A 72,089-nucleotide genomic window follows, 5' to 3' on the forward strand; every position below is an offset into this window, starting at 1 on the left:
TGGAGGGTTGGGCTCCCACTAACATGTTTAACCTAGGCACATTCTATAATGCCTCTCCCAAGTCAGGATCCTGTAATTGAGTGGTTGTCATTTATTGTTTTGTAGTTTGTTGTGCTGTTGTACCACTTCCCCAGTTTGGGGAGGGTTGGGCTCCCACTAACATGTTTAACCTAGCCACATTCTGTATGTGCCTGTACCAAGTCAGGATCCTGTAATTGAGTGGTTGTCATTTATTGTTTTGTAGTTTGTTGTGCTGTTGTACCACTTCCCCAGTTTGTGGAGGTTTGGGCTCCCGCTAACATGTTTAACCTAACCACATTCTATATGTGCCTGTACCAAGTCAGGATCCTGTAATTGAGTGGTTGTCATTTATTGTTTTGTAGTTTGTTGTGCTGTTGTACCACTTCCCCAGTTTGTGGAGGGTTGGGCTCCCACTAACATGTTTAACCTAGCCACATTCTATATGTGCCTGTACCAAGTCAGGATCCTGTAATTGAGTGGTTGTCATTTATTGTTTTGTTCTTTGTTGTGCTGTTGTACCACTTCCCCAGTTTGGGGAGGGTTGGGCTCCCACTAACATGTTTAACCTAGCCACATTCTATAATGCCTCTCCCAAGTCAGGATCCTGTAACTGAGTGGTGTCATTTATTGTTTTGTAGTTTGTTGTGCTGTTGTACCACTTCCCCAGTTTGTGGAGGGTTGGGCTCCCACTAACATGTTTAACCTAGCCACATTCTATATGTGCCTGTACCAAGTCAGGAGCCTGTAATCTAGTGGTTGTTTGTTGCTGTATATCATATTTGTTTTTCGTTTATTGCTTTGTTCATAAATCAGGCTGTTAGTTTGAATTGTCTTGTATATGTCATTTGGGGCCATTTATAGCTTGTTATGCAGTATGGGTTTTGCTCATTGTTGAAGGCTGTAAGTTGACCTCTTGCTAACTTCTTCGTCATTGGTCTGTGGAGGAGAGTTGTCTCATTTGCAATCATACCACATATTCTTATCTTTATACAAGAATTCACTACTAATTTCAAAATTAAAGACTAGTGAACAGCTTGGGTTATTTGATCCTGTATGCTGTAATGTCATGCTGTGGTCTTTAAAGATGTAGATTAGAAGGCATTGTTTTTATCAATACATTAACACCAATACAATATTATATATTTATTGCACATTATATAAAATGTAAATGCTTGGAATCTAAATAAACATAATTATACAACCTATTGCAGCACCAAGGGGCTTGAATCACTTGTTTAGGTATCATTTAGTTTAATGTGTACCATCAATGATGCACTACTCATGGTTTACTCAAATTATCCCTGTGCTTTTTAAGAAAAGTATTTTTTTCTTCTTCAGGTTTTTAGGTTGGGTCTTTGAATGCTATCAGTTAATGTATACACATGTTATCAGATGCATGAAAACATCTTTAACACAGAATTTAAAGGTTGATTCAAAAAGGTTCAGTACATACAAGTTTACATGGTTTATGTACAAGGATGATTCTAATTAGTGGGTTTTGTTGTACATTTTTGAAAAAAATAACCTACAGTGACATGCACTAAGTAAAGGCAATTATAAACATTAACTTCACAAAATCTAAAGAATTAATTACAATAAATGTGGATAGTGTCCACATGTAGACACAGATGATGCCCCCGCTTGCATATCATATAGTTATAAAGGGACATAACTGAAGAACGGTAAAAGTTACGCTACCCAAATTTGAACTTGATCTGAGTTTTGTGGTAATAAGCAGTGTGTGTAAGTCTCATAACATTTGGTTGATGCAAACTAAAGTTAGAAAAGGGAAACAAAAAATTTGTACTTGATCTTAGTTTTGTGGTAATGAATATTGTGTATAGGTTTCATAATGTTTAGTTGATGCAAACTTAAGTTACAGAATGGAAACTAAAAATTTTGCAATCTTTCGATTTATAAAGGGGCATAACTCAATAATGATTAAAGTGACACTACCTAAATTCAACTTGATCTGTGTTTTATCAGTGGAAGTCAAAATTAAACATTGCATTGTATAAAGCATCGATTGTAGTTGATTCAACTATAATCATGGACAAAGGAAGATAACTCCAATTTTATTACAATTACTTGTTATTTAGAAGAAAATAAAAATTCTGCATTTTTTTCATTTCTAAAGGGGCATAACTCTAGAATGGTTGAAATGACGCCACCAAAATTCAAACTTGATCTGTGTTTTGTGGTAATAAGCATTGTGTATAAGTTACATAACATTTGGTTGAGGCAAACTTAATTTAGAGATTGGAAACGAAAAATTCAGCATTTTTTTCCATTTGTAAAGAGGCATAACTCTAGAACAATAAAAGTGACGCCACCAAAATTCAAACTTGATCTGTGTCTTGTGGTTATTAGCATTGTGTATAAGTTTCATAACATTTGGTTGAGGCAATCTAAAGTTAGAGAACAGAAACGATAAATTCAGCAATTTTCCATTTGTAAAGGGGCATAACTCTAGAACAGTAAAAGTGATGCCACCAAAATTCAACTTGATCTGTGTTTCGTGGTAATAAGCATTGTGTATAAGTTTCATAACATTTGGTTGAGGCAAACTAAAGTTAGAGAACGGAAACCAATTTTGGGACGTACGTACGTACAGACGGACAATGGTAAAACTTAATGCCCCCTCCGCTACGGCTGGGGCATAAAAACAAATTATGTACATCAAAATAATGTGATTGGTTTATAACAACAAATTGAATATTCAACCCATGGTGAAACATTTACTTTTTCGTGTACCCCAGTGCATACATATTTTTAAATGGTGAGATAAAGGCATATAAATAACACATAGCAGTGTTCATGTTAAAACTACAAAAATACAATTATCTGAAACATATTGCGACCTCACAAAAAGCAATATAAAAACATAAGCAAAACGTAAAAAAAGGAAAACAACCTATAGACTTTAATGACTTATTTTTAATGCTTACATGGAACCCCCACAGATATAAGACAATGACAAACATTAGATGGAATTAACATATAATTATGCAATCAAGTGGAGTTCGTTATTATAAATAAAACCAATGTAAACGTATATGAATAAAAGAAGATGTAGCACATACATTAATGAGACAACAGCCCAACGCACACAAACCTTAAAAGACCTGTACAACACAATACAATAATGATTTATTATAAACCCTCTATCATATACACATATACAAAGTACAGTCACATTTATACCCAGAGATCATATAAAGAAATCAACAACTTTAATTGGAGTATATCAATAATTACTACATATACTTAAACATGTTAAAACTAACTTTGAAAAGAACAAAGATACATTTTTGTACAAAATTGTAAAGGTCAACATACAGTGTTCAATAGATAAGTGTCTATATTGCACATCAACAATAGCAACTTAGTCAGCTGATATAAACATGTAAATCTATCATAAAAACATAGAATTTACTGAAGTAATAAGAACAAGTGAAACTGTGAGCTACTGCTCACTGATGATACCCCGCCCAAATATTTCGGTGATTAATCTGAAAACGCATCACACAGTAAAGCTGACTCATATAAACCCTGAAACCATATTTCAGAAATCCTGGTAATGTAGTTCCTGAAAAAAATATTCATGGGACGGACGGACTGACTGATGGATGGACGGATGGACAGACAGAGGTAAAAACAGTATACCCCCACTTTTTTAAAGCGGGGGTATAATAATAAAGATAATGAGATGTTGTATGACTGCCAATGAAACAACTCTACACCTTAATAAAACACTATTTAAAAAATGCAACTTGACTTCTTTTTAAATGGTTCATTTACACTGCTCAATTGTAAAACTAATTTGTCAAGTGGGACTTTAACATTCATCTGAAAACCCCCCAAAAATAATAAGGTTTCAAAAAACATATAATTAGAAAAGAGAATATTAAGAAACAAATAAAACTTGTCCAGATAAGACTGGGTCCCTGTTCCACACAACACTAGTAACCATTTCTGTCAGTTGTTCAGTTTGAGTTTCATCCTGCAAAAAAACAAATGTTTTTAAAGAACAAATTTATATGAAAACAAATAGAAAATACATGTACATGTAACTACTGATACATGAACTTCTTTATATTATAAAAAACATTAAATGTGTATCAACTAATTAAATGTCAATGTATTTTATACAAATGATATAAAAGAAAAATGAATAATTTTTGCAATATGTAAGAGAAAGCTTTACCATTAAGGTCAGGGTTTTATAGTTTGTTGGTTTACATATTTTTTATGTGAAAGATTTGGATCGGTCGGTCAGAAAAAAAATAAATAAAAAACAATGTATAGAATTACTGTGTACTTCAGCTTTATTACAATATTTGTGATCTTTTTAGTTCCAAATAATTTTTCTCAGCTGTTTTAAACATACAATGCATGTCATCGTCATAAATTTGTAAAAAGGGCGGATATGTGCATAAATGATCATTTCACAATGAATTAAAAAAAAAATAGCTAAACTTTCCTTTCTTTTAATATTGCCGAAACACAGTGAATAATAAGCTTTAAGCAGGAAAGCATGTGAACAAAAATTGCAAACATGTCATTGTGTGTTGCATGAAAATGACCGTATACAAAACCGTGAAGAAGTAACTCTTCCAATGAGAAAGACAGGGATATTGGTTTTATCCTTTTGTACAGGTAAAAATGGACAAAACATTTTCCAACAACCTGTGAAACCCAAATTGATTGTGGTTATCTTCTGTTACTTTTACTTAATGTCTTTCCTGTCTGGATGTGTCTATTTCATATACTAGTATGAGGACGAAATGACAAAATAGCTTATTAAAATCAAATCTCACGGGATTATGACAAGAAAGAAAAGGAACTTATTGTAAAGAGCTATTAACATACTGCTTTCCTTCCGTAAAATTATTAGGGTAAACAACATGTTCAAATTTGTTCAATCTATTTTAAGAACTTTATTTTAAGAACACAAACTCAACGGATTATTTTTAGATTTTTATTTAACACAACAGACTATGTGCGACCATTACTGTTTATATTCAAATATGAAACCATAATGCACATAATTTGAATGTAATGGTTCTTCACACATTCTTTCATTTATATTTCAGGGATAATGAATTTGGCAGAGCAGGCTGAAATTAAAAAAAAAAAGCATGAAATTTCAATTATAATTTTTTACTCTAAAAATCTGAAAAATTTTGGATGGCGGCTCCAAAAACCAAAAAATTAAAAACCCTGGCCTAAAACACATATAAAACATATCAAGTGGCAATGCAAGCAACAAAATGACAAAATATTTATTCTATTTTTATTTTTAAAATTGATGACAAACATATCTTTCACTTCTTGATTTTGGCAGACATTTTCAAGATATTTGAAAAGCATTTTGTTTTTTGATGTAAAAATTAAACAAATTATTTATGCTTTTCTTTGATGGTGTTAGAAAGTTGCAACTTGATAATTACCTGATAAACAACACAGTAAACAAGTGTTTCTTTGTCTTGATGTTTTTTCTTGAGATTTTTCATCAATCTTATAATGGTGAGATGATAACTTTCACATGGGATTTCTCTCACAACTAGCATCAATACTCTGTCCAGTAAATAACAGGCAGAATTATCACAATGACTGATAAACTTATCAGAACATGCCACCATATGTTGTGTTAAATGTTCATTACAATCCACCACATGAATAAAAACTGAGGGTTCTATATTGTTTTCTTTGTTTTGGTCTTCTTGTAATTGATGTATCTAATGTAAAAAATGTACATATTAAAAATACACATTAAATAACTTAATAAGATATTTTTCAATGAGGTACACAGTATTCATTTTAAGGTGTTGGTTTCTGTCTTATGTCCTATTTTATGGTGTTCACATCTACATATTGTATTTTAATAAACCAATTTTTCCACCTATCAGTGAGCCATTGTTCTACTAATTGAATGTGCATTTCAAAATTATTAATCTGGGAGCTGCTTCTATATTTGTTTAGGCCATGCAAAAAAGATTGTTGGTTTCCCTTAACCCTGCCGGGTCTGTTTTTACCCTCTGGGTTAATTTTTTTTTAACACGAGATGAAAAAAAGAGCAAGACTCTCTTTTCAAACAATTATCAATGAGGTTTTGATTGTCAGATAAATTCTTTTTGAAAATTTTCAATTGAGTTACCTCCCCTAAATTAAATGTGTTGCTGTTTTTGGAAAAAAAAGTTTCTAACATTTAGATTAAAAAAATATATATATCTTCATAAAAATAAATCAAATTTCTATTTCAAAAATTGCTTATTTCAGTTAAATTCTTTGTAATTCATTTGCATCCTAGATGACAATGACAGCCAGCCATAATACCGGTACACAGAAACAATGAGGGTACTTTAAAGAAAAACAAATCAGACAAATAAACTAATGAAGACCATTTGATCTCTAGAAACCTTATGTTGGCTAACTTGTATTGTAGGGCTGCTGCTCATTGATAGATTTCTGTTTAAAGTTATTCATAAATAAAAGAACAGAGTTCCAATGACCCAGCGTTGCACATATTTTATCTATCCAAGGTACAAGGGCAATAACTAAAAAAAACACCTTTTTTTTGTTCTATAAGACTTTTTATGAATATCATGAGAGCGCTTACAATTCAATTTTCCATATAATTAATGTTTCCAAGGAGCATAACTCTTTTAAAAATAATTGATCGGCACTGATTTTCGAACTGGTCCAAGACATTGCTGATATAAACCTATGATATAAGTTTCATAAAAATCTGGCAAGAATTGAACAAATGAGAGCGCTAACGATGCAATTTTCCATATAATTAATGTTTCCAAGGGCCATAACTCTTTTAAATATAATTGGTCAGCACTGATTTTTGAACTCGTCCAAGATTTTGCTGATATAAACCTATGATATAAGTTTCATAAAAATCTGGCAAGAATTGTACATGTGAGAGCGCTAACAAGACCAGACGGATGGACGGACGCCCAGTATTTCTATGTCCCCCGCAACGTGAGGAGATGTGGTATGATTGCCAGTGAGACATCTATCTTAAACTTGCAGTGAGGTGAGAGTTTTTTTTGCTCCATGTTGAAGGCCTCACTGTGACTTTGAGATATAGAACGGCAATAAAAGAGCTGTTCCTTTGCTTTTTGTGTTTTTTTGCTGTGCATGTACTGATTTTGTGTCATGGATGGATACCCCATAACCTTTGTTTTTCTATTATCTACCAGAGTTAAAATGAGAACCAAAAACTGTAAAATATAAGGGCAAACACAACAAGCATGGGGACACAATCTACAGCATCCACATAGCACCAGCAATGTTTATAATACTTTATTATCTCACCTTGAATTTTTTTCGCTGAAATTGTTTAGTCAGTGACTCTCTTAAACGAACATCTTCACAATTCAAACATACAGAAATGTCAGATTCTGAAAAAAAACATTTTTCATGAATAAATACTAAAACAGTATCTATTTCATTTCATTTCGAATGAATTATGAAAAACAGATTTGTGATTTACTTCTTGACAATAGTCAGAAACAGTAATGAGCATTTTAAAATAACCTAAATATTAAGATAGGGTTTACGTTTACATGAATATGATTGCAAATGAGACAACTATACACCACTAGAGACCAAAGGACAAGGATGCAAACAAAACCCATAACATATCTTTAGCTATAAATGTACACACTTTTAAAGGAGAGGTATGCTAACAGCCCCTGACTTGTCAATGATGTAAAAGAATTTTACATTTTTAACATGATCATCATTACCTTTCAAAATTCCTTCTGCTGCAAATATATCCTTCTTGTGTGTAACCTGTAAAGAAAATATAGTAAACTGTTTTAAATCATGCACAATGGAAGAATAGTTCAGTCATGCACAATGGAAGAATAGTTCAGACTGTTTTTTCTTGTGTGTAATCTTGAATAAAAGATTGTTTTTTCTTGTGTGTAATCTTGAATAAAAAAAAATAGTCAGTTGCAAATGAATAGAATTGAAATTACAGAATTTTAAAAGTAAATTTCACAGTTTCAAAATTGAAATGAAACATGTAGCAAGTGAAAGGAAGGCAAAATACAAATAACATCAGATTCACAACTTTCCAGCCAGACTTGGAAGCTAAATATATATTAAAATAAGTTTTACAAAATCAAATAAATAAGCTAAATGCAGTAATTACCACTGCAGAAACTAACTTTCCATAAATTACTTGATCCTTCAACCAGTCTAGCCTTAACTCCAGAATATTTGGATGCTAAGAGCAAGCATTCAGTACCATAATCAAAATCATAATCTGTTGCCTGCAAAGAATCATTATTCAGTATCGATCATTATCATTTGACAAATCTTTTTGTAATCTTTTTTATTTCATTGATAACATTTGATCATATACTTCTAAAGGATTATATTTGTGGTTTGTTATGTTGTTTGGTTTCTGTCACCTTTATATATATCCCACATTTCTTTTTATTAATACAGCTGTTCTTATAAATATCATTTTCAACATTTACTTTGTCAGTTGTGGAACTTTATTCCATCTACATGGGTTAGCTAATGGAGAGTGAAATAAATTGCTTCTCCGAGCGCAGCTGGATACGACCGCAGAGGTCCAACCCTGAACAGTTGGGGCAAAATGGATGCAATATTCGCGCTTGATACAGGTCTGAATTTGGATTGTAATTAAATATTTGACACATAAAAGGTTTCTGACACAGAATAAGTGTAGTCAAAGAACTTAGAATTTGTTATGTGATTTTAATTTCTATTCAATTTTTTGCTTTTGTGCAATACACTCTGCTGTTGCGAATTGACCCCCCCTCCCCCCACAAAAAAAAATAAAAAATTTACCCCCCCCCTTTTATTTTGCTTTTGTGCAATACACTATGCTGTTGTGTATTAACCCCCCCCCCCCCATTTTTCTTTTTAATTTCTGAAATCTGAAATGAGAAAAAATTGACCCCCCACAATTTCTTTTTACCCCCCCCCCCCCCCCCCCCCCCTTTTCCCCAAAAGAAATTCTTTCCCTCAAGATATGGTCATAATCTCAATTCAAATTTCCAATGGAGTTTGCTAACTTAATCTATTTTATAAAAGAATTTAAAATATGGTGTCAAATCTTTCATATGGATTTTTTTGTAAAAAAAAAAATGCAACATTTGCAGATATTTTTACTGGTTTTCCTTTATAAATATGCATTTCTTTAAACATAATTTAAAAAGCAGTGTATGGGAGGTATTTGAATTACCTCCCTTACACTGCTTTAAATTATGTTTTGTATTAAAGTATTTGTCCATTAACCAGGACACCCTTGTTTTTCCCCCTTTTTTGCCACTAATTCCTAAACGGTTTGAGCCCCCCAAAGCAAATCCTAACCATCCCTTTGTGATATGGAAACTTGTGGTATAATTTCAGAGAGATCCATACACCGTTCCACAAGTTATTTTCTGGAAACTGGAAAAATGCTTATTTTTGGCCCCTTTTTTGGCCCCTAATTCCTTAATTGTTTGTACCATAACCCCCAAAATCAATCCCAACCTTCCTTTTGTGGTATTGAACCTTATGGTAAAATTTCATAGAGATCCATTCACTTAAACATAAGTTATTGTGCGAAAACCAATGTGTCTTGGGACGACGACGATGACGACGCCAACATCATACCAATATATGACTGCAAAAATTTTTTGCGGTCGTATAAAAAAAGGCCAAGTGGTTTTAATTTTTGTGATTTTGTTAATAATCAAACATTATAAATGTAGAACTTTTTTGTTCTGATGACAACATTCATTTGTCAAAATTTTGTAAAATTGTTCTGGCTGTTATGAATTAGGTTAGCCTTCCACTGTTAATTCCATAAAACATGTACTTTATACCATTGCATACGTAACCATTTCATTCTATTTCATTCCATTCATTGCATTGTTTTGTATACCGGTATATGTTATTGTTATTTGTGATTTTGTTAATGTTAATCAAACAAAAGCTTAGAGCATTCTAAGTTCTCTGAATGCCAGGACTTTATGCTCATCATTTAAGACCACACTTAGTTAAATTGGTTTGTTCAAACAGTTGTTGAAATAGTTTTACTGTAAAATATTTTTTACCACAGCATATCACATGATCACTAAAACAACTGGGATTTTGTACAGATTTTAAGACTTCAATAATCTGTTGTAGACATTGAAAAAAATGAAACTAAGGTTAAATATGCAAAGCTCGAAATATTTCTGATCAACATTCAAAGATTCTTTCAAGTCCCAAATAACTTTTTAATCCAAATGAAATGAATACCAACCTTCTGGTAAGCTGTGGATATAACACTATAATGAAATCCTTGTGGCATTTCACTGGCTCTGTATCTGTTTCTGTCTAATGACTCCTCCAAAAATCCATCGGAATCAGGGGCAATAACTGTTGATATTAAAGGTCTGTAAACACCTGATGCCTGAATAATTAACATGATTTTAATAGATAAAACAGAAGATAAATATATAACAAACAAAATAGCTCAATATGACTTCCCAGTGTGGGTATGTATGTTTTTTAATGCCATGGAAGCTTAATTGACAGTGAGACATCACCGCTTTTGCAACTAAAATAGAACAAGGTTGTTTTTAGGGTGTCGAATATAAAATTGGTGATGAATTTCACTATCTGTTTAAATGTACTTTTTTCTCAAATGAAAGAAAAAGGCTTTTGCCTTATAATGTGTATAAAAATCCTAATACTATAAAGTGTAGTGAACTTTTTTGTTCTGATGTCCACAGTTTATTCGTCAAACTTGAAAAACTTTGTAAAACTGTTCTGTCTGTTATAAATTAGATGCACCTTCCACTGTTAATTCCATAACACATGTACATTATACCATTGCATACATAACCATTTCACTCCATTCATTGCATTGTTTTTGTATATATGTTATTGTTTTTATTACTGTTAATATTCACCCTTGATGGGGTATTGATAAATAAAAGTTTCAAGTTTCAAGAAACACAGGATTTAATTTACATGTATTATGAACAGCTGTGACAATGTGAAATATTATTGCAACATAGAGTGGTCTTAGAACAGCATTACAATTGTTTTGTTGTATTATATAAATACTCTGGTGGTAACCTGATGTTCACTAAAACAGGTAGATAATTACATAATTTTATCTATCTTATGTCATTGCATTTTCTATGTCCTATATTCAATTTGTGTTCAAAGGTTAACACACGGCGTTTCCTGGCTTCTTCTCCGCTTCAGAATGTAATAAAATTTGATAAAAAGAAGATTTCTAGGTGCAAAATGTGAGTTTTTTGGCTTATTATTGGAGAAATTACATGTCAATACATTCCGGAATTCAAAATGTCTGCTTTCTTAGTTACAGACAGGGAGATAGAGAATTTTACGCTTATTGTCATCCAATCAGAACCATTGACACAAAATAATTGCATTAGAATAGTATCTGGATGGTGTGGAATGGTTCAATAAAATGACACTATCTACATGTGCATGTACCTACACTTTTTGTTTAACAAACATGTCATTTTCATTCACCTCTGAACAAAATTTCTGGGACCTCCCCTCCTTTGATGTATATGAAAAGTAAACAAAGCTTGTGAAACTATATTTTTTTAAGCAATGTCAAAACAAAGATTTTATATATTAAATATATATTTCATATTTTACATTCTGCATCATGATTATATATTATAGAAAAACATGTTAATCTAAAACCTTGTGTTCCTTTGCTGTCATGGCGATCTGTGTAATGGTCTGTTCATCTGTAAACATTCTGACAGCATCATGAATGAGAACCACATCATCAGGTTTACAAACTGAAAGATACACAACTAGAGATGAATGACTATAAATAAAGAAGTGATACCAGGGTCAATGAGACATCAAACAGATGTATATAAATCTTAATGGTATCAGTTAATTAAAAATATTCCAACACTGGATAATTTGCTATAATAGTAACTGGTATAAAGATGAGATACATTTTTTTCTCACTGTTATGGAAGACCCTTGAGTGACTTTGAGTTTTAAACAGAAATTGATTGATAAACACTTATTCCTATTTTTCATTTTTTTTTTATTTCCTGTAACTGTGTTTTGTGTATTTATCTCAAACTGTATGATATTATGTTTGTTGTGTAAATAAGCACTTGTTTCTAAATGTTTGTTGTACACAAAATCTTAACATATATATGGAGGAAACAATGATTCATTCATTCATTCATTAAACAAAATCAACATATATCTTAGTACATAGTGTTATAAAAAATTTATCATTACAAAAACTGCAACTTGATAATCACCTGTTTCCAGTGCTTTGACACCATTGTAAATTGACCTGTGTCTTGTTGGAGATCCAGTAACTATCTTTACTTTAGTAAATTTGTATTTTGTTAGTAAATTCTGCATGATCTCCAGATAACTTACATCAACCACAACAACAATCATTTTTATCCAGCTTAGTCTGAAAATTGGAAAAAAAGACTGAAATTGATACATCACATAATTTCAATACATCATAAAAACATGATATATTTCTGATAAAAAAGAGGGATGTACTGTCTACGTTCACCCTTCTCAATCAGCCACTGACAATACTTCAGTAGAAAAATTTAAATATATCACTTTAATATAATCTTTATGCATCAGAATTGCTTTTCTGGATTATCTGTAAACTGTTAAATATTAAATACCTTAGTAAATTTGGCAGGCGAAGCGAGCCAAAAATATTTTGAACATTTTGGGGCAAGAATATTTATTTTCATGTGTGATAAGGCAAGATTATTTATTTCCAACTAAATAGGGGCCAGAATATTTATTTTCAAAAGCTGCATGTCCCCCTCAGAATCAAATGGTTGTCCCATTTAGTAAGAACACTGGTGTAACACTCCTCAATGGCACATTGGTCTTGTAGAAATGCTTCATAGCTTGTAGGGTAAGATTTGAAGATCTTCCATGCTAATCCTGGCCTTGCCAAAATTCATAACTAAAAAAGTTCATGTACTGATATATTCCTGGGTTTGTCTAAATTCACAACTGAAATAAAAGAAGAATGTGTCTGAGGACATGAATGCCCTTGCTCAACAGGCCGTAAATTACATAGAGGCATATAGGCAGTTGCCTCCTATCATTTGCCTATTGTGGGCTGACAAAAAAAAAGAAAAAACGAAGAAAAAAACACTGAAAAGAAAAAAAATGGTTAAAATCATGCATTATTATAATAGCACTGGTTGTTACTTTTACCTCTGTTAAGGAGATCGGGTCAAAATGTCAAACAGAGCAGGCAATCAAACATGGACAGTTCAACCAAAATATAAAACAAACACTATTGCTTATGTTAGCCTTGCCAGTTGGGTCTTGCAGTTGTGAGAGATCGTTTTCTGCTCTACGGCGCTTTAAACATGGAACAGGTCAACAATGACGAAAAGCAGATTGTGTGGTCTGGCTATGCTACACATACATAGAAGTGACAGTGTTGGCAATCCGGGCACAGAAAAATCGCCTTAGCATTTGACAAAGCCTAACTAAATAAAACTTTCAGTGTAAGCAAACAGTGTTACGTTATAATAATTTTAATTTGATAATTAGAGTTATGAGTTATTAAGAAATGCATTTTCATTTTAAGGTTTGAAAATTTTGTCTCTGAAATGAATTCAATATAGCTCAATTAGGACAGCCAAAAAAGCCTGATAAGCCACAAAAAAATGCTCAACTTCAGGGGGCCTTTCATTATAAGATCGCAAATTGTTTCCCTAAAACTAAGTAAAAATAGTTTGTGAATAGTCATAAAGCAGCATAAAGCGTAAAAAATATCTTTCTTTACCGGCACACGTAATCTAACTGGTTTATAACTATTTTCAATGTATTCCAGGCGCTTATTTATTGAGATACAACAAAAATTTAACAAGTGGTGAATTCTGGGGAGGTAAAATGCATACAAGGAAAAGGCCTGAAAAAAATGTCATTTTCTGCATAAAATGGGTTCAAAATTTTTTTTCGCCTCGCTCCGCCTGCCGGTCCTCAAGCTGTCTCCCTTTACAATGCAGGCATTTTACGGCCCTGCTCAAGCTTTGCAATTTTAAAAAATTAAAAAGGGGCATAACTCTAGAACGGTAAGAGACTTACTGCCCAAATTTGAACTCTGTCTGCTAGTTTTGGTTCTTAGCATTGTGTATGAGTTTTATAAAAATGGATGACAAAAACTTAAGTTAGAGTGCAGAAAGGAAAATGGGATGGACAGACAGACGGATGGAAAGACAGACTGACAGTCAAGGGTAACACATAATGCCCCCATTGCCTATGGCGGGGGCATACAAATATTTGAGTATAAGAGGTCTGTCACAATGTTTGGTGTGATCATTTCCATTCTTACAATGTACATACCTATGAAAATTGTGTATTGTGTAGACTATAAGAGGTCTGTTTAGAACTTTACTCATCTATCCCGTCGAATTTGAGATAAAGGATACAACATATACAGTTAAGTCTGCCTCATATCCTTACTAACATTTAGACATTGACAATGAAGATCAATTAAAAACAAAACTTTACAACAAAAGAGACCCAATTGTGAACTTTCCATTTCTATGTAGCAACATTCCAGCAGGGACTACAAACGGAGTATATATCTCCCAGTTGATATGGTATTCCAGGGCTTGTATTTCCTATCATGATTTCCTTGTTACAGGGTTGCTGCTCACAAGGAAGCTATTAAACAAAGAGTTCTGAGTGTTGAAATTAAAATCATCCCTTCATAAATTTTACAGACGCCATCACGAGTTGGATACATCCTAACTACAATCCAGTCCCCTTTCATCGAATGTGACCTACTGAATTAGACTTATCACCAGGTTTGTACTTACATGAGCAACAAAACAGGTGCCACATATGGAGCAGGATCTGCTTACCTGTCCGGAGCACCTGAGATCACCTCTAGTTTTTGGTGGGGTTTGTGTTGCTGAGTTTTTAGTTTTCTATGTTGGGTTTTGTGTACTGTTGTTTGTCTTTTTCTTTTTTAGTCATGGCGTTGTCAGTTTATTTTTGACTTATGAGTTTGAATGTCCCTTTGGTATCTTTCCCCTCTCTTTTACAGTATTATTTTGGTGTGTCCATCTACATTCTAACATACCTATGAAAACTATGTATTGTGTAGAGTCATGAGAGTATAAGAGGTCTATTTAGGACTTTACAGTATTGTTTTGGTGTATTTACATGTACATACCTGTGAAAACTATGTATTGTGTAGAGTATAAGAGGTCTGTTGAGGACTTTACAGTATTGTTTTGGTGTGTCCATTTCCATTCTAACACCACATCCACCAGCAGGTAAAACTACACAAACATTTTCTAAATCCATTTCTTAAACTGAAAAATAATATAACTGTTAGCATGGTTAGTGAAATATTTTACAAATGTGCATGTTTTCAATTTTTTTAAGTTCCTGTAAACTTTAAATAATGAATATATTTTTGACAAAAACAAGGTGGCACTTGTGCTCCGTCGTGTCTATTCAACTTAGTTAACAAACAAAAAAGATTCAGAATAAACATTGATAAAGCTTGTTTTTTGCTAAAAAATGGTTTCAAACAAATAAAAAGTGATCATCATGATCGTATATAAATTTTAAAAAAAAAGGAAAAGAAAGACATATTATAGGGAAAATGTAAGCATATTGTCAAGTGATAAAGTATGTAAGTTTACTTCAGTATTGAATGCAGATTGAAAAGATGAATGCAGATTGAAAAGAGGTTTGTGTGGCAATTTTTGTTGTTTTCAAATATAAATTATATAATTTAAAAAAAAGAATAAATAAAGGTATTTTGAATTGCTAAGTAATATTACTTACTATTGTACCAACGTAAATTTCTGAGGTAGACATGGTACATGTACATGATGAGGATAAATCTTGCCATCAATTTGAATGATAACAGGATAATAAGGCTAAAAATTTCCATTTTCTATTAAGACACACATACATTTTAATTTGTCTAAACCAGGTGTAAGCCCATTGTGTAGAGGTGCAGAAAATTTAAAATAATGGTTCTTTTTCAAATAATAATGTATTGGTTTAAAGCATGAAAATGCGTGGTCTATAAGCTTGCATAAATTTCTCAACAATGCATTATTTCAATATAGTAAATCTGCTCAGTGTATTATAAAATTATTGTGAAAAAGTAAGAACTGGCAAATCGAAACTTTCATATCTTATTATTTCATTAATAGAATTGGTTATATGATTTGAATTTATATTCAATTTTTTTATTTTGAGCAATACACTATGCTGTTGCAAATTAACCCCCCCCCCCAAAAAAAAAAAAATTTTCACCCACCTTTTTTTTTGGCAAAAAAAATGTTTTTCACCCCACCCTTTTTAAAAAAAAAAAAAAAAAAAAAATTATATTTGAAGAAATTTTCTTTTTAATTTCTGAAATCTGTAATGAGAAAAAAAAAATTGCCCCCCCCCCCCTCCCCTTTTTCCAAAAAAAAAATCGTTCCCTCAAGATATGGTCATTATCTTAATTCAAATTTCCAATGGAGTTTGCAACCATAATTACCCATTTAAATACATCATAAAAGTCTTAAAATAATTTTTCTTTAATCAGCATTTTTATTAGTAACTTCTAAAAATAAATTGACAGCTAATCACCTCAAGACAATACAAAATTTCTTTATACATAATTTTAAAGCAGTGTAAGGGAGGTAATCCAAATTTAACATTGTAGTTAAAAGTGATTGTCCATTAACAAGGAAACCCTTGTTTTTCCCCCCTTTTTTTCCCCTAATTCCTAAACTGTTTGAGCCATTACCCCCCAAAGCCAATTCTAACCATCCCTTTGTGGTATGGAAACTTGTTGTACAATTTCAGAGAGATCCATACACCGTTCCACAAGTTGTTTTCTGAAAACTAGAAAAATGCTTATTTGGGCCCCTTTTTTGGTCCCTAATTCCTAAACTGTTAGGACCATAACCCCCAAAATCAATCCCAACCTTCCTTTTGTGGTTATAAACCTTGTGTTTAAATTTCATAGATTTCTATTAACTAATACTAAAGTTATTGTCCGGAAACCAAGTGTCTTCGGACGACGACGACATGATACCAATATACGACCACAAAAAATTTTTGCAGTCATATAAAAACATGGACTCCTCCAATGTCCAGTCTGAAGGTAAAAAAATTACTGTACATGCTTGTGTAAAATGAATGGAAATGAACACACCAAAACAATCATAACCTGTTGTCATACATCAAGCTTTTGAAATATATAAATATTTTAGTTCAGCAACTTTAAAAAAAAAGTTAGTTTAAGATATATTAAATAATTATTATAGAAGATTTTTTTATCATATCTTTATAAACATGAGCTATATATCATGTATATAGTAAATAAATTTGTATATTTAAAAGACTTTACATATCCTTCAGCAATGTTGAGTAAATCAACAAGTAATTTTTTAAACTTGTATAGAAGAAACACAGAACAAGCCAATTGCTATTTGACCAAAAAAGGTAATTTCTTTCTTTCTAATTTTTTTTAACTTCAGAGTTAATTATTAATAAGGATCTTAAAACATGTACATAGTAATATTTGCAAGACAAGTCCTTATCTAAAACAAACTCTTTACATTGATTGAATCAGGAAAGATAGGAATTATTTCTTCCCTACATCTACATGTCATGCATGCATAGTGTAGACAGAGACATTTAACTTTTTTGTTATTGCTACGAATAGAATAGAATATTTTTATTCACTAAATTAGGGCCCCAGGAGGACATATACAGGTAGCATATATATAAACAATATCATTATAAACAATAACATATGCAATGCAACCTAGACAATACATTTGTAGATATGGAATAAAAAAAAGAAAAAAAGAAACACACACCAAAATAACAATCAATAACAACAACACATTATAATTCAATTTATATTATGTTAACATTGACTTAAGTGCACCTGAGGTACATGTAAGTGTATTTTGACTATTGAATAAACTGAAGGCTTAAGTAGTTTAAGCCTTATGGAGAAATCTCTATACAAAAAAACACAGAAAACACCCACACAATTGACTAAAAGATATACTAAAAATAACATTGAAACGGATATTATGACTAATCTGCAGTAAGCACCAAGAGTCGATACTTAAAGCCAAGTTAAAGGGAAATCCCAACTTGTACTTTAAATGATTGATTGACAAAAATGCGTACTTAATGTGCAGTACATTATGTAGATGAGTCAAACTCCTAAATAATTAATAAAAATTAAAAAAATTTTTTTTTAAGGTAATCGATTCTGTGTCTATAGCTAGGGAGCAATGATCATCAAGGAACTGTGCTACAGAATATTGAATTCTTCTTATGCTCAGTGCAGGCTTAACATCTAACCAAACTCATATCAAAGTATCAAATGGAAATTAGTTATTACAGATTATGTTTTCCTTTAATCATTAGTATTTTTTATAATTTATAACATGCATATAATACATTGGGATATCATTGTTCATTGTCCAAACTATTTTGTTGTTACACATGTTACATGTACTTTGTTAGTATCTAAATATTGGAAGTTTGGACATAATTTTAATATACTTGCATCAATACCTCTCTTTTAAATAAATGGGTGTCACATTTAAATAAGAAATGAAGTTCATCTTCAACCTGACCTGAGGTACACCTGAGACAAATTCGGTTTTGTCAAAGAGTACCCTGGTATCTGCAAGATTCAATTTGCAATTTGTGAGCAGATACAGTGTATTCTTAATCTAGTAATACATTTCTTTTGCTCAAAAAGTCGTATTATTGACAAATAATTTTTCAAACCAAAACTACACATGAATGTTACACAAGTTTGTAGTTTACCATCTTTATAGTAAATCTAGCTGTTCCACAATGCATCCCTTAATGGGGTCTCATTGGGGGGTTCTGATTCCCATATCCCGCTTACACTATGTACGTAAGCAATTCTCATTTTTTTGTAATTTCCCATGTCCCGCTAAACTTCATTTCCCGTTTTCACAGCACAATAATTTGACTTTCACTTGTCACGCTTACAAAAAATTGGCAATCCCGGGTCACGCTTAGACCCCAATGAGACTCACTTAATTAACAATCTGACCACAGTGCAACATATTTCTGGTATATGGTTTTCTTTACCTGAATTTTTTCCTTTAAAACATAAATTGATCCATACAAAGAAGACCTTTTATTAAATTTGTTTCAAATAGCTTTTTTTATTTTATATTCCTTCTCTCTTTATTACTTTAATAAAAAAATATTACTTTGCAAAACATGTTAAAATTTTAAAACATTCTTTGATAAGGATTGGATCTTGGACCTACAATTTCATTTGTCCCAAGTACAAAAAGTACGTTGTTGCTTTGATTGTTCAATATTCAATATTTAAAATTTACCTATTTTACCACGTGTATTTGTTTTTGTTTATGTGGAAAATAGATGAAATATTTGTTACGCGTAATATTATTGGACACTGAAGTTTTCTTTCATTTTTTGGCCAATCAGAGAGTTCGTTCTTTCTGTGCATCGGAAAGCAGTCCAAAATGTCGGACGATGGATCTTCACAAAAATCCTGCGTATTTTTTAAGAAAAGCAGGAAAAATCAGACCACTAGAAAGCGAAAAACATCAGACTCTGATGGTATAACATAATTTGTTTAATACTTTATCATAATATTGGGAAAATATTTTAAAATTCTGAGATCAGACAGGCAAAACACCAACGTAATTTTTAATTTTGACGTATTTCCGACGTCCATGTACATAATTTAAAGCCCTATAGATGTTAATATTGTATTGTGAAATAATAAAATTACAAATTTTAGACGTCTTTGTAGCATGTATCTAAGTAAAGCATGTTCTTTAATGTTCTTTGTGATTGTTAGAGATTTTCTTTTGAGTTTTGACAGTAACAGTTAAAAGTTGAATAAACTTTTGTTATTTTGGATTGATGGTTTATATTCACCTATCTTTCAGTGGATCTAGATTGATTTGGTTTAGAATTAATGTCATACTACTTGGTCTGTATCTCTAAGATGTTATGAATCTTGATTCTCTTTTCTGAATGCTATAGAGTTAGTACTGTAAATAAATTTTATAAGGGTCAGCTGTGCTTGCATAATCATGTATTTTATGACATGTACATGTATGGTGCAGTTGGGTGTATCCGTGTACCTAAGACTTTTGGCTCCACTTTGGTAATCTCATAAAGCCAATAATCGGATAATATTGTGTGAACAAATTCATGACATACTTTAATATCATGAGATCTTCTTTATGCATGGTTTCACCGTTAAGATTTTATGTAATGTGTGTCCACAATTAGGGAAACCATGCATGCCTTCTAAAAATAGCTAATTTTGTTTACAGGAAAGATTTTATACACGAAATATAGTTCAGTTTGAACCAAACAGACTGCCAAGGATGTGGAGCAAAATTTATTTCATTTTGATAAGAAATTGACTTAAATTGAAACCAAATTCATCTAATGATGTATTTTTTTTTTTAATGGAAAATGGCTAAATATGATTAATCATGGGATTGCAATTATAAATTTATGCTTGAACTTATCAATTTTAATCTTTTTTGTCCTTTCGGAAGACTAAAACAATTACAAGAACGATTGTATTTGTGTAACATTGCGGATATGACGAAATCAGGTAATGTGAGATATCAAGGGCACAGGGGATTCCACTGTATATTGTTTTCCCCAATGTAAATCACTATTAATGCTCACTCGAAGTGATTATTTACCATCAAAGTTTACAAAAAGAAATTAAAAAACAATGTACATGTACCAAGCATGCCAAGTACATACATGTACATTGTACTTAATGAAATAAAAAAAAAAACAGTTTACATGCGTAAGTGCATCAGAGAAACTGAAAATGTTTTAAAACTTCCCAGCAAATACTCCAATGTATTTGAAAGTAATTGAAAAAGTAATTCATAGTTACAATTAACATGGCAAAAAATTGTAATTCATTACTTTCAATTACAGGTTACATGTATTAAACATATGCTCAATTACACAATCATGACATTCATTTTTTGACATTATAGCACTTTAAATTATTTTCAAATTTATAATTAATTACATGCAATAACAATTACATTTTTAATTGCCCAAGGTTTGCTCACTGCCAGGTTTTTTCTTATTGATATTAAGAATACCAGTTCTATGCATTTCAAGGTGTACATAAATTATGTGTTGTTTTTAGTCCCCTACTGACGAAGTCTAAGGGGACTTTAGGTTTGCACTCCGTCTGTCTGTCCGTCTGTCCATCTGTGAGTCCGGCAAATCAGCTTTCCACACTTTTTTTCTTCGTTCTTGAAGATATTGATTTGATATTTGGTATATAGTTTTATCATGACTAGTTATAGATCAAGTTCGAATTTTGTTTCGGTCTGATGATTTAGTCCAGAGTTATGGACCATATCTAATGTTAGAGTACTATGTTAAACCATATTTCTGTACAAAGGGAGATAACTCATTTTTAAAGGACATTCTTTGTTAAATTATTTGAAGAATTTTTTGGCAGGTTTGTTTGCTATTTAGTATAAACTAATTTTCTGAATGCTATAGATATAAAAAAAATTATGATGAGAAATCCTTTAATTAGATAATAATCTATTTTTAGTAATGTATATATTTCAATACATTACATTGTGTAGATAAAAGTTGTTGACATTTTATTATAGATAAGTTACAAATCTATATTAGTTTGTGACGAATGAAAGAAAAAATATTTGGAACTAATAATTATATTTGATTATAATTTGAAAATAGATATACACTGTATTACATCATATCTAATTTTAGAGAACTATTAATCATATCTAATGTTTTTTTTCACTCGTATAAACAGTTTTCCACAGTCATGCTTGAGATATTGACATGATATTTACTTTTTGTTTACACCATGACAAGTTATAGCACAAGTTAGCTTTTTGTTCCAGTAAAATGAATTTTTACCCGGTAGGGGACTATGTATTGCCATGCAATACTCTCAGAATGCTTGTTTTATTTGCGACTTATGGTCATCATGTTGCATTTGAAAGGTTTGAAATGTATTCCTCAAGTTTAAGCCTTAGGCAATGTTAGGTGTCTATGTCTTTCTGGAGCTCCAAGCAGGCTTGGCTGTTGTTTATTTTTCAAAAGAACACAGTCGTCTGCAAATAGTATGATCTCCGATGTTACATGATCAGCTGTGTCGTTATTATGGACCAGGAACAGGATTGGACAGAGAATTATTACCCGAGTGACTCCTGAAAGAACTGTTGAATCATCAGGTTTACTCCCATTTACAACTACAAGTTGTGACTTGTTTCAGTTGTTTTATGCTTTTCAGTAGCTCATGTGACACTGTTGCTTTAATTTGTACAATTAATCAAATTTTAACCCAAAGATTTGCAATTTTTAGTTAACATTTTTTCGTTGGCTACTACAGTCAGGGATATAACTCTATAGGGTTATTACAGAAAAATAACATACATTTGTTATTGTCGACTAAAAAATCAAAGAACTGTGATAACATATGTATGTTACATGTTTCAAAGGGACAATATACATCATTAGTTTAGTTAAAATGTATAAAAGTTCTATTGATATTACTTTTGTCTATATGTATACTTAACTATTGAAAGATATAACAGTTCATAGTTTGCCAATTTTGCATAGTACACCTATATGTTATTACAGAAAAAATATGCCTGTAATAACTAAAGGGTGTTATCACAGCTTCTCTATATCACTTCAAAGCATTTGCTCAGACATACATCATGCTTAATTACAATGTATTTTAATTTATTGTAAGAAATAATGACCAGAGCATGTAATGAGGTTCTGCGCAAGTTTCTCAGTAATTCCCAAGTGTCTTATATAATAAGTTACATTCCTTTAATAACTAAGCCTTGTTATTACAGCTAAGTTTATCCCTTAATAGCCTCGTCTCATTGATTTACCATGGTTAATCAAAAATGAATTAATTTAATTAAAAAATTAGTTTCTGCGCAAAGTCTCAAGAGTTCCCTAGAGCCCACTATAAATGAAATAATTTTACAAATAACAAACATATGTTATTACAGATTTAGAAAATTTAAGGAATAAAGAGTAGACAACTCATGAAAGTATCTGTAATAACACACGCAAGTTATTTTCTGTAATAACCCTATAGAGTTATATCTCTGACTGTACTACAAAATGCATTTACCTTCAAATCAACAGTTGACATGTCATGATCTGTCATAACTAAGGAGTGAGCCGCCATATTGATTTGCTGAAATCCATAAATGTTGGATCAATTCAATAGAATCGAAAGGGAGACAATAAAATTGAGAATGGAAATGGTTAATGTGTCAAAGAGACAACAACCCGACCATAGAACAGACAACAGCAGAAGGTCACCAACAGGTCTTCAATGCAGCGAGAAATTCCCGCACCCTGAGGCGTCCTTCAGCTGGCCCCTAAACAAATATATATACTAGTTCAGTGATAATGAACGCCATACTAAACTCCAAATTGTACACAAGAAACTAAAATTAAAAATAATACAAGACTAACAAAGGCTAGAGGCTCCTGACTTGGGACAGGCACAAAAATGCGGCGGGGTTAAACATGTTTATGAGATCTCAGCCCTCCCCCTATACCTCTAGCCAATGTAGAAAAGTAAACGCATAACAATACGCACATTATAATTCAGTTCAAGAGAAGTCCGAGTCTGATGTCAGAAGATGTAACCAAAGAAAATAAACAAAATGACAATAATACATAAATAACAACAGACTACTAGCAGTTAACTGACATGCCAGCTCCAGACTTCAATTAAACTGATTGAAAGATTATGTCTTCATCATATGAATATCAGGCACAATCCTTCCCGTTAGGGGTTTAGTATCATACCATCATAACATATATGAGAAGAATAATAACCCGTGTCATGCCAACAACTGGTTTTTAAATAAATGTGTTTAGTGCCGATGCAAAGACCCTATAAGTGAATCAATATTACTGCCAAAATATGCAATCTTTAATGACCTGACAACAGTATCGTAACTATATCCCTTCTTAATAAGTCTATTTAAAGGTTTTGTTAGCTTCAGAGGTGAATACTGACATTTTTGTGCTTTATAAAGAATATTTCCATGAAAAATTGGATGTGAAATACCTGAACGTATAAGAAGTCTGCATGTTGAGCTATATTTACGAATGATGTCCTTATACCGATGATAAAATTTAGTAAATGTTTTGACTAGTTTGTGATATCGAAAACTCTGGTGTAATAATTTTTCAGTAATACATAAATTTCTCTCGTTAAAATCTAAAACATTGTTACATACACGAGCGAATCGTACAAGTTGAGATATATAAACACCGTAAGATGGTGACAAGGGAACGTCACCATCTAAAAATGGATAATTAACGATAGGAAATGAAAAATCATCTCTTTTATCATATATTTTAGTATTAAGCTTTCCATTAATGATATAGATATCAAGATCGAGGAAAGGGCAGTGGTCATTGTTAGTATTAGCTTTATTTAAAGTAAGTTCAACAGGATAAATTTCTTTAGTATACATACTGAAGTCGTCATTATTGAGAGCCAAAATATCATCCAAATATCTAAAAGTATTATTAAATTTGTGTATCAGATGTTGTTTCGATGGGTCTTTGCTGATTTTTAGGCAGTTAAGCTGCCTTATGCGAGCACCCTAGATTTGTGTTCTACCCAATAAATGCTGAAATACGTGCCAATGTTATTATCTAGCTGGATATAATGTTATTTATAACTAATTGAATAGTTTTTTCATACTTTTAATTCTGGATTACAAAAATATGACCAGAAAAAACCTTAAATGATCGTCGAACCACCCAAAAGTTTTGAAGTTGCACATAGGAAGTAGAGCACATTAGGAATCCTTATGTAGTTTATTATCCCCTGTGCTTTTGGCTAAGATGTCAAAAAACAATTGTATGAAATATTTAATCGCCGAAAATCTTTAAAGACAAGTAGTTTAGATTTCCCAAATGGCAAAAGTCGTAGGAATATTGTTTGTCGTCAATACGTGGTACAACTACGTCAGTAGTCTATTAATAAGTTCAACTGTTCATGCTGTTGGCGGCAATTTCAAATTAGAAGACGAAATTTTCGTATCATTTCAATTTGGAGGCAGGGGTTCAAATTAGCGGTGGTCCGAGGTCCGCGACCTTCCACTTTTGCAATCGGACTCTCGACTTGGTTACTAGCTACGCCCGACGGACCTTTCACTTGAAAGAAATTAAAAATAACTTTGCAAACCTTTTTACCAAAGTCTCTAAATAAACGATCTCAAAACGTATTTTCATCTTTATTATTCATAACAGCGATGTTCATTTTGTTCAACCGCTAGCTTTATACAGATAATCGCCGACAAGTAATGTGTAAATTCGAGTAAAATCGTATCTGACTGACAAAAACAACATCGAAAAACAATGGATGCCGTGTAGACAATTACAATATCGGGTCCGATTCCGGAAGCGGATAAGGGTAATTCCTGGTTTTGGAGATCAACTACAAAAAAAAAATTTCAGGCAGGTGACAAAATACATCTATGCATGGTAAATAAATATAAACACTAGAAATGGAAACCAAAAGATATATGTAAAAGAAAGAAAAAGCAAAAAATATTTGATACAGAAACTCAAAATTACTTTCTGACAAATTTTAATGTCCAAATCCCTGAATACAATGTGACAGCTGGGAACAGTATATCTAACAATATATATGTTCCTGGTGACAGTATAAATCTTCTTTATCAGTGATAAATGTTGATAATGCATGTAAGATGCTTTTAAAGTGTAAACATATTACTGCAATTTTTTTCTCAATTTTGAAGGGTCAGTTAAAATAGCTGGAAGTTTCTTACTTTGTTTTCACAAATAGTGCAACTAGATTATATGATACCTGAATGTAAGCAAATCATATGATATATAGGTGGAATCTTTTGGGTCACTCTACCCCCTCCTGTTTGATAACTTTGAAACGGATGAGATCCCCACTCCTAAACCATATATATTCATGTATGGGACTATATAACTAATCAAATGAAATATAGGGGGAAGTCCCTAGGGTTACCCCACCCCTCCTGTTTGAGAACTTGGAAACAGTCGAGATCCCCACCCCTAAACCATATATATTCATGTATGGGACAATATAACTAATCAAATGAAATACAGGGGAGTCCCTGGGGTCACCCCAACCCTCCTGTTTGGGAACTTTGAAATGGTCGAGATCCCCACCCCTAAACCAAATATATTCATGTATGGGACAATATAATAAATCAAATGAAATATAGAGGGAGTCCCTGCGGTCACCCCACCCCTCCTGTTTGAGAATTTGGAAACGGTCAAGATCCCAAGACAAGACAAGACAATTTATTTAAACTTAAGCACACGTATGGTCCTACAAGAGGATAACAATTATACATTAACAATTACATATATACTTATACATTTACAAGCAAGACACACAATAAATAAATAAGTGATATCATACAATAAAATTGAAATAAACCATATTTGGTTGATTTGTTTGCAAAATTCTTAATTGCAACGTGGATATGAAGTTATTGTAACATGCTTTGTATTATGAAAATATTTTTTCAATATGTCTTAGAAACATGCACACTTTTGTTAGCAGTGGCACGTTACAGTGTGATAATAGACCAGTAAGTTTCAATTGGGAAGGATTTTGTGTGTAATATGTAGGTATATACCTTTCTCTTAAAGACATAATTTGTTCATTGGAGCATACAAAAAAATAATGATCCCATAAACCATACATATTCATGTATGTGACAATATAACAAATGAAATGAAATATAGGGGGAGAACTTGGAAACGGTCGAGATCCCCACCCCTTAACCATATATATTCATGTATGGGACAATATAACAAATCATATGAAATATAGGTTGAGTGCTTGGGGCCACTCTACCCCTTCCTGTTTGAGAATTTGAAAACGGTCGAGATCCCCACCCTAAACCATATATATTCATGTATGGGACAATATAACAAATCAAATGAAATATAGGGCAGCTCCTATGGTCACTGTAAACCATCCTGTTTGAGAACTTGGAAACAGTCGAGATCCTCACCCCGAAACCATATATATTCATGTATGGGACTATATAACAAATCAAATGAAATATAGGGGAGTCCCTGCAGTCACCCCACCCCTCCTGTTTGAGAACTTGGAAGCAGTCGAGATCCCGACCTCTAAATTAAACCATATATATTCATGTATGGGACAGCAGAACTTATCAAATGAAATATTGTCCTGTTTGATAACTTGGAAACAGATGAGATCCCCACCCCTAAACCATATATACTCATGTATTTGGCAATATAACAAATCAAATGAAATATAGGGGAAGTCACTGGGGTCACCCCACCCCCTCCTGTTTGAAAACTTGATAACGGCCGAGATCCCCACCCCTAAACCATATATATATTCATGTATGGGACAACATAAAAAATCAAATGAAATATAGGGGTAGTCCCTAAGGTCACCCCATCCCCTCTTGTGTGTGTTTTAAGAACTTGTAAAAGTTTGAGATACCAACTCCTAAACCATATTCATTCCTGTTCGTGATTTCAAACAGATTTGAATGACATACAAGGTCAATCTCATAGGCATCACATATGCATATCACTTTACTAGACCTAATCAATGTGTACTAGACTTTGCCCAATGTCAGGCGACCATGGGAATGAATAATTATGGGAGCTTTGTTTGGGAGACTTCGTAACAGCATTCTGTTACAATTATTTCTTGTTTATTATAAAATTTTATTGATGCAAAAAATGAGTAGGTTTAAAGACTTTACCTTAATTATATTTTGAATAATTTCTGGTTCTATAAAAAATTTCATTTTAATATGGCTCATTTTAAAGAAAACATATCTTTCAAGCCCAAGAATGTTTGACCAACTTTATTATAATCACCTGTCATTTTATTCCAAACTTAGACATCATGGACTTGGGGTGAAGGCGGGGGTTATTTACATTTACTATGGGCAGGTCAGTCAGACCTCACCTTTGATCCCCGTAGTAGTAAACATTTGTCTGATTTGTGTCTCATAACTTTTGCACTGTAGAACACAAACTCAGTTTTCTTTCCAGGGAAGCAAGTCCATGCATACTATTACAAGCTCGTACTAAGTCAACTTGAACTACTAACAGTCAACTAATACCAACGTTAACTATCAACTAGAACAACTGCAATCATTTCGAACTTGTACCACTGCAGACACATGACCATTAAAAATATACTTGATATATGCGTTGCTTTGGAAAACCTTGATAAAATATGAATTATTTGCCTTAATAATTAATTCATTAAATGAACGTAAATGCACAATATATGAATGTTTAATGTTTGTTCTTTTAAATCTTAAAAAAAATGAAGCAACATAGCCACAGTTTTCATAATTATGTTTGCCTTGGTTTTTGGTTAACTGCCTACAGCGCTTACAGTGCTTTGATTGTCATAAATTGTAACTCATAGCAATACAAAAAAAGGTCCGCAATAAGTGGTGCACAGTAATACCTACCTCAAAAACTCCATTTTGATGAAATATTTCCAAATTTGAAGCCTACAACTAATGGAATATTTAACCTTCAATTTGAGAGTTTTCATTTATATCATTATGTGGTCATATCTTGCCATATAGTGCACTAAGATCATTCGTGAAATTTCACAGAAGTTTATTTCATTTAAATTTAATACAATATTTTAAGCTCTATTAATGCATAATTTCTTTTTGTTATATAGAATAAAATTTCTGTGATATTTGTTTTCAATTTCAGTTTTCTTGGAACCCCATGCCCAGGATTCTATATACGCATGTGTATAGCACATGAATAGATTATAGGGAAATCCACAGTGTTTAGTACATTTGTTGCGAAAGTAGTTTCGGTAACATGGTCTATGGAAGTGTAAACCAAGGGGGAAAATTCTAACACACCAATCACATTCAAGTATTTGTAGATATGCAAATCCTAAAGACTTATTGTTCAAAATCCTTCATGTAAAACAGGATATAAATATTTTCCATTTCAGATGACAATACTGGATACAGATTATAAAACATTGTTATTATGCTTTACATGTAATATTTTTTTATTTCAGAAGATAAGAAGGACAGTAGTAGTGATGATGGTAATGTTGTTGTGAAGAAAGGAAAGAAAGAAAGACACATAAATCCATTAAAACAATCTGTACGTATTACATTGACAACACATAAATCCATTAAATAAATCTGTATGTATTACATTGACAACACACAATCCATTAAAACAATCTGTACGTATTACATTGACAACAAATAAATCCATTAAAACAATCTGTACGTATTACATTGACGACACATAAATCCATTAAAAAAATCTGTACATATTACATTGACAACACATAAATCCATTACAACAATCTACATAAATTACATTCACAACACACAAACCCATTACAACAATCTGTAAGTATTACATTGACAACACATAAATCCATTACAACAATCTGTACGTATTACATTGACAACACATAAATCCATTAAAAAAATCTGTACGTATTACATTGACAACACATAAATCCATTAAAACAAACTGTACGTATTACATTGACACCACATAAATCCATTAAAAAAATCTGTACGTATTACATTGACAACACATAAATCCATTAAAACAAACTGTACGTATTACATTGACACCACATAAATCCATTAAAAAAATCTGTACGTATTACATTGACAACACATAAATCCATTAAAACAAACTGCACGTATTACATTGACAACACATAAATTCTATCCATTAAAACAATCTGTTCCTATTACATTGACAACACATAAATCCATTAAAACAATCTGTATGTATAACATTGACAACACATAAATCCATTAAAACAATCTGTATGTATTACATTGACAACACATAAATCCATTAAAAACAATCTGTAGGTATTACATTGACAACACATAAATCCATTAAAACAAACTGCACGTATTACATTGACAACACATAAATCCATTAAAACAATCTGTACGTATTACATTGACAACACATAAATCCATTAAAACAAACTGCACGTATTACATTGACAACACATAAATCCATTAAAACAATCTGTAGGTATTACATTGACAACACATAAATCCATTAAAACAAACTGCACGTATTACATTGACAACACACAAATCCATTAAAACAATCTGTACGTATTACATTGACAACACATAAATCCATTAAAACAATCTGTACGTATTACATTGACACCACATAAATCCATTAAAAAAATCTGTACGTATTACATTGCAACACATAAATCCATTAAAACAAACTGCACGTATTACATTGACAACACATAAATTCTATCCATTAAAACAATCTGTTCCTATTACATTGACAACACATAAATCCATTAAAACAATCTGTATGTATAACATTGACAACACATAAATCCATTAAAACAATCTGTATGTATTACATTGACAACACATAAATCCATTAAAAACAATCTGTAGGTATTACATTGACAACACATAAATCCATTAAAACAAACTGCACGTATTACATTGACAACACATAAATCAATTAAAACAATCTGTACGTATTACATTGACAACACATAAATCCATTAAAACAATCTGTACATATTACATTGACAACACATAAATCCATTAAAACAATCTGTATGTATTACATTGACAACACATAAATCCATTAAAAACAATCTGTACGTATTACATTGACAACACATAAATCCATTAAAACAAACTGCATGTATTACATTGACAACACATAAATCCATTAAAACAATCTGTACGTATTACATTGACAACACATAAATCCATTAAAACAATCTGTATGTATTACATTGACAACACATAAATCCATTAAAACAATCTGTATGTATTACATTGACAACAAATAAATCCATTAAAACAATCTGTATGTATTACATTGACAACACATAAATCCATTAAAAACAATCTGTACGTATTACATTGACAACACATAAATCCATTAAAACAATCTGTACATATCACATTGACAACACATAAATCCATTAAAACAATCTGTACGTATCACATTGACAACACATAAATCCATTAAAACAATCTGTACGTATTACATTGACAACACATAAATCCATTAAAACAATCTGTACGTATTACATTGACAACACATAAATCCATTAAAACAAACTGCACGTATTACATTGACAACACATAAATCTATTAAAACAATCTGTACGTATTACATTGACAACACATAAATCCATTAAAACAATCTGTACGTATTACATTGACAACACATAAATCCATTAAAACAATCTGTACGTATTACATTGACAACACATAAATCCATTAAAACAATCTGTACGTATTACATTGACAACACATAAATCCATTAAAAACAATCTGTACGTATTACATTGACAACACATAAATCCATTAAAACAATCTGTACGTATCACATTGACAACACATAAATCCATTACAACAATCTGTACGTTTTACATTGACAACACATGTTTATGGAATAACTTTCATCAAGTATGTTTGAGAAACAAAATGATGAAAACCCAAAATACAAACTACTCAAAAACAAAAAAAAAAACAGAAAGGGGTTCATCAAAACAGACAGCAGCCAGAATTATTTTAGGGCAACTTAACGAAATGGACTTATACTTAAAAACCTTAGTTTTAATACGATTCAATAATATATAGACAGGAAAGTTATAGACAAATCTACTCATACAGAAGCATTAGCTACTGGGCTTGAAATCATTAGTTTAATTCTTAAATAGATACAGTATTAACATACAAATGTATATCTTTTTTTCAAGATTTATTGCAGATGAATGGTAAGAAGACCTGATTTAACTTTTGATTTAGTTAACAAGATTAAATGTTAAGTGATTTCAAGTGATTTGTACTTTAATGTTTTTGTTAACTACAATTTTATACTAAAAAAATAAACTTTTTGTTACTAATAATGACAATTGTTATATCTTTTTTATAGACCAGAAAAATAGTTCGAGATAATGTTGATTATTCCAGTGAAAGTGATAAAGAAGAAAAAGAGTCCAAAATGTCTCTTAGCTACAAATCATCGCGTACTGGGGTAAGTACAGTGAAAACTGAACCAACTTTTTATATTAAATACATTTCTTTTTAAAAATTGATTTTTAAAAGAGATGTTTTCTTCCCTGGTAGTATACAAAATGAATGTAAAATTGAGAATGGAAATGGGGAATGTGTCAAAGAGACAACAACCCGACCAAAGAGCAGAAAACAGCCCAAGGCCACCAGTGGATCTTCAACACAGCGAGATAATCCCGCACCCGGAGGCGGGCTTCAGCTGTAGCATTATTAATCATGGATTACTGTCTATAATTAGTTCATTGATAGATAAAATTAAAGAATTTTGCTGTTTCCCTTCATAATCATGATATTGGAAGAATTTTACCCATGCCCATCCATCTGCCATTCAAGAAATCAAACAGTTATACATACTTCTTTCATTATGCCTTATGCCTGCAGATATAAGATATAAACTTGTGTATAATGATGACTTAATGATTGAGTTTACATTTCTTTCCAATTGACTAACATTTTGTAGCCTTATCATCTATTTTTCTTTTTTTTTAAATTTTTGTCAATGCATTAGAATAAGCAGTTTTGTAGTTCCGTAATCGGGTGGAATCAGTTGATTTAAGGTTGTCTTACTGTTATCTGGTGAAAATATAGCTTACAAAAAGTTTGGATCATCACACAAACTGTACTTAATGTGAGACTACTGAAATCTACTCCCAAATAACTTTTCCTCCTGAAATAGTTGAATCTATGGTGTATAGGAGGCAACTCTTGATATTTATCTCATTATAGACATAGGAAAGATATCGCTTTGAAAGAATAAAACTGTCGCATTGGAACACACAAAAAGAAATATTTAAGAAAACTCTGATGTTTTCACAACATTGTCTGTAAACATTAAAGCTATGTTTAAACAAGTTACAGTGTGTGTAAAATGCCAACTTATAAGATAAAGTTTAGAGGCAAATCTTAACTTGGTGATATGTATTAATATATTTTCATTGAGTTTAAATATTACCTTTTTCATTTTATAATTACCGGTAGTCCTTGTCACAACTGTATGTCTGTACGGTAAAACATTGATAAAACAACTAGTGCTGAGAAAATTTGACAATTTAGAATTTGTCCGTCACTGGTAACAAAAATTCTAAAATATAATTAGTCCCCTTTTGCAGCCAAGTGATAATTGTAAAGGCGAGGCCATGAAAATTCTTGTCCAGACTTATTTGTTATATAAAATTAAGGAGATGAGGTATGATTGCCAATGAGACAACTATCCACCAAAGTTCAAATAAAGTGGATGTAAGCAATTATAGGCAACCATACGTCCTTCAACAAAGAGAAAAACCCATACCGTATAGTCGGCTATAAAAGGCCCTGACTTAAAAAATATGAAACAATTCAATTAAGAAAACTAACAGTCTACAGTAATTAATAACAAAACAAGTAACGAAAAACATATATGACAGACATGAACCAACGACAACCACTGAACTACAGGCTCCTGACTTTGGACAGGCACATAAAGAATGTGGCGGGGTTAAACATGTTTGTGAGTGCTCAACCCTCCGCTAACCTGGGACAGTGGTGTAACAGCACAGCATAAAGAACAAACTGTAAGAATTGGTTGAATAAGGCTTAACTCATCAGATCGATACAAAGCAGAAAAACATCATTATGTCTGCTGATCTTGAGCCGATTTTTTGGTACATATATGCATGATTAAAGATTTTGTTTATATTTTGTTCTTGTTGACCAACTTTTTGTGATAAGACAAAAAAATGTGGTAGGGTCTTGTCACATTGACCCATCTAGTTACTTATGTATATAACTTGTTTTGTTATAAAATAATTGATTTACATTATGTTTTTGTAGAAAAGTGAGGGTCCAGGAGACATGGGTGCTACAGCCACGGTTGAAATAGACACTGATTTGAGTGTTGATGCCCAAGCCATTTTTGAAAGATCCCAACAGCTCAGTAAAGTATGTTATTTTATAAACTATATTAGCTTCAGACTACATAATATAGAGATAGGAATTTGAAACAAATTTCACAATATTTAGTAACAAAGTATGGGAATTAAACACAGTTTTGTTACTGAAACATTCAAGGCACACAGTGAATGTACTTTGATCACATGTTGATAATTTGACTGTCATCCAAAAAAAGAAAGTTTTATAAACAGTCATTCTAAAAATTACCATTGAAAAAAATTGAGATTTGAAATTTTCCTCCTTCCATATGGTGACAACTATTACTATATTTGATATTCAATCTGATTACAGAATTTATGTTACTATTATTTTACCTTAAATTTTTAATAACAGTCAATAGCAAACACAGATTATAGTTAGATGAGTGAGATCTCTTTGGAAAAATGTTTCACCTTTTAAATTTGATATGAATCATAGCTATAGAATAGACTAATAAATCAGCAATTTGTTAATGGACATAACTACTGTAGAAACATTAATTTTCGTGTGGTTAAAATTTCGTGGTTATGTCTCTTTATAAGATTTCATGGGGATTTAATTTCGTGGTTTCCAGTAAATGGAAGTGATATTATATGTAGGTTAAATTTTCGTGGGGGTTTTAATTTCGTGGATATATTCTTTCCACGAAATAAACGAAATTAAATCCTCCACGAAAATTTCTGCTTTTACAGTATTTCTAGAAGGTCTTGTGGTAGCTTGCTGGCCTCAAGTGTGGCAGGTCATGGGTTTGAACCCAGGCCGTGTCTTACCAAAAATTTGAAAATAGTATTTGGTATTGTTTATTCTCCTCTAAGCACTCTGCATATAGGAGTAAGGGCAAAGACTGGTCGTCTCACAGTCTGAACAATGTGTGCGATTAGGGTGACATGTCTTTCTGTTGACTATTACCTTGTGAACTAACATGTCAAAAATCAGCTTGACCACCTGGTAGAAAGCAGGGTAAATTTTTATATCACACCAACATGTTATTGGATGATAAGCATGTGATATTTGCCACTGCATTCTGATCAGCAATCCACCATAATCATATCTATCCACATTACCTTCATTTCTTTACCTTAGTTTTGTAGGAGATTAAATAGGACTGTAAATAACATGAATTAACCACAAAACAGTCTTATTTTACTATAACTTTGTTATTTTATAGGAACTGAATGATAAAGAAGATGATAAGATATACAGAGGAATTAACAACTATGCCAAATATATTGAGAAAAAAGACACAGCACAAGGGAATGCTTCTAGTGGCCATGTCAGGTAAAACTTACTCCTAGTGGCCATGTCAGGTAAAACTAACTCCTAGTGGCCATGTCAGGAGAAACTGACTTCTAGTGGCCATGTCAGGTAAAACTAACTCCTAGTGGCCATGTCAGGTTTTACTAACTACTAGTGGCCATGTCAGGTAAAACAATCAACTAGTGGTCATGTATTCAAACTCTATTTGTTATAGAGAAATGGGCCCCAGCTAACATAAGGGCCACATCACAAATAGATCATGAACAATAAATATGTCAAGATTTTAAAGAAACAGGTTACTGTAGTCATGGAGGTATGTACAGTAGTTGATGTATCATTTCATATTTGGATTCATCTCATTGTAGGAAAGGACCAATAAGAGCCCCTGCCCACTTAAGGGCCACAGTGAGATGGGACTACCAACCAGATATATGTAAAGATTATAAAGAAACAGGGTTTTGTGGGTTTGGAGGTAAGGTCTGCATGCTTTGTTGTCATATAAAATGGGGGTTTACCAGGGTAAATATATAGCTCAGTAAAAGGTATTAAAATCGAAATGTTTCAGGTAAAACTAATAAAACTAAGGTTAAGTCATTATCCATCTGTTTCATTCGGTCATTTTTATGCCTTTGCTGTAGCGGAGGGGGCATTAAGCTTTACCCTTGTCCATACGTCTGTACATCCTGAAATTGGTTTCTGTTCTCTAACTTTAGTTTTCTAGTGTTATGCCCTTTACAAATGGAAAAATTGCTGAATTTTTCGTTTCTATTCTCTAACTTAAGTTTGCCTCAACCAAATATTATAAAACTTATACACAAAGCTTATTACCACAAAACGCAGATCAAGTATGAATTTGGGTAGTGTCACTTTTACCGATTTCGTGTTATGTCCCTTTATAACGTTATATGCAAGCGGGGGCACCATCTGTGTCCCATGAACACAATCCCCATTTATTTTTACCTACATTTTGCATTTCAATGACTACATTAGGTTTCACAACCAAGACACTTCTCAGTTACTAAGAAATTACAATCATACAACTTTGTTGGAGGCTGCATCGTAGAGAGTATTATAACAACTTCAAACGAAAAGGTCACTCTGACCTTCAAATTATGCCTCATAGAAATTTAGTGAGTTTTATGTCTAAGTACAGATCATAAAACCTACTATAACATAAAATGGTGAAAGGTTGCATCTTTGTAAGTATAGCAGCCTTCCACAAGAACCATGTCACTGTGACCTTTTTTTCACACTTTATTAAAAATTCTGTTTTATTTTATGTCTGAGTTCTGATTTCCTATAGTTAATGTCCTATACTACTTTAACTGGATGTAAGGATGCATCCTAGGTAGTATAGAGCCACATACAAAACGGTAGCTCATTGGATTTTTCATTTCTTAACTAGATAATAGCTATAAATGTCTGAGTGTAGATTTCAAATACTAGATGACATTTAGTCTAAGTGAGTCAACAGATGTTTCTAGGTTAGTCTTAAAGTGTTAGTTTAGAAGTTTGTCACTATGGTTCACATTTTATGCTTCATAGCTTTATATTAAGTTTTTATACGACCGCAAAAATTGAAAATTTTTTGGTCGTATATTGGTATGACGTTGGCGTCGTCGTCGTCGTCGTCGTCCGGCGTCGTCCGAAGACACATTGGTTTTCGCACTCTAACTTTAGTTTAAGTGGATGGATCTCCATGAAATTTTACCATAAGGTTCAATACCATGAAAGGAAGGTTGGGATTGATTTTGGGGGTTATGGTACCAACAGTTAAGGAATTAGGGGCCAAAAAGGGGCCAACAATAAGCATTTTTGTAACTTCCAGACAATAACTTGTGTGTTAGTGTATGGATCTCTCTGACATTGTACCACAAGGTTCCATATCACAAAGGGAAGGCTGTAATTGATTTTGGGGGTAATTGCCTCAAAATGTTAGGAATTAGGGGCCAAAAAAGGGGCAAAAAACAAGCATTTTTCTAGTTTCATGACAATAACTTGTGTGTAAGTGTTTGGATATTTCTGAAATTGTACTACAAGGTTCCATATCACAAAGGGAAAGCTGGAATTGAGTTTGGGGGTAATTGCCCGAAACGTTTAGGAATTGGGGGCCAAAAAGGGGCCAAAAATAAGCATTTTTCTAGTTTCCAGACAATAACTTGTGTTCAAGTGTATGGATCTCTCTGAAATTGTACTGCAAGGTACCATACCACAAAGGGAAGGCTGAGATTGAGTTTGGGGGTGATGAATCATAAGGGGGTTCAAAAAATTTTGGGGGGGATTTTTTTTTTTTCTTTTTTTTTTCTTTTTTTCCTTTTTTTTTTCTTTTAAAATTTTCCATTTTTAGTTGGTTATTTCTGATTTATATTTAAAAGCAAATAATAATGATATGGTAGGAGATACACACCAAACAGGATGTGTAAATTATTATATAATAAGTATTGTGCAATAGCAAGAAATTTTCAATTGCACAGTATTGCACAATAGCAAGAAATCTTCAATTGCACAGTATTGCGCAATAGCAAGAAATCTTCAATTGCACAGTATTGCGCAATAGCAAGAAATATCCAATAGCACAATATTGCGCAATAGCAAGAAATTGTCAATTGTACAGTATTGCGCAATAGTAAGAAATAATCAATTGCACAGTATTGTGCAAAAGAAGATACTTCGTATAAATTGCTTATTTCTTGATCAATTTCAATGGGGTTTTATTCTTGAATTCTTGGGGTTCTTTAATATGCTGAATCTAACCGTGTATTAAGTTTTTGGACTTTGGGCCCCGTTTTTAAATTGGTCCACATTGAGGTCCAAAGGGTCCAAAATTTAACTTTGTTTGATTTCATCAAAAATTGAATTATTGGGGTTCTTTGATATGCCGAATCTAACCGTGTATTTAGATTCTTAATTTTTGGTTCTGTTTTCAAATTGGTCTACATAAAGGTCCAAAGGGTCCAAAATTAAACTTAGTTTGATTTCAACAAAAATTGAATATATGGGGTTCTTTGATATGCTGAATCTAACCATGTATTTAGATTTTTGATTATGGGCCCAGTTTTCAAGTTGGTCCAAATCGGGGTCCAAAATTAAACTTTGTTTGATTTCAACAAAAATTGAATATATGGGGTTCTTTGATATGCTAAATCTAACCATGTATTTAGATTTTTGATTATGGGCCCAGTTTTCAAGTTGGTCCAAATCGGGGTCCAAAATTAAACTTTGTTTGATTTCAACAAAAATTGAATATATGGGGTTCTTTGATATGCTGAATCTAACCATGTATTTAGATTTTTGATTGTTGGGCCCCGTTATCAACTTTGTCCACATTGAGATCAAAAGGGTCCAAAATTAAACTTTGTTTGATTTCATCAAAAATTGAATATATGGGGTTCTTTGATATGCTGAATCTAACCATGTATTTAGATTTTTGATTATGGGCCCAGTTTTCAAGTTGGTCCAAATCGGGGTCCAAAATTAAACTTTGTTTGATTTCAACAAAAATTGAATATATGGGGTTCTTTGATATGCTGAATCTAACCATGTATTTAGATTTTTGATTATGGGCCCAGTTTTCAAGTTGGTCCAAATCGGGGTCCAAAATTAAACTTTGTTTGATTTCAACAAAAATTGAATATATGGGGTTCTGTAATATGCTGAATCTAACCGTGTATTAAGTTTTTGGATTTTGGGCCCCGTTTTTAAATTGGTCCACATTGAAGTCCAAAGGGTCCAAAATTTAACTTTGTTTGATTTCATCAAAAATTGAATTATTGGGGTTCTTTGATATGCCGAATCTAACCGTGTATTAAGATTCTTAATTTTTGGTTCCGTTTTCAAATTGGTCTACATAAAGGTCCAAAGGGTCCAAAATTAAACTTAGTTTGATTTTAACAAAAATTGAATTTTTAGGGTTCTTTGATATGCTGAATCTAAACATGTATTTAGATTTTTGATTATGGGCCCAGTTTTCAAGTTGGTCCAAATCGGGGTCCAAAATTAAACTTTGTTTGATTTCAACAAAAATTGAATATATGGGGTTCTTTGATATGCTGAATCTAACCATGTATTTAGATTTTTGATTTTTGGGCCCTGTTATCATTTTTGTCCACATTGAGATCAAAAGGGTCCAAAATTAAACTTTTGTTTGATTTCATCAAAAATTGAATTCTTGGGGTTCTTTGATATGCTGAATCTAACCATGTATTTAGATTTTGGATATTGGACCATAATAGGTGAATGTCCAATTTAAAATTTTTAAGTTCTTAGACCACATTCATTCTGTGTCAGAAACCTATGCTGTGTCAAATATTTAATCACAATCCAAATTCAGAGCTGTATCAAGCTTGAATGTTGTGTCCATACTTGCCCCAACTGTTCAGGGTTCGACCTCTGCGGTCGTATCAAGCTGCGCCCTGAGGAGCATTTTATTACATTTGAGATGATTTCACAAAAAGTATTCCGGTTTACCTGCTGAAGGTAGATGGTTCTCTCCAGGCACTGTGGCTCCCTCCATCTACCACGATATAGTAAATAGTGTTGAAAGTGTCGTTAAACACCAGCAATAGATCCTTTAATAGAAATGTATGATATCAATTCAAATGTGTGCAGCACATGTTTTCAGACTAACATTTATCAGACACGCTCAGGACAAAGAACATTTAAAAGCATCAAAGTAAAAAAGGACCATATCAAAACAACCATTATTGTCAAAGGTTAAATTTGCTGGAGGAAATGACACAGCCTAAGATTTAGTACCATTTACAGATTTACAGTTAAAATGTATCACACCACAGTACACAAGCAGTCTCACAAATGCAGTGGTAGTAATACAAATGCACGATAAGGATAATAATCTATGAAAAGTATGGCACATAAAAAATTTAGAATTCATTGTTTAATGTCGAAATTTTTGTTTCATTTGAAAGTCAATTTAGTAATATTCATATTTAAGAAATTAAAATACTAACAAATATATGACCTTTTTGATCAATACATATCAGTATGAATATTAATAATGGGATATGAAATTCCAAACAAATCATAAAGGACAATTGCAACTACTGGAGCAGGGACTGATTATCATAAAGAAAGTTCTTAGTTTACCATCGATCAGTCTGTGGTGAGGTTTGTTTTGCTCAGGATTAAGGAATCAAATATATTTTAGTTACTTCGTTTATTTAAACAGCAATAGAAATAAATGACAAATAAACGTCAAAGGATAGGAATAGCTATGAAAATTATGCTGTCAAACATTAAGACTAGGAAGGAATAAGCCACAACATTTCACAATAGATTTATGTTTTGGAAATTAACTTTTTTGTTGTGAAGTCTGTATATATTGCTATAAATATACATATGTTTGTTACCAATAAATATATTTTCAGACAGTTGTAAGTTCCTCCATGACAGAAGTGATTATAAACATGGCTGGCAGTTAGAAAGAGAAATGGATGAAGGAAGATATGGAGCGAGAGGTAAGAAAAGAAATATCTGATACTGAAATACAGTAAAATTCCTCATAACTATATTTAATGTCCAATATTTTAGGGATATAAATTTTTTTTTATGTAGAATATTTGTGTTTAAGGGATAAGACATTCTGAAGGATTTTATCATTTTATGGACATAAACATTTTATTGATATGGAATATTTAAGATGTTTGTTTGTTTTTGTTTATTTTTATATGGGGACGGTCCTGAAAAGCTTGAATTATTTCTGTTTTAGAGGATATAGACTAGCTATGATTATCTTAGGCATGTAAAAGATGTGGAATATATCTGTTTTGTTATACAGGGTAGCTTTCAAGATATTTGATATTTCGTTCGATTTTGATTGAAATTTATAAATGCACAAAATGTTTATGATAGGTATAGGATGTCTGTATCTTGAACTTGCAAATGAGATGTGACTTTTGCTCCATCTTGAAGGCCTCAATGTCCCTTTGCCCAGGGATTTGTCAATCAGTGTAGATATTTTGTGTCATTAATTGAATACACCATATCATTTTGTTTCCATTTCTATATTTGAATAACGGATGTATTTAATACAGTGTACATACATTTATTTTTCAGATGCCACAAATTATGAAATCAGTTCTGATGAGGAAGATTTACCTTTCAAATGTTTTATTTGTAGAGAATTTTTCACAAATCCTATAAAAACAAAGTAAGTTTCAAGAAAATATTAGAGAAATAATAGTTGTAAGAATGACCTTAGCATTTGATTTTATGAGGATATACTTTCTAAAAATATATTTTTTTGTTTTTAATTCTGGGATTAAGATAGACAATGATAGACATTATGTAAATATTCATCTAATACAATACTGATTTCAATTCATCTATTTTCTAGAGGTACACTTGAGAGTAAAATGTCAAATAGCCAAATACTATATAAAGCTTAAGCTCACATGTTGAAAATCTAAACTTTATCTATCTTGAAGTGAAGGATATAACTCTCTCTCAACAGAGGGAGAATCTGCATCTATAAAATCTAAACTTTATCTATCTTGAGCTGAAGGATATCATAACTCTCTCTCAACAGAAGGAGAATCTGCATCTATAAAATCTAAACTTTATCTGTCTTGAGGTGAAGGATAGCATAACTGTCTCCCAACAGAAGATCTGTATCTATAACATCTAAACTTTATCTATCTTGAGCTGAAGGATATCATAACTCTCTCTCAACAGAAGGAGAATCTGCATCTATAACATCTAAACTTTATCTATCTTGAACTGAAGGATATCATAACTCTCTCTCAACAGAAGAAGAATCTGTATCTATAAAATCCAAATGTTCTAAAATTTCTATTCACTTCTTTCCTATATGTCCATGTTACAGTACATCAAAGACATCTTCTTAAAGTTTAATATCACTGGAAAACAGTTTTGAAACCTTTATGTATAATATATACAAGTGCGTGACAACACTATGTAAAGTCTAGTAGATTCAAGTTTCACAGAAACCCATATAGAGATATAATCTGTATTTTTTGTTTGACATTTCATATATTTCAACTCAAATGATCATTTTCTATTACAGGTGTCAACATTATTTTTGTGAAAAATGTGCATTATCTCACTATAAGAAGTCAAAGAGATGTTTTGTGTGTAATGAGCAGACAAATGGAGTGTTTAATCCAGCAAAAGGTAAACACTTTAATGATATAGTTTTAAGTTTAAGATTGTTGCATTTATGTCAAAAATATTACAAAACTTACATAATTACAAGCAACATCAAGATTTTAGATTTGACATAATGTTGAATTCATGCATAAAACATCTCTCATTTTTTTCCTTTGAATCTGTTTTTAACTGTTTGGCTTGTCAAAACATTACTCTTTATAACATGACAAAAGAGGATGCAACTATTTTAGTGACTGTGTTGTCATTCTACTTTGTAAAATTTGAAGAAAGGGGAATTCTGTTTTACCCTAAATTTGTGTGGTTCGTTGTTTTTTATAAATTTCGGATTTACCGTTTCCGAGTTTTGGGGTTTTATTCATTAAAAAAGGGGGGATTTTCCAGTTTGTGGACAATAACTCAAAAACAATTTCACCAATTTGCAAGAAACTTTGGTGAATTGTTTATTTCTATTGACATGAGCTCCCGTTTGATTTTTATAAATTTTAGACCATACGTTTCCGATTTATGGGGTTTTATTCATTACAAAAAGGGGGATTTTCCAGTTTTGGGACAATAACTCAAAAATGCTTTCAGCATTTTTTATGAAACTTTGGTGAATTGTTTATATCTATTCAGTATTGATGTAAGCTCCCTTTAGAATTTTATAAATTTTACATTTTACATTTCCGAGTTATGGGGTTTTATTCATTAAAATTGGTGGGATTTTCCAGTTTTTGGACAATAACTCAAAAACAATTTCACCAATTTGCAAGAAACTTTGGTGAATTGTTTATTTCTATCGACATGAGCTCCCTCTTGATTTTTTTTAATTTTAGACTATACGTTTACGATTAATGGGGTTTTATTCATTACAAAAAGGGGGATTTTCCAGTTTTTGGACATGTAAGCTCCCTTTTGATTTTTATAAATTTAAGATTTTACGTTTCCGAGTTATAAGATTTTATTCATAAAAAAAGGGTTGATTTTCAAGTTTTTGGACAATATCCTTAAAGTGCTTAGAGCAGTTTTCATTAAACTTTGATGACTGATTTATATCTATTAAGATAACCTCCCTTTAGTTTTTTATAAATTTCTGATATAATATTGAGAAGTTATTGTTTGTCTATAGTCTGACAACAGATTTACTAAGTATTGCGCAACAGCACAGTGTATTGCACAACAGCAAGAAATCTTTAATTGAATATAAATTCAATTCATATAACCAATTTCAAGTTCTTTGACTACATTTATTCAGAAACCTATAATATGTAAATTTTTTAATTACAATCCAAAATCAGACCTGTATCAAGCTTGAATATTGTGTCCATTTTTGCCCCAACTGTTCAGGGTTGGACCTCTGCGGGCGTATCCAGCTGCGCTCAGCGAAGCAGTTTATTGATTAAGCTGTAGTCCAATCAACTTGAAACTTAGTACACATGTTCCCTATGATATGATCTTTCTAATTTTAATGCCAAATTAGAATTTTGACCCCAATTTCACGGTCCACTGAACATAGAAAATGATAGTGTGAGTGGGGCATCCCTGTACTATGGACACATTCTTGTTATTGATTTATTCTTGATTTTAGTATGTTGTTGAAATACTTAAGGCATTTATTCCAAAATTTTTGGACTGACATATGACAGCTTTTGAATAGAATATTAAATATTAGAATTATTTTCAAAAAATATTTTTAAAACTAAGCTTGTCATTTGGGCCTATATATATTTTTTTTTTATCTCTCGACTTAAACATGATATTTAGTATGTGGTGAATAACCACAAGATTAAGCGTTGCACTCTGTTGTGACTGACATCAGGCCTTGACTTATGACTATTGATGATTGTTGTTCTTGTTCACTTTATACAGCTATGTCTTCAAATTAAAATCAAAGGGTTGTATTTGTTTTAGTTCATTAACATAATTTTTATATGACATTTTATTATATTTTTTGCAGATTTAATGTCCAAAATTGAAAAAATTAAAGCAAAGAAGGCTGGATATGACTCAGATGAAAATAAACACAGTGATGCAACAAACAGTGACAGTGATAATGGTTGACCAATCACAATTCAGATAACAATGACAATTGTTGACCAATCAAAAACATCTTCACAGTGAATTTTATGACATATTCAAATCGCTTTTAACAAAGTGCTTTGTAAGGTTGCATAAATGTTCATATATTGTAAATGGATTGCATCATGGTAAAATTAGCTGTTAATATTAAGATTTGTTTGGCCTCAATGAGGCAATTATGTATGTAACATGTTATAGCCCAATCACTTTTTTTAATAAATATGATTTTGTTAAAGATTTTTTTTAATTGTGATATGTAGTGCAGAATCTTTACATATAATGTTGAAATTGCAATGATAGCGATACAAATTGACATGAATTGGATGCAATATCTGATTACCATAATATTATAGCTGTTCTACAGTTTTTGGGCAGATAAGCTGCCATATGCTAGCACAACAGATTTGCTTTTTTCCTGAGGAATACTGAAATAGGTGCCATTGTCATTATCTAGCTGGCTGGTAGGTTATTTATAACTAATTGGACATTTTTTTCATACTTTTAATTCTTGAAAAAACAAAAGATAAGTCTAGAATAACCTTAAAGGGGCACTAGCTGTCAAATTCATGTTCACCGATTTGACTCAAATTCTCATATTTGTTATATAACAATGTAAAACATTTATCCAAATTATAAAAAATCTAAAATAAACAATTTACAGGGCATAGGGTCGATAATATGTAGCTTCGTTTTGTGTGTATTTTAGTCTAGACGCCATCTTATTGACTGTCGAGTTGACCTCCCTTAAACCACTGATGCCCATATAAGGGATATAAACATAAATAAAGATATAAATAGATAGTGTAACTCATGCAATTGGATTCTTCTAGATCTATTTAATTTCATTTATAGATTAAAAATATATGTTAATCATCATTTTTACCTGTATAAGAATGATTTTTTTGAGGATCGAATCAGTCAATTAAATGAATTACCTTTGTTTACTTTCAATGTTGACATTTTTTTTCTTTCAAATAATCAAACATGCACACAAGTCATGCGTTATCCAACTCTATCTAAGGGGTTAAATTGAAGTTCACATGAATACGGATTCAATGAGGTCGAATTATTCACTTGCAAGTGAATAATTCATCATCAATATTTAATTGCTTATTTTGACAAAATTAGACAATACTGGCTGCTAAAAGCGAATTATTATTTCACTATTCCACTTTCATTAATGATTGAACAAAAAAAATCATATTTAGAATTTTTTTATATCTTGTAGCTAGTGCCCCTTTAAATGATTGTCGAACAATCCAAATTAAATGATGTTGGACATAGGAAATAGTGCTCAATCGAAAGTCTTACATTGTTTTTTATCTTCTCTGCTTTTGATAAGGATGTTAACGATCAATTGTATGAAATATTTTCATCGCCAAAAACTTTCTATATACAAGTCGTTTACATTTATAAGTCCTGGCTTTGATCATGGCCAGTTCAAAGACCTTAAAAAAAAAACGGCAGGAGCTAGTACACTGTTTATGTCAACTGATGACTAGTCTTTTAAGATGTAAGCTTGTAAACTAGCTCATTAAATAAATATTCAGTGTGTTGGTCATGAACAAAGCAAGATTCATGATCATAAACACAACAATATTCTTATCCATATTAGCATTATAAAAACTTTATTTTCATATGATGAAGACATTATCTTTCAATCAGTTTAATTGAGGTCTGAAGCTGGCATGTCAGTTACTGCTAGTAGTCCTTTGTTAATTTATGTATCATTGTCATTTTGCTTAGTTTCTTTTGTTACCTATTCTGACATCGGACTCTGACTTCTTTTAACTGAGTTCAACTGTGCGTATAGCTGTGTGTTTCTTTATTCTACATTGGTCAGAGGTATAGGGGGAGGGTTTAGATCTCACAAAACATGTTTAACCCCACAGCATTTTGCGCCTGTCCTAAGTCAGGAGCCTCTGGCCTTTGTTAGTCTTGTACGTTTTTTAATTTTAGTTCATTTATATGTTTTGGAGTTTAGTATGACGTCCATTTTCACTGAACTAGTACACATTTTTATTTTGGGGCCAGCTGAGGACCACCACAGGGTGTGGGATTTTCTTGCTGCGTTGAAGATCCATTGGTGGTCTTCGGCTGTTGTCTGCTCTTTGGCCAGGTTGATGTCTCTTTGACATATTCCCCATTTCCATTTTCAATTTTAAAAAGTATTTTGTGAAAAAAATGAAACGTAAGATTTAGCCTTCCCATTAAACTCACTAAACCACCATTCCATAAATTCCCTTCATAGATACACTGGCTTTTTTCAAATGATTTAATTGAGACACGCATACATATACATTGATTGGTTGATTGTTGGTTGCTTAACATCTAACGGCAAATATTTCATGCATGTTCAGGACGAGAACAAATTAACAATAAATACAATAGGTAGGTCCTGTAATAGAGGCCATCCGGGACGAAATTCAGGAAATTAGGGCTGCAATGGGAAAATGAGGGTAAATTGGATAGGGATATAAATTTAGCCTTGCAACAGGCCACCTTTGGACCCCTCAAACAGTTTTTGCAAGTGTTCTTAACGTGCAAAGAACGTGGCACTCTCACGAGGCATCAGATTTTTTAAATGCTGGTCGGAGGAACCAATGGTGACCATATTTCTATTCCCTAGTCACCCTTGGGGGTCATACATGTACATACTCTTCTAAGACATTGAATCTTTATAAAAGGAAACATACTTTGAAGTAATTTAAAATCTGTTAATCGATCTCTGAAAAGTGTGTAGGATAGTTGAAAACAATACAGTACAGAAAAATGTTGATACGTGAGATTTAACAATCTGTGATAAATAATTAAACCAACTTTTCCACAATTAACATTTACACTTTTGCCTAGGTTTTCGATTAACTTCCCACAGTGCTCACAGTGCTTTGATTTTATGCCCATCAACACCAAAATAATCATTTTATATGTTTTACTTTCCTCTATCAAACATGTTTGGTTACAACCTAAAGGAGCCATTAAGGTTTTTGGCCCAAGAAAATAAAATGTTTGACAACGATTCCAAATTAGCACATAATGTTTGGAAATGCATAGAGTTAAGAAATATAAATGAAAACATTAGATTTTTTATCTGATGATGTCACAATTACGTCATAATATGTACAATTTTCATGAAAACGATGAAAAATACAGAATTTATGCAGTTTTCATCGTTATTTCCATCATGGAAATATCGTGCGCAGCCAAGAAACAACAAAATGATTTAAGAGAAGCTTTATTATAACTATTGACATAATCTCACTTATTGAATATAAAGTTGTTTTTTGGATACACCCATTCTTTGCCAATCTAAAATATACTTTAAATTTGACTAAAAACAAGGAAAATCAAGAAATTTTACAAAGTATAGAAATTTCGTCATAGTTTGTTGCCATGGTAACTAGTTAAATGTAAAATTTGTTTTTATTTTCTGAATATCTTGAACCTTAGTCTAGTTAGGACAAGTTTAAGAATATGTAAGATAACTTTTAAATTTGCATTTATATTTGGGCCAAATAAGGGCCTTACTCCTTTGATTTAACATTGCTTTTAACACAATAGAAAATAAACGATATGGTGTATTAATGTTGGGTTTATGAAGCCAGGAAGCTTTTCAATATTTTTGTTTATTGACTGGGATTACCTGTTTACCTGCCAAAGGTTGATGGTTCTCTCTTATTACCCAGGTTGCTCCCTGGTAACTCTGACCTGCTCCACTAATAAAAACTGGCTCCCATGATATAACCAAGAGTGCCGAAAGTGAAATTAAACATCTACAATCAATCAATCAATCAAATATTTTTTTCAGATTTGGAATCCTGAAATTTATAAAGATTAAGGTTTTTGTCCAAAATGACAACCTTACTCCCTATTTTGTCAATTTCATTTTCTTCTTTTACACTGAGTAATAGATCCTAAATAAAATTGAGAATGGAAATGGGGAATGTGTCAAAGAGACAACAACCCGACCATAGAGCAGACAACAGCCGGCGGCCACCAATGGGTCTTCAATGCAGCGAGAAACTCCCGCACCCGGAGGCGTCCTTCAGCTTATTTTTTATCCGTTATGAGCATGCCTCATGATGTCACAGGTTTGCTTGATTGGACATTAACAAAAAGTTTTAATCACTGTTCAGTTCTGTAGACTCTTGGTCCCTTTTTAACAATTGTTTTAAAATTTCCCGTTGATGAATTAAGAAATTATTAAGAAACTAAGGTTCCAACTCTCTCATGCAAAGTTGACTTTAGATGAATTTATCTAATAGAAAAACGAGGGACATCCATGACACAAAATCAGTACCTGCACAACAAAAACACACATCTGTCGAAGGCACACGCTTTATAAATGTTATGTTCATTAATCAGGGTCCAGCAATTAATTGCATTTGTCCTATATTCCATCCATCTGTGTTTGCATTGGTATGGTCATCCAGTTAATGGTGTCTGCTTTATATAGTGCCCTTGCAAATAATTGAAGACACTTGTTTAAGCTTTCCATCTTTTTAAGAAATCAGACGTATAATGTGATTCTATGTTGTTTGTTGGTGTTATTTTTTTGTTGAATAATGTTTCTTGATATTTTCTTTTTGAAATTTTAAAATTGGGAACTGCTGTACATAGTCCCTACTGATATATATATATAAAAGAAGATTTGGTATGATTGCCTTGAGACAACTCTCCACAAGAGACAAAATGACACAGAAATTAACAACTATAGGTCACCGTACGGCCTTCAACAATGAGCAAAGCCCATACCGCACAGTCAGCTATAAAAGGCCCCGAAATGACAATGTAAAACAATTCAAACGAGAAAACTAACGGCCTAATTTATGTACAAAAAATGAACGAAAAACAAATATGTAACACATAAACAAACGACAACCACTGAATTACAGGCTCCTGACTTGGGACAGGCACATACATACAGAATGTGGCGGGGTTAAACATGTTAGCGGGATCCCAACCCTCCCTCTAACCTGGGACAGTGGTGTAACAGTACAACATAAGAACGAACTATAACAATCAGTTAAAAGAGACTTAACTCATCAGATGGATAAAAATACAAATACTACAAACACAAGTGGACGTGGCCGGGTACTTGTACACCCAAACAACAAAAAGACACTAAGTATAGATCTGAGAGTACTCGCAGTTACTGACATCTAGTTCAAATCCATTAACAAATAATAAAAAAAATCATGCATCTAAGACTAAATTATCAATCCGTACACATCCAACATCCAATGGATTTTTTGTAAAGACGTCATAAACAGTCAGAGAAAAACATGACCTTGTGCAATGCCAAGATACAGGTATCGACAGATTGTAGATCCATGAATGTGTATATGTATATAACAATAATATTTAGTTTGCTTTTAATTTACTGATAACAAAATCAATATTAGTACCAATAAAAACAATATTTAATGATCTAATGACAGTGTTGAATTGGTAACCTTTTAGAATAAGTTTATTTAAAGAATCGATAAGTTTACCAGGATCGTTTCTAAATTTCCGGGCACGGTAAACAATATTGCCGTAAAAATGAGGATGTGCAATCCCGTTGCTTAAGTTAGCTCAATTAGATCAGTTTTTCATAACTAAATGCAGCTTTGTTTGGGGATAGGATCATTGTAATGAGTCCATGCCTGTCTGTAGAACAGGGTTCAGAATACCTTTGACGAAATGTATTAACACTGAAAACCCCATGTTGATTTCTATATGGTTTGTTTTGTTTTATTTTTTTGTTTGGTTTTAATGAGATGTATCAATACAACTTTTATTCATATGCACTCCTTATATATGTATAGATACCTTATAATCTGAAGTTAGGGTATTGCATGCATTGTCAAAGTTCAGTGACTTTATAAAAGCAGTTCTGTTGTCACGAATAACTTTATTTGTTACCTTTATTTGGTTTATAGAACTTCTGAAAGGTCTACATATCAATCTGATATGGTCATGTGACCTTTATCGCATTTTCATTGCATATTAATAAGCAATATGTTAGCTCTATTAGATCAGTTTTTCATAACGAAATGCAGCTTTGTTTGGGGGATAAATAATTTTTCATTATTCATTTATCTGTGGTTTGTCAGATACTTAACGCATTGTAAAAATAAGGAGATGTGGTATGATTGGCAATCAGACAACTATCCACCAAAATTCAAAGTTCTATTTACAAAAAACAAATATGATAGACATGAACCAACGACAACCACTGAACTACAGGTTCCTGACTTCGGACAGGCACATATAGAATATGGCCGGGTTAAACTAGTTTGTTTACTCTGTTTGATTAAGACAATTGTATGAAGAGATGTACACATATATATGACACCAATGAGACCATAACCCTGCAAGACAATGCTAGCAAGATAAAAAAAAATCAAAAAGGTTAACATTTGGTCCAATTAAGTTGTGAAATTTCTACACCACTTCAAGTCTATAAAAGTTGTGAATACATTGTGATAAAAAAGAGAACCAAATTAAATAGCTGTCACCAATACGAAGTTGCTTAAATATACAAAAACACTATAAACAAAGATAATCACTGGCGTGATTGGGACAGGTACATTGATATATAGTATCGTTTTCATAACAGTGTGGACGAGACCATTTTTGGCGCGCTCATGTCTCCCATTGACTGGGTTAAATTAGGTAAACGTTCGTCTGTAACGCCCACTTATCACGTCGTATTTATTATAGACATTTAAACTGTGGGGTTACCAAAGGTTCTCAACGTCTGACTCAAATAATTCGAAAAACTAGTACAGGAATAACCTTTGTGTTTTGATTAATATTGAATACCTAAACGTTCTTTAATTGCGTTTTTTTATGTTTTGATCAACAATTTCATTTTATGTATCGAAATGTGTAACAAATGTTTATCTAAATCACTACTGGAGGGCCTCTCTATGCGTGAGCGTAAAATCATTGTTATCGATAGCCGACGAAAAACAAGTTAAAGGTAAATGATCCAGTAGTATTAACAACAAAAGTACTACGGTTGTCCACACTGTTACGGGAATACCTCTTTTATACTAGAATTCTTTATTTTAATAATATATTGTTCTTATACTTGCTTTATAAAATGAATAACTGTTAATACTACTTATAAATGCATTATAAATAACGTGAGGTAACTACAGAAAATAGGTTTGAAATACCATTTTTATTAAAATATCCCAGTTGTGATCAAACTTCTACAATAAATCAATATATTTGTAATGAAATTAAGTAAGATTTTGAACCAAGTTATGATATCTTGTAGTGAAAATTGCTTTAATAGCACAAAGATTATGCTCGTACAATCTGAGTGATTAAGAAAAACACCATGTTTAATCAGTTGAAATTGGACATTCCACGAGAAAGAGCCATCTAGGAAAGAAAAGTAACAAATAAAAAGAGAGATTTCCAGTGTGGCATAAAGTTTAATTAGAATATCATCCTTAGAAATTTTGAAATATGGTAAAAAAAGAATATGAATTACTTTTAGTGCTGAATTGTAAAAGTAAATTAGGAGAGAAAAAAGAGGTAGAGGATACCACAAGGACAATCAAAATTCATTAGTCAAGACTTTAAAGAAACTGACAAAATAAAACCATGACCGCAAAGAAAGTTTAAAAAAAAACACAGCACCACAAACTAAAGTCTTAGCAAAACACCAAACCAGCCAAAAACTTGGTACGGATAAACTCAATTATTAATCAAAGTTTATTTCTATGATCAGGCTAGTTTCCCGGCAGCTCCTATGATTAATATGTCAGTTATTTTAACACCATTCATATGTAAATAAATATGTTCATCTGACTGCTTGTAGTTGATTTATGTATCATTGGGAAACCCATTAAAGGTAACAATGATACATCTACACAACCATATAGTATACTAGTAATCATTAAGTATCCGTCTATATATCAATCATGCAATTTACAAAATTGATTCACATCATTGAAGGCTTTTAGTATTTAAATTCGTTTTTCGACTAACACAATTTTGAAGTCTCAACTGATGAACAAACTTTTACGTGATTTATAGGTGAAATGGTACTGTAGCAAAATATACAAGTGTCAATTGTAAATGCTTAAATGTATGAACAATAAAAGAAAGAAAATAACCTTTTATGTTATATTGAACATCGCTTTTGTTAAATGTTCAGAAGCAATACTGAAATATAAAAATCAAAACCCAAGTGACTTCGTCGTTGCATCAATTGCAACGACGGAATATACAAACAAATCAATTACTTAGCAAAAAATACAGCATAAAATTGAAAATATACAATACAATGTACAATATGAAAATGAAAAAAAAAGCATTGACTTTTATTAGAATTTAATTAGAATTATATTTTTTCTGTATATTTATGCTAATTATATACTCATGTGGGGAACATAATATATAAAGTAATTCTGAAGTTAAGAAATACATATTGTAAATGAATTTAAAAGAAATGACATTTTTCAATACTGAGTGTCATATCTTTGCTTTAACTTGCAATAGTTGCTAAACAGTCAAATTTTTATTGATGGTATATTCCCTTATCACTGACTTTAATTAGGGAGACATTGAGTTTGATGTATATTTATAGAAATTTGACTTCGTGCATTCTGTGTTGAATTTTGACTCGCACAAGTGTTCAAAATGCAACAAAATTCAACCACTTAGTTATAAATGACTTTGGGATCCATTATACATTGAACTGGCAGTTTATAGGCCATTTAGAAAATAACTAAGTACTCTGTGTTGTAATTGTTAATTATTATTGTTTGAGTCGAGCGTCACCAATGAGTCCTTTGTAGACGTAAGGCATGTCTGGCGTACAAAATTTTAATCTTGGTATCTATGATGAGTTTATTAATTATTATAAGTAGGACACTTTATTAATTGCCATTCCACAACTTGAAATATGAGATCACTTAGATACAGTGAGGTAAATTTTATACCTTATACCCAGTCATTGACAGGAATGGTTTAGACCTTAAGAAACAGAGATTATTTCCATTTTTGTTATTGCGAACATGCCCTAGCTGTTGGTCCATTACACAGAGCTGGTGTTTCCTATCAAAATAAACTTGATATAAGTTGGATTCTTGTTTTATGGATGCCTTCACAGTTATGATGACCGTTATGGAATACATGATAATGAATTTATGAATAGGTTCTATTTGTCGTTGAGACAATTAAGTCTTTTGCTCATTAATGACAATAGCTAGATACTTAAGTTAATTTTGACTCGTCTGAAACACTCTGTGAAAATCTGTGTTTATGTTTTGAAAAGTCTTTGGATTAAAATTACATAAAACTTTTATTAGCACAATTGGTAAAGTTTTCATTCTGCTTTTGGTTTTTTTCTTCATAGTTTATTTACATTTTTTAATACTCCATTTAGATAAAAGAGAAGCGAAAAGTACTGAAGCGGTATTCAAACGCATAAGTGGAAGACAAACTGACAATGCATGGCAAAAAATAAAAAACGATCAAAAGACAAACAGTATATAAATTATCTTCTGAAAAGAACTCCAAATTTACATTTTATAAAGAGTAGGACTATTCGGCTTTTCAATTTTGGAATACATAAAAAAAATTGTCCTGAACAATAAGATAACTATCAAGACATGTTTTCTCTTTTTGCATTATATGAAGAACATGAAAAAAGAATTGAAAACATACATGTTCATAAGCCCAAGCCCCTCCCACCATATAACAAAAACAAAATCTTAATTCCTTTACTTCTAACACTTGGCAATTGCAAAAGAAAATAAAAGTATGCAAAACAAATTCGTATACCTAGCATATGATACTACTGTGACTCTTACGTTTTACCATTTTAGCGCAATTTGGTAAAATATCTGACCGAACGACAAGTTTAATTTTAAGAGACAAACTATAGCCGTGTCAGATTTGTAAATGAACTGCAATATCATAATTATGTGAAACACTTACAATCAAATCACAGTAATGAAGATACTCAGGAGTGATTCTTCTGTTATTTGTTAGCCAATTACGAAAAGAACAATCAAATCACAGCAATGAAGATACTAAGGAGTAATTCTTCTGTTATTTGTTAGCCAATTACGAAAAGAACAATCAAATCACAGTAATGAAGATACAAAGGAGTAATTCTTCTGTTATTTGTTAGCCAATTACGAAAAGAACAATCAAATCATAGCAATGAAGATACTAAGGAGTAATTCTTTTGTTATTTATTAGCCAATTACGAAAAGAACAATCAAATCATAGTAATGAAGATACTAACGAATAATTCTTCTGTTATTTGTTAGCTAATTACGAAAAGAACAATCAAATCACAGTAATGAAGATAACAAGGAGTAATTCTTCTGTTATTTGTTAGCCAATTACGAAAAGAACAATCAAATCATAGTAATGAAGATACTAACGAGTAATTCTTCTGTTATTTGTTAGCCAATTACGAAAAGAACAATCAAATCATAGCAATGAAGATACCAAGGAGTAATTCTTCTGTTATTTGTTAGCCAATTACGAAAAGAACAATCAAATCATAGTAATGAAGATACTAACGAGTAATTCTTCTGTTATTTGTTAGCCAATTACGAAAAGAACAATCAAATCATAGCAATGAAGATACCAAGGAGTAATTCTTCTGTTATTTGTTAGCCAATTACGAAAAGAACAATCAAATCATAGCAATGAAGATACCAAGGAGTAATTCTTCTGTTATTTGTTAGCCAATTACGAAAAGAACAATCAAATCACAGTAATGAAGATACAAAGGAGTAATTCTTCTGTTATTTGTTAACCAATTACGAAAAGAACAATCAAATCATAGCAATGAAGATACTAAGGAGTAATTCTTCTGTTATTTGTTGGCCAATTACGAAAAGAACATTCAAATCATAGTAATGAAGATACTAACGAGTAATTCTTCTGTTATTTGTTAGCTAATTACGAAAAGAACAATCAAATCACAGTAATGAAGATAACAAAGAGTAATTCTACTGTTATTTGTTAGCTAATTACGAAAAGAACAATCAAATCATAGTAATGAAGATACTAACGAGTAATTCTTCTGTTTTTTGTTAGCTAATTACGAAAAGAACAATCAAATCACAGTAATGAAGATAACAAGGAGTAATTCTTCTGTTATTTGTTAGCCTATTACGAAAATAACAATCAAATCATAGTAATGAAGATACTAACGAGTAATTCTTCTGTTATTTGTTAGCCAATTACGAAAAGAACCATCAAATCATAGCAATGAAGATACCAAGGAGTAATTCTTCTGTTATTTGTTAGCTAATTATGAAAAGAACAATCAAATCACAATAATGAAGATACTAAGGAGTAATTCTGTTATTTGTTAGCCAATTACGAAAAGAAATCAGATCTATCATAACTATACACCCAACTGTTACACTCAAGAACACAATGGCCACACATCCAATTTGCATAGCAGATGTCCTGTTTTCCATTTTACTAATCAGTTTATTTCTAACAGCTGAAATAGTTGACTTGTTCACTCGCAGTTCTTTTTCACTTTTCTTAATTTCAGTTTGAAGCATTTGAAGAAGTTCTTCCTTGGTTAAGTTGCTCAAGTCTACTGCTGACCAACGTCCCATCTTTGAACATGGACATCTACATTTATGTGTCACTGAAAAAGAAAAATGAACATTTAGTGGAAACCATTTATCCGATAATTAAGTTTGTCGTAGGTAGTAGGTTCTATTAGATGTACACGAGTTTTGTTCCAAATCTTTTGGCGAAAAATAGAAAATTATAAAAAAAAGTACCTGAATCAAAAAGTTTTACCAGGCGGATTTCATAGAAAGCTTGCATTTATCAGAGAAACTAGAGTAACGATTTAATGTTATCGCTAAGTACAAATAAGTTGACCAGCTGTCTTATTCAATAATGTCGCAATCGAGGACAAAAGGACGAAAATGTGGTTAATATGACAATTGGTGGTTACCATGTTTGAGAACGCTTCTCGGCAAACCAGTTTTTGTTCTAATAATTTTACCAAACATGATAAACTTTTCTTCCTATAAGCTTTGTTATGATATTGTAATTATCATGTTTATTTATCTTGGCCTAATTTGTTTTGTGTGGCCTTATAACATGTATATGATGTTCACATAATATTTATAGTTGTTTACAAAATAATGATATAATTGTGCAATTTAGAAATCACTGGAACAATCATAGATACTGATGGAATGATTATAACTTTCTATTTGACTTACTTAATAATTCTGGAATGATCAATAATCTACGATGTGTAATTTAAACTTCTACAATTTTCTAGGAGTTTCACTTCTACAGTGTTCTAGAGATTTCCGTGACAACTATTTATATACAGACACTAAAGTTAGACTTTCAGATTAGACATTAATAAACTGGTATTCTCAGAAGTTCTCTCAGTTGGATTGGCACTTTTATTTACGTTAACTACATCATACTAGATTGTGAATTATTGAACATAATATTCTGTTTGGATTCCCGCAACAGTGAAGAGAAGAATTCCGGATAAAGAAAAGACAAAAGATTGGACATATATTTTGACAGTTCACTTGACATTTCTATTTGTGTAATACTTCTTGTAAACTTGTGTATAATAAATCTTGTTAAATTTTATTACTGATTTGTGTCTTTTGTTGGCTACAATTTAAAGGTGATTTCTGGCAGTAACAGCTTACATGGGTATAAGTTAATTTCAATTTTAACTGACAGCACCAGAATACAACTAGTATCGTTTTCATAATAGTGTGGACATGACCATATTTTGGCGCGCTCAAGTCTCCTATTGACTTGGTTTAATTAGGTGAACATTCGTCTGTAACGCCCACTTATCACGTCGTATTTATTATAGACATTTAAACTGTGGGGTCACCAAAGGTTCCCAATGCCTAAATCAAATATTTCGAAAAACTAGTACAGGAATAACCTTTGTGTTTGATTAATATTGAATACTTTGGTTACAATGTATGTGTTGGCTATTATCTTTTTCGGACGTCAAAGAGATTAACCAATTGCGGTTGTACTGGAATATCCAAGGCAAACTAATCATATGAGTTCTCTGTTTGACTAAATGTCCATGTGAAAAATATCCAGTTAAAAAATGATTTTTTTTTCATCGTCCGGAACTCTTTTCACAAACAAATCCTATGCATTGAATAAATGGTAGGTTACTCTTAAATGATCACAACGTGGGAGTATCTTTTCTCTAAGATATTTGTGAATTAACCCCATCGACTTAAAGTTTTCATAATGAAAATCCAAATGTGTAAATGTATTTTTCGATTATTTAATGATATTAGCTCTGAACATTTATTATTCTCTAAAATGAAACTGTTGTGTGTGCTGATAAAAAGAATATTTCAAACAAATTCCTTTAAAGTTTTGTGAAAAGAATTTCATTTTATGTATCCAAATGTGTAACAATTGTTTATTTATATCCCCACTAGAGGGCCTCTGACAGACTGAGTGAGCTTAAAATCATTGTTATCGATAGCCGATGACAAACAAGTTAAAGGTAAATGATTCAGTATTATCAACAACAAAAGTACTACGGTTGTCCACACTGTTACGGGAATACCTCTATTAGTTACCTTCTTTAGTCTTGAGCGAACTTATAAAGACTTTTCTACACATATATGTCGGACGTACGTACTGACATCGGTATATCAAGCGGTTTATTATGGAGTTATCCTTAGTCAAAAAATATCATGCACTTAAAAAATTTGAATAGGTTTATTTATAAATTTATAAACCAACCACTGTTAGTCGGAGAAAGACTGTATGACCCCGTTTAGTCATACAGCTTCTTAAGTATTGTGCATTCTTGTCTGAGGCAAAATTTGGATTTGAGCGTTCATGGTGAAGATCAATACAGAAAGTTCCTTCCGACTCACAGCACTTAAAAGGGAAATTTTCTGTGCAACAAAATCTTTATGGAACGTACCTTTACGAATTTCTACAGTTATATTTGAACTTTCAGTTGTTCCTTGTGAATTAGACACATTGCACGAATAATTTCCAGAATCACCAAGTTTTGCATTTGAAATCACAATGGTTGCAATTCCACCGCTCATATCAGTATCTGTGGTTAATCTTTGGCTGTTCTTTATCCATAAGACTGATGTTACTTCTGGATACCCGTCGTATAAACAATACAATGAAAAGGAAGTTGATTCAGGAACTGTAACTGTTGTTTGATTGTTTTGTACTGTGGGGTAACCTAATCAAAATGATATATAATCTAAATTTCGTGAAACAGATTAACAAACAAAATATGTTATCTTCATTTTATTTGTTATTTCCCTTAATTTGACACTGAACAGTCGCATTAGATTTTTATTTTGGAGAATTCATTGAAAAATGCTCTGCTTTGCATCTGCGAAGGAATACCTTATTTTTCGGAAATTCTAGGAATAAATTTAAATAAATCATTTGAAATAATCTTTTATCATGTCATTTTTAATATAGTTTCACCACAATAGTATTTGTGTGATCTATATGTTAAAAAGGGTTAAGAAATGTCAATGGTGAACCAGTGTTTTAAAAAAGGCAAATAATAAAAGGGGCATTCAAAATTCAAATATCGAAGAGAAACCGTTAGCATCATGACAAAAACAAAAACGACGAAAAGACAAACATCATCAATTAAACACTACATTGAAAGTAACGACTGAGCAACACGAACCCAAACAAACATCGGGGTAATCTCAGGTGCCCCGGAATTTTTAGCATATCTCGCTCCACATGTGACAACCGTCGTTTCTCATGGTAAGCACATATTCGGTGATTTCACATTCGAGGACGAGTTTGAAACACATACGTGGTCCTCTGTGATACAGATAATCCATAACGGTCAATTCATGGTATCGTCCTCAAAACTTTCGAAGGGTTGACTTCAACTATATCACATGGACCTTTGGTTCAATAGCTTCCTTAAAAGCTGAGACCCTCTATTAACGAAGTCGTGATAGGAAACGCAAACTTTGGAATAAGGTATCACATAGGAGATTGCTGTGTTATATTGATTGCTGTCTTTTTTTTTACAGTATTAGTTCGTTTTAAATCTTATCACCTTTGGAATAATGTATTGATAAGTTCATCAATGACTTCAAAAATAATTATTTTATGTACATTTAGCTTTTAGGCACTATATGAAATATAATTGAAACGGTTCTTTACTTCTCCATGTCTAACACTGTGAGCAATCATATTACTTTGTCCTAGGTTGTAAGGATTCTGGTATTTTTGTTCTGATCTCCCAAATTAATTGGTACTCTTCAATCAACAACTTTTTTTTTAAAGAATAAGGAAGAATAACAAAAGAAATCGACAATTACAAAGTTGCCATCTCATTGGTTGCTTGTTATTTTGTTTATAACACCGTCTCGGAATCAGCATTGATACATTGATATGTGACATGTTAGATGCAAGTGGTGTAAATTTTATTTGTGTATTCTATATATTTTACGAAAAGTCTTTTTATCTAAATAATACGGATATGAAAAATTAGATCAGACAGTGGATTTGACGATTAGAAAATATGATTTATGTATATATTGAAATTGGTTTTGAACTAGTTGTCAGTAACTGCAAGCGGCTACTTTTTGGTTGATATTTTGTGTCTTTTCAATATTTGTTAGTTGGTTTTCGTGTTTCCTGTCTATATGATGAATCACTCTCTTTCCAAATGAATGTTACAGTTTTGTTTTTATGTTCTGTTAAAACACTGTCCAAAGTTGAGTGTTCGCAAAAATGTTTAACCCCGCGACATTCTGAAAGTGCCTTTCTTATGATTAGTTTATTTATAGCCACAATCAGCCAAACCAAAACGATTGGAGAAGTTCATAAAGATAGAACTAACTTAATGGTTATATAATCTTGGTTGCAGTCTTTACAGACAGCAATTATCAGTTAATTCATTTATTATAAGTTCACCAAACCAATTACATCCAATATTTTCAATCCCAAGAGGGTTTTAACGATCATTAATCTCATAGATGTGAAATCTAAAATTTTCGATTGCTCTTGTCTATCGTCCATTAAAGGTCTGTGAATTCACAGCTAATTTGAGAATCCCTCTTTGACGGGATTTTTCAAAACCACAATCCATCCTACTCTCTATTCGTAATTACATAAACATGACGATTTGAATCTCCCTTCCTTATACTGAATACCAAACTACACAAAAATCATCATGAAGATCGTTTGGAGCTCATCCGATTCCTTCTGGTTTAGATTTTTGATGTGATTTGTATATACAAAAGGGAGTTACGACAACTAAAAACTAATACTAACCTCAATACAGTTGAGTAAATTTTTATATTAAATAAGGAAATAGCATTGTTATTTTGATACATATACAATTATTCGTATAAATAAAAAAGATGATTTTCTTACCGAGATTTATGCGAAATAAAACCTCTGTTCCTCGTTCTGTTCCAAGTGTATTCTCCACATTGCACTGATATACTCCAATATCGTCAAGACCAGCATGGTCAATCCTGTGAATAACTGTTCCGTTATCCCCGGGAATAGCCATATTTCTTTCTTGTGTTGTAACGTTGTTGTCAAAACTCCAGAAAATACGACTTACTGTTAATGTTGATTCATATGAACAAGCAAGGATGACATCAGTTTTGTAGGAAACGTTAACATTAGTGTCGTTAAGGGTAAGAACCATTGGTTTTGATCCCGTAACTAAAATGAATAGAAAACATATATCATTAGTGGTAGTATATAGAAATAAGAAGATGTGGTATGAGTGCCAATGAGACAACATCCAAGTCACAATGTGTAAAAAGTAAACAAGTATAGGTCAAAGTACGGCCTTCAACACGGTGCCTTGGCTAACACCGAACAGCAAGCTATAAAGGGCCCCAAAATGACTAGTTTAAAACAATTCAAACAGGAAAGCCAACGGTCTAATCTATATAAAAAACGAGAAAGAGAAACACTTATGAATCACATCAACAACCGACAACCACTGAACAACAGGCTCCTGACTTAAGACAGATGCATACAAATGCAGCGGATTTAAACGTTTTAACAGGCTCCAACCTTCACCCTAACCTGAAACAGTAGTGTAACATTACAACATAAAAAGACACACTATAAAATATCAATTGAAATATGTTTTGTTTTTAAATTCATTTATCTTTGAATAAAATTGAAAACAGTATCAAAAGTATCAAGAGGAAACATAAAGCATATTTCACTATGGTTTTTTTTTCTCTCTTCTAAACAGTTGGTTTAAATCTTTATTTCAAATTTCCCCAAATTAAATGTACTCATATTTCATTTTTTTTTTGTAACTTTTCCTCTTAAACGTTATGAATGTGAGTTCACTACAGTACCATTTATTCATATCAATCAGAAACTTTCCAAGTAAAACGAAAAACATAAAATAAAAGTTGTTATGTTATCTGTAGGATATGAATGTGTTTCTGTTGTTCCGTTATGTTACCTCTTATAGTTGATGTGTTTCCCTCAGTTTTGGTTTGTGACCCGGATTTGTTTCAGTTAAATCGATTTATGACTATTGAACAGCGGTATACTACTATTGCCTTTATATGAATGTGGTATATTTGATTCCTTTGGTTTTTGTTATTCACCTTGATTAATCTTCTAATCCATTAATGAGATTTGAACATTGGTTTACTACTGCGAAAATATATCAACACACGGATGGATGCAAAATGCAAAATTTTTTGATTACTTACAAGATAATCCTATTTCACTAATTTACACGATTTTAGACTGAAACTCCTTAATCACCTTTTTGTCAAAAAGACACCATAATGCCAATAAGTTATTAAAATACATATATCATCACAGGTCACAAAGAAACAAATTTATTAAAGTCACATAGCTTTCTGTCCAGAAGATACTTACAGGAACACAGATAGTCATACTCTACGCTACAGGATTTTGTTGCGAAGCGGTAATTTTTATCACGTCTAAGCCGGATACACCTTTCAGTGTTTTGTAAATTTGGTTCATCTGGTGCCCAGATTTTCCAAGAAGTAGGTTCACCATCCGTCCATTTATATGTATATGGCGTAGTGCCATCAGATGACAATCCAAACCAAACATCACTTGTACCTCTATAAGAAAGAAAAAAAAATATCAAAAGTTGTTAAGTCCTGTCTTTTGTTTGTAATGAAAGGTGAGGTGTGAGATATCAACGGGATACTTAAACTCAAACTTTAAAATAGAAAACGAACTGACAATGCCATGACAAAAAACGAAAAAAAAGCAAAAAGACAAACAACAGTAAACAAAAAGTAAAATAACAAAAATACCGAACTCCAAGGAAAATTCAAAACGGAAAGTCCCTTATCAAATGGCAAAATTAAAAGCTTAAACACATCAAACGCATGGAAAACAACTGTCATATTCCTGACTTGGTACAGGCATTTCCTTATGTAGAAAATGGTGGATTAAACTTGGTTTAAAACAAAACATTGAAAATATCAATTCTAAACTAAACATTTGATATTGTACCCATGATCTGTTATGTAATTGACACCGGCGTCATATTCCAATACTGAAGAAAACTTAGCAATTTCCATGCTCATGTTTGTACATCTCTCTTTTGCATCAGACCAGTTCTGTTTCTCATTCGGTTGATAATGGAAATCTGTTAAAACACAAAACTCAAATTGTACTAATGTTCTTTAATTTTTTCTCTCTTCTTCTTCTGTTTATTTTTTTTGGTTTTTTTTTTTGGGTGTCTTTGTTTTTTTGTTTTTTTTTTTTTTCGAACATTCCATAAATTTGACCTTTCAAAATTATAATATAAAGAATAACATTCTTAAATTATGATTCAAGTATTGAATATATACCGCGGTTAACAAGACTCGGCCGAACGAAATAATACACGTTAAACAGATAAGAATTAAACGCATAATTATGGGATCAGATTCTTTATTTTTCTTGTTTATTTCTTTATGATTCTTATATCTACAAATACTTGAATCGGATTTGTCGGTTAGAATTTTTTCCCCGTTTACACTTTGATAAACCATATGTTGCCAAAACTACTTCGTAACCTTCACTGTGAGCTATAAAAGAGGGACGAAAGATACCAGAGGGACAGTCAAACTCATAGATCGAAAACAAACTGACAACGCCATGTCCAAAAATAAAAAGACAAACAGACAAATAATAGTACAGATGACACAACATAGAAAACTAAAGACTAAGCAACACGAACCCCACCAAAAACTGGGGGTGATCTCAGGTGCTCCGGAAGGGTAAGCAGATCCTGCTCCACATGTGGCACCCGTCGTGTTGCTTATGTTATTACAAATCCGGTAAATAGTCTAATTCGGTAAGTCACATTCGTGAAAAGGGAATGGTATTGTAGTTACGACATAAGGAACATATCCGATATCATCTGTGTAGCGGTTATTCCATAACGGTCAACCAACTCGTGATGGCGTCCGTTAAATTTATAATTCATGCGCGATATACATGCATGGGATCCCGGGGTTCTGAGCAAATTGAGATGTAAAAAGAAATACATCATTGTTATTTCTTTTGTAACGTATAATAAAGAAAAAATAATGCAACAAAGCTTGGTAATTGTATGAAATGAAAATGATATGAAATTCCTCGAAATATCATGAATAATCTCTGCGCGTTAACGTCATGGCAAAACATTGCGTCATACGTATGAAAAATCTCAACCGGAAGATTATTCCGCAACTTAAACGCTTCAAACAAAGGACAAGGTACGATAAGTATCAGGGAACCACCCCCAATGTTCGTTCAAATTAAAAATGACGTGCCATAAATCATACAGTTGGAAAGCAGGTCACGGTTTGACCCCAAGTCTATCAGCAACAATAGAGTCACGTGACCGTGAAAATTCAGTAAAACTACGGATGAGACATACCTCATTTTTACTCACTAAAATACCAATGTCATGATAAAAACTTATTGATCAAAATTATCTTGAATATACATATTTTTAACTCGTCAAAACTTACACATCAACTCAAAGTCCTTTTTTCTTCATTTTATCTTCAAACTTGAAGTTTGTGTGAAAATTGTCAAGTTTCTGATAAAAAAATCTGAATATTTTCGAGGAAACTAAAAAAGATGGGCTGAATTTAAATTTAATAAAGCATCTCATTAAGACTCGATATAAATATCTAGGCAATAGAGTTTTGGATACGCAAACGTCAAGTTATTTTCAGCACGAAGCGGTGTTTTTTTTTTTGCCGATTTGTGCAAGTGGTTATCTCCCTTTAATATCACAAGTCAAATATAAAAAGGAGTTTACTTTACAAAAATCAGGAAGAAAATAAATGAAATTTGATTTACAGCTATGTTATTATAATATTAAGAAGAGATACTTCCCTCCTATACTCATATGTGATGTAATTATTGATAATAAAAAGTTGAAATAACCAAATGTCATTCTATTACAACTTTTAAAATTTGATAAAACATTAAATGTGCAGTCAGTTTTGTCAAGATTTTGTATAGTTTTATTTAACTTATTATATTTATTTAATTGTACAATGACTTAGATGAAGGTGCAAATAGTAAGAATCCTTCTTATTATATAAATCATTGCTTAAACATAAGCATCCACCCAAAGAATTGATTTCTGCAATCATATACTCTTATATCTTTAAAAACTGTTCAGACCCACCCCTAATTAGTAAATCCTTTAAATTCTTGTTTTCACGGAAAGACCTTCACATTGAACAAGGTTTTGCAGATCTTTGTCTTTAATTTTTGAAAAAAAAGTTTGCTGTTGCTAAGATACATGTGTGTTTCTATGCTCGATATGTAATTCGTCAAAAACGATAATTGATAATCTAGGTGTTTATATTACAGTGTAACACCATATGAGAAAGTGTATTCTTCCAAAATTACTAAATTCATACTTTAGATGATATAATGAACCCATTATTGAACGGTTGCTATGCACTTGTTTTGTACCTAAGTGGTTGATAAGCATTAAGTGAACTAGAATTAAACTGACTTCATTTCTAACTAGTAGTTGTTCATAAACAGACAAATCTGCATTGAATTTAATTTAACTTGTACAATAAAATTACTAATTGATTTGTAGTTGTCTTTGATTCAAATATTGTTTTGCTGTTGCTGAGCAACATTTGTGTTGCTATGCTCAATACTTTATATTTTTGAATCCAACACCATATGGAAAAGAAATATCTTCAAAAAACTGCTTAATTCATATCTCAGAGGGGAAAACACCCATTTTTGAACCGTTGCTAGGCAAAATTTCTGTTGCTGGGTTTCATTTAAGCATATAGCAAATGAAATGAAAGGGACTATACATTTGTGACTTCAAGTTCTTCTTAAACAAACAATATTAATTGAAATTGTTCAAATTTGTACTGATAAAGCAATTAATATAATAATTTTGACATTTAATAAAAACCGTTGCTAGGCAACCTTCTTTCACCGGAACACAATAAAATCATTGTTTTTTTCAAGTCAGTTTCTATACTAAGACCATCAATGATGTCAATATAAACTTATTTGTAGAGGGGGCAAAAACGCCCCTTATCGTACCTTGTCCTTTGAATAATATCTTTTAAGATTTTTTTGCAGTTGGAAAGCAAAGTCTTAGGAAACGTCCGTTGTCGTCAAGCTCTATCAGCAACAATAGCAGGGGTAATTAATTAGGTGGCGTTATAGTCGTCGGCGACGACAAAAGTCCGCGAGATCAATCGGCTAAATAATCGACGTTTAAACTAATTTTTTAACATGTCATGCTTTTTTATAATTGATTTTAGAAATTTGTAGGATTTGTGAACAATATAATTTCAATACGACATGGAAACATTGTCGAAAATAACTTTTATTTGCTATTGCTTCATCCTGTCCGTTCTGAAAATTATTAGCCATCTTTTTTGTTTGCAAAAAAAATCCGAATTTAAATAACTTGACGTTTGTGTATTCAAATACGAAAAAGAACTTTAGAAATTTCAAATATTTAAAATAACATATTTTAAATTTCTACATAATTATGAAGTCAGTATTTTTTTACTGTAATACAATAATTTCAGTGACCACCATGCATGTCAATTTGTTCTTTGTTTTGGGAGCGTTTCTAGTTTAAAACAGTAAAGGTTCGGCTTCTTTATATTTTAGCTGTTATCAAAGTACCCCAAAATACTGATCTTTTTAGAGATATGATAAGTGATATAAGACATTGTTGTGTATCACAATTCAATACGATAACTTAATTGCAAAGTAACTAAAACCTTTCTTGATCCCTTACACAAATTGATGGTGAGATTGTTTTCTTTTTTCAACATACGTCATATAACGTTAACAAAATATGTGTCACTGGGTCATATTGTGCATAGTGGAAATTGACACATGCATTGGAAAAGTGAAAAAAGGTGTTTATTATGTTTGAAACTAAGAACATTTCATTAATACTGGCAACAAATCTGACAAAATAATGATAGTCTATTGATGGGCAAAAACACAAGAAATATCGAGAAAGAAAAAGAATGCCTTGCAATGGAAATTTCTGGAGAAAAAAAACACGAAAGAAGAAATAAAGGTCATTTAATTATACTTATAAGTGAAAACTCTTGCTTATTGGATATCTCCTTATTAAAAAGGTACAGTAATAAGCGCAAGAAATAACTTATCAAGTCAAGCAAAAAATGTAATTCTTACAAAACTGAATTTATTCACATTCATTCAAATTTTACAATCATTAAGTAAAATGCACAAGTTCTATCCCACCAACTGTCAAATAATTCTTTTGTAATTTGTGATATATAAATACAATTATTAAGGTACAAGTATACAATATATATTTATACCAGCTGACACAGCAACTTGAAGAGTAGACTAGAAGCCCACATTTTTTGAATTTTTCAAAAGGTTTTTCTTTCATAACCTATAAAATACTGTGGGAAATTTGGCATGGGCTACTGCGGTAGCTAATTTAATAATTTAATTTAATTTCATAATAGTAATGATTTTAAAATTCAAAATTATGTCACCTATGTAAATACTCTAATTGTTTACATAATTTCTATTATTCAGTGACAATAAGTTATTCTGAAATATTTTTGGTAAACTTATCCTTTTTCTGTAGGATAATTTCTAGGCAGTACTGCACTGTTCAACTTATATTCATAGATGGAGTTAAAAGGCCTTTTTGCTATGAAGAGACTATTGTGACTCTGGGTCCCACTTTTTAGAATGTACAATTTAAATGATCAGTAGTATTTATTATTTTCATTTCAAATTTGTTTTTTAATTGTGACAAGATATGTTTTATTGCTTAAAATATTGTTAGAGGTATTTAAAAATAATTCTACCAAGAGTAATCCTATATCCCATTATAAAAATCACAATGGAAATCTCATCAGCCTGAGCTAATTTATAGCTAGTTTTCTAGGTGACATTTCTTCATTTTTAACCAGTTTATTGTCTTTCAATCTTGACCTCTTATTCTTCTCTAAAAAGGAGGGAGGTATCTCTTGTTAATAGTTAAGTACAATAGTTGTAAATCGAATTTCATTTATTTTCTTCTTGATTTTTGTGATGTTAAATTCATTTCATTGATTTTGTCAGATTTTCTTTTTTGACTTGTGATATCAGGGGAGATAACCACTTGCACAAAATCTGCTAAAAAAAACCACCGCTTCGTGTTGAAAATAACTTAACGTTTGCCTGTTTGTCTTAATGAGATGCCTTAACAAATTTAAATGCAGACCATCATATTTAGTTTCCTAGAAAATATTTAGATATTTTGATCAGGAGACTTGACAATTTTAACGCAAACTCCAGGTTTGAAGATAAAATTATGAAAGTAGGACTTTTAGTTGATGTGTAAATTATGACGAGTGGAAATTTTAAATACTCAAGATTAAAAATTATAAGGATTAAACACATTTTTTCTAGAGGTTATTGATGTGTACACTGGGTCGCTTCTCACAATCTTAACATAGACTTTTATTCAGTTTGTGAGTTAATCGCCCCATTTTACACATCGATAATCTCTATAAAAAAGTGTTCAATCTTATACTAGTAAGAAAAATTGCATTTTATTTCCATGACATGACAACTTTTGACACAATGTTCAAACATTTGAAAATGGATCTCCCTTTTCTGAAGTACTTGATAACAGAAGATATGTAATTAAATACGCAATCTACGAAATAAATTTATAAATATTGGTTTATTTATCACTATTATATTATTGCTTGCACAAATCCAGGGCCTAAGTATGTACGCCCAGTTAATTACTTATATCCAAAACTGCCTGGAATATCCTGGTGTCAACCTGTATATGCGTTCACTTCAATATCTACATTTATATTTCATCAAATAATGAAATACACTAACAAAATGGTAGTGATATGAATGAATATTCAACTACTCAAAGAGTGACAGATATAATATAAACAGACTCTGACATCGGACTCGGACTTCTTTTAAACTGAGTTTTACTGTGCGTATTGCTATGTGTATCTTTATTCTACATTGGTTAGAGGTATAGGGATTGACATCTCACAAAACATGTTTAACCCCGCCGCATTTTTGCGCCTGTCCCAAGTCAGGAGCCTCTGGCCTTTGTTAGTCTTGAATGTTTTTTAATTTTAGTTCATTTATATGTTTTGGAGTTTAGTATGACGTCCATTTTCACTGAACTAGTACACAATTTTATTTAGTGGCCAGCTGAGGACCACTTCCGGATGCGGGATTTTCTCGCTGCGTTGAAGACCCATTGGTGGCCTTCGGCTGTTGTCTACTCTTTGGTCGGGTTGTTATCTCTTTGACATATTCCCCATTTCCATTCTCAATTTTATGAAACCAACATGTACTTGCTATTATATTTCAAAAATTGGCTGTGGGTAGACAAATAATTACGGTTGACATACTTGGGGGGGGGGGGGGGGGCTACGAATGACGACAAAGGAGGGCGTGTTATACACCATTGTGTAGATAATCAATTTTTAAATTTACGGCATAACAAGTTTAAGTGGGGTTGAATGGACTCTCATCCAAGTATTCCAAGCAAACAGTACCCTCCAAACTGGGTGGGTAAATTGTTACATCCTCTTTAGCCTCAGGCTTCATTACTAGAATGACTCTCATCCTTCATATTCCAAGTTATACTTGGATGAGAGTCCATTTTACTAATTACGCTCCTCGGCTCTTCTAGGATGTAAGTATATCATATTCAAAGTGTTGGCACAAACAAGACAGTTCCCTGAACAACTAACAGAGAGCAAATCAGAATTTGCTGAATCAGTATAGAATATACTGGAGGCTAAGATAGTAGTCAATCTAACTAATCTTTCTGACTTAATAATAAATATAATCTAAATATTAAGGTAAAGTACCAATATTGTTAGTCCAGGTATAAAAAATAAGTAGTTTCAAAAATATTTAAAGTAATTTTGAAAATAAATATACAACAAAATATCTATTTCTCTCAATATATTTTGTAGTCTGAATTTCACTATTTTCAAGAATAATAACTTATTCTATACATTCAAGAGAAATTCTCTTAACTATATAAAGAGCATAACACTCATACCACATCTTCCTATATCTATATATAACAAGTTTTGAATTTTCAAAATACCATTTGCCTGATACTTGCTTACAAACCATTGATTGTATATCTAAATATCTACTGACATATTATTCGGCAACACTTTTCTTAAATATTTGAAAGTGTATAATTCTTTAGTTGTTCTCTTTTAACATGACACTCACTGTAGTTCAGATGTGTATGAAAAAAAAGAATTTGAAGACAAATTCAGGAGACAGCAGTAAACACAGCCAGATACAGATTTTCATTAGCCTTCTGAAGCTTTCAATATTATGTATACATGATTTATCTAATATTAATCCATGGTAACATATCTAGTGTATTTACAAGCTAAAAACTGTCACTGCAAGTTCTTCAAGTATTATCCCTTTGCCATGACATTTGCAATTCAGTCTGTCTTTAATATTGTAAGAACAGAAAAATTGATTCAAAAGCTCAAGTAAGCAACGAAAGCTTCAAATAGTGTTAATATTCATAACTTTAACATAACTTAGCAATCAAAAACTCCTCTCTGAGTCATATTAAAAAGTTATAAATAGGTGATTACTGTCACACTAAGGTCACCTGTTAATTAAAGGTTGACTTATTTAAAACTACATGTAGATGTCAAATGTGATCAGCCTCGACTGTAGTTCTTATTCAGGACACTTAATAAAGTAACTATATTTACAAATTTCTTCTTATTCATTTGTATCTGGAATATACCAACTACAATATAGTATTTGATGTCTGGTTCAGTAAATTTTGTGTTTTTTTGTAAATGATTGTTTGTTTTGATATTGTAACACAGTGATGACTGCTGTACTCATATTTTGACTATTTTATTTACTATGTCTGTTTTGTTCACGCATCGTTGTAAATATAACGGAATTTGACGAGACTGTCGTACACTTGAGAGATTTAGCGCTATAAAACCAGGTTCAATCCACCATTTTCTACATTTGAAAATGCCTGTACCAAGTCAGAAATATGACAGTTGTTGTCCATTCGTTTGATGTGTTTTGTCATTTGATTTTGCCATGTGATTAGGGACTTTCCGATTGAATTTTCCTCGGAGTTCAGTATTTTTGTGATTTTACTTTTTACATTCCATGTTTGTTTATGACAATCAGTATGTAGTATATGAGTAATAAATTGAATCTTAAAGTCCTACACTTCATACAGACTAGGTCTACATATACATACTGCATCTAATGCACCATTCTGAAGTAAATCATCTCAAAAGTATCATCGTTATGATATTTCATTAAGTATAAACAAATTATACAAAAAACAAGTGTAGCTATTTAATATCTTATGTTATAAGAATTAATATAGATCAATATATCCAGAATTAAAACTTGATCCAGCGTGTTTTAAAACTCCTAAGATTTAAGTAATACTGTTCTGTGAACACTCATCTGATAATCTGATAATTTTCTTAAAAAAGAACTGGAGAAGGGTTACAAAGTTTATACTTCATTGTAAACTGTAACATTTAAAAATGACCGTCACCCGTCCTGATATCCATACACATGTTGGATATTGAAGGCATATAACTATTACTTTATATTAACATATATCAGTCAAGACTTGAACTGCTCCTTTGTACAATATGCTTATGATACATCTTACATGTACTATTTTTCTATATATATTCATCTAATGTTATATATGGCTATGCTATATTTAAAGCAATATAACTACATGTAATTAAGAAGAGTAATTTCTAATTGAACTGAAAAGAAAATCCAGTGTATATGTACAGATTTAGGTGGTAAGCAAAATATAAGTTTGCAATTTGTTTTGCAAATTCTGATGCTTTATAGAATACTTGTCAAAGTTGCATTTCTCGGTGGAGCATAAATATATATATTTTTAAAAACTGCATTGTTGCAGATTTTTTCAAACAATAATAATTGTTT

At 31.8% G+C, this 72,089-nt stretch overlaps 2 protein-coding genes across 2 annotated transcripts; one reads left to right on the forward strand and one right to left on the reverse strand.

The window, feature by feature from the left end:
- Positions 1 to 3,621: 3,621 nt before the first annotated feature.
- Positions 3,622 to 19,460, reverse strand: LOC127729119 (D-ribitol-5-phosphate cytidylyltransferase-like). The gene is made up of 10 exons (XM_052236776.1): positions 19,428 to 19,460; positions 15,239 to 15,380; positions 12,321 to 12,481; positions 11,734 to 11,834; positions 10,307 to 10,456; positions 8,211 to 8,315; positions 7,785 to 7,830; positions 7,351 to 7,436; positions 5,475 to 5,762; positions 3,622 to 4,024 (listed from the first exon to the last, which is right to left on the reverse strand). Exons 2-10 carry the CDS (start codon positions 15,370 to 15,372, stop codon positions 3,929 to 3,931), a joined length of 1,167 nt encoding a protein of 388 aa, XP_052092736.1. The 5' UTR covers positions 15,373 to 15,380; positions 19,428 to 19,460; the 3' UTR covers positions 3,622 to 3,928.
- Positions 19,461 to 19,563: 103 nt separating this feature from the next.
- Positions 19,564 to 44,841, forward strand: LOC127729120 (E3 ubiquitin-protein ligase RNF113A-like). The gene is made up of 10 exons (XM_052236777.1): positions 19,564 to 19,671; positions 29,201 to 29,289; positions 32,098 to 32,199; positions 34,047 to 34,154; positions 35,314 to 35,423; positions 35,768 to 35,874; positions 40,787 to 40,876; positions 41,475 to 41,568; positions 42,445 to 42,551; positions 44,485 to 44,841. The coding sequence occupies exons 1-10, from the start codon at positions 19,575 to 19,577 to the stop codon at positions 44,586 to 44,588; spliced, it is 1,008 nt and encodes a 335-aa protein (XP_052092737.1). The 5' UTR covers positions 19,564 to 19,574; the 3' UTR covers positions 44,589 to 44,841.
- Positions 44,842 to 72,089: the final 27,248 nt, after the last annotated feature.

Source organism: Mytilus californianus, unplaced genomic scaffold (genome assembly GCF_021869535.1).
Source record: "Mytilus californianus isolate M0D057914Y unplaced genomic scaffold, xbMytCali1.0.p SCAF_2, whole genome shotgun sequence".
NCBI lineage: Eukaryota > Metazoa > Mollusca > Bivalvia > Mytilida > Mytilidae > Mytilus > Mytilus californianus.

What these genes read in the sequence shown, in the direction of transcription:
- LOC127729120 (XM_052236777.1), top strand. Translation starts at nt 19,575, where the DNA reads ATGTCGGACGATGGATCTTCACAAAAATCCTGCGTATTTTTTAAGAAA. An exon ending in GCTTCTAGTGGCCATGTCAG is followed by an intron (nt 35,424 to 35,767) that starts GTAAAACTTACT and finishes ATCTCATTGTAG; the next exon opens with GAAAGGACCAATAAGAGCCC. An exon ending in AGTGTTTAATCCAGCAAAAG is followed by an intron (nt 42,552 to 44,484) that starts GTAAACACTTTA and finishes TATTTTTTGCAG; the next exon opens with ATTTAATGTCCAAAATTGAA.
- LOC127729119 (XM_052236776.1), bottom strand. Translation starts at nt 15,372, where the DNA reads ATGGATTTAGAAAATGTTTGTGTAGTTTTACCTGCTGGTGGATGTGGT. An exon ending in ACAATACATAGTTTTCACAG is followed by an intron (nt 12,482 to 15,238) that starts GTATGTACATGT and finishes TCCAATTTTCAG; the next exon opens with ACTAAGCTGGATAAAAATGA. An exon ending in AGCAGAAGGAATTTTGAAAG is followed by an intron (nt 7,437 to 7,784) that starts GTAATGATGATC and finishes GTTTTTTTTCAG; the next exon opens with AATCTGACATTTCTGTATGT.